Below are 72,089 nucleotides of genomic sequence, written 5' to 3'. Positions count from 1 at the left end.
CATGCAGAAAAGCACAATCGACCACAGTTTTCTGTACGTCTGAAAAGAAGGACACTGCCGAAGGGAGGCCAGACTCTGCTGCCTCATTATAGTGAATAGACCCATCGGGGGTTTCATCTGAATCATGTCATTTGAAGATTTAGATGCAAACCCTGATGTAAGTGCTCAGCGTAGAGTGCCACATAAATGTGATTCCAAACGTTATGTAAAATGTTCCATATAAAAGCTTCAACTCAAACCACAAAAAAAACAAGTCCCTAGCATGTTTCCAGAAGCACAAATTGGGTATAATATACTGACCACTACCGTTGTAAGGGGGAGAAACTAACCAGGTTTGCCTCATCCGTAACGGGTCCAGAACCATCGGGTCTGTCACCTAAGATACAGGGGGAGAGCTTGGGGTGTCCTTGTGCTTGAGAGAAGGGGGTGTAGCTAAGCAGACAGTTAATGCGCATGCAGAAATTCAAACAGTTCAGGCGGGAACGGCGCACATGACAGTCCTGTCAGAGAAGATTAGCTGTGAGGCGACGGGCGGCTCTGACTGGAGCCGGGGATAAGAGGACGCGCTGACAGGAACCGACTGACGGGGTCCTGCTGAAACACCACAGATAATGCTGTCCTCACTAACACCGCTGTCCCCGCTTACATTGTGGACTATTAAGAGACTGCTGACTCATCCGACGAAGCTGACAAGACCGCCCTGGCCGAGAGTACTGACCATGAGAGGCAAGGTCTGTGCACGGGATACAGGCGCTGATCAGTACGGCATAGCGGACCAAGCTGGCCATTATAGAATGTGTCAGGACAGTGTCACAGGGTCCGGCAGTGTAGGGACTCTCACCTCTGAGGGAAGAGACTATTCCTCCTTCCTCCCTTCATCCGTTGGGGCCATGGCCCGTGAAAACAACACAGACTATCACTGCCATCGCCAGGTTCACCAGAGGACATCACCACCGCCAGGACCACCAGAGGACACCACCATCACCAGGACCACAGGAGGACACCATTAACGCCAGGAAAGTTTCCCCATTTTTCACAGAACTGTGACAGTTTCCTTTTGGTCTTGTAATCTAAACGTCCTCAGTCACGGGTAGGAGCACACCCATGGCTGATGCCCAAAGTGTTAAGAGTATTATTTGTATTATTCTCCCCTGTTCGTTAAAAAACCTTCCCCCCTATTAGTTCTCTCTGTATCAGGTATAACCTTGCTCCTTGTGTACATATCTCCCTGAGAGGAGTAACTACTGTTTATTAAACCCCTTGTTAACCCTTGGTCTGCCTCCTGTCCGTCACTGCATCCCCCAATCTGCTTATATACTGGGCACTATAACGTACGGGCACTACAATGGCAGATTTTCAATTTTCACTCAGCAACATCCATTGCTGCTAGTTTCTGGAAAACACCCATGGAGTCAAAATTGTCATTACACCTACAGATAAATTCCCAGAAGGATGTAATTTCCAAAATGTGATTACCTGAATGATGGATTCTTTGGGGACTTAGGTGCTCAGTACTTGGAATCCGCAAACTATTCTACGATCATTTGTTCTCCAAAGTCAAATAGCGCTCCTTCCCTGCCAATTCTTGCTGTGTAGCTAAGCAGTCCTGTACAGCCACATATGGGGTATTGCCACGTTCAGCAGCAATTGTTTGACAAACGTTGGTGCTATGTTTACCCATTTCTCAAGGTGAAAATGTAAAATGTGGGGCTAAAACAGAACTTTTTTGGTAAAAATGTATTATTTTTTTCTTCCAATGGTATAACATTTGGTGACACTAACGTGGTTTCAATATGATCACTGCACCTGTGTATGATTTAATTGAAAGGTTTCGTTTTTAAAATGAGGTCACTTATGTGGGGTTCTGCTATTTCAGCACCTCAGGGGTTCTGCCAATGTGACATGGCACTCACAAACCATAACAACAAAATCTGCACTGTAACATGGTGATCCTTCCCTTAGAAATAAGTGTTTCCATATTACATGTAAGGGTGGAGCACTCAGGAAAAAAAATGCACAAGAAACTGAGATCCATTTTTTCCTATTAGCCCTTATTAAAATTAAAAACTTGGGGCTAAAGCAACATTATAGTGGTAAAAATGTAATTATTCTTTCTTCATCACCCAATGGTATAAAATTTGGTGAGGGACATGTGGTGTCAAAATGCTCACTGCACCCCTAGGTGAATTCATTGAGAGATGTAGTTTGAAAAACAGCATTTTTAGGGGAAAATTTAATTTTTTCTCAACGTTATAAAATTCTTCAAAGCACCTGCGAGTTCAAGGTGCTTACTACGCATCTAAATAAATTCAAAATTTCCAAAATGAGGTCACTTGCTTGAGATTTCTACTGTTTAAGCACATCAGGGGCTCTACAAACGCAACATGGCGTCTGCTATCTATTCCTGCCAATTTTGCACACCAAAAGTCAGATGGTGCTCCTTCCCTTCCAAACATTGCCGTGCATCCAATCAGCAGTTTTCCACTACATATGGGGTATCAGTGTACTCAAGAGAAATTAAATTACATAACAAACTGTACAGTCCATTTTCTCCTATTACACTTGTGAAAAGGAAAAAATTTGGGCTGAAGCAATATTTTTACGGGGGAAAAATGTATTTTTTTCATCTTCACGGCTGAACATTATAAAATTCTGTGAAGCACCTGCAGGGTCAAGGTGCTTATCGCACCTCTAAATACATTTCTTGAGGGGTGTAGTTTCTAAAATGGGGTGACTTGTGGGGGATTTCCAGTGTTTGGGCACATCAGGGGCTCTGCAAATGCGACATGGCATCCATTATCTATTCAAGCCAAATTTGCGCTCTGAAAGTCGAAGTCATTCCTTTCTAAGTCCTGCCATGCACCGAAACAGTAGTTTTCCACTACATATAGGGTATCAGTCTACTCAGGAGAAACTGCACAACAAATTGTATGGCCCATTTTCTCCAGGTACCCTTTTGAAAATGCAAAATATGGGGCTAAAACAACATTTGTGAGGGGAAAAAAGTTACATTTTCATTTTTTCCTTACACGTTACTTTAGTTTCTGTGAAGCCCTTAAAGGGTTAATAAACTTCTTAAATGTAGCTTTGAGCACTTTGAGGAGTGTAGTTTTTAAAATGGTGTAACTTTTGAGTATTTTCTGTCACATAGGCCCCTCAAAGTCATTTCAAATGGGATGTGGGCCTTTATAAAATTGGTTTTGCAAATTTTGTTGGAAAAATGAGAAGCTGATAAAACTTTTAACCCTTCTGAAATTATGTTTAAAAAATGATGCAATTGTAAAGTAGAAATGTAGTAAATGTTATTTATTAATAGTGATGAGCGAATATACTCGTTACTCGAGATTTCTCGAGCATGCTCGGGGGTCCTCCGAGTATTTTTTAGTGCTCGGAGATTTGGTTTTTCTTGCCACAGCTGAATGATTTACATCTGTTAGCCAGCATAAGTACATGTGGGGGTTGCCTGGTTGCTAGGGAATCCCCACATGTACTTATGCTGGCTACTCGGAGGACCCCCGAACATGCTCGAGAAATCTCGAGTAACGAGTATATTCACTCATCACTATTTATTAACTATTTTGTGTGGTATAACTGTCTGGTTTAAAAAAATAAAAATTCTAAGATTGAAAATTGCTAAATTTTCAATTTTTTTTATCCAATTTTCGATATTTTCATGAATAAATGCAAATTGTATCAACCAAAATTTAGCACTATCATGACATACAACATATCATGAGAAAACAGTCTCAGAATCACTGGGATGTGTTTAAGTGTTCCAGAGTTATCACCTGGTCACGAAGATGAACACAGGCTGGGAGTTGAAGTCCCCTTGTTAGCTGGTCCTAAGAATATGCCACAGTTCTTTAAAGTGTTCAGCTTATCACCCCCTGGAGATACTTTTTTTTCTAAGGTTGTTAGTTGTATGGTTCATAAAGAACATTTACATCTTTCTGGATTCAGAAAGATTCCTGCTGATTGTGGAAGCCGAGGACCTCTATGAGGCCCAACATTTAAGCCCTGAATGGAGTTGTACATAGCACTTGAATGTTATATTGATACAAACAGTTACTTAGGATTATTCTCTTTGAATGGAGTCAATTAGTGTCAATGAATCTCACAAGGATGTCATTTATCTGTATACACACTAGAAGGAAAAATAGTCCTTTTCAGGAAGTCATAAAGGCAGCCATGTTGAACAAATTCCAAGGACCTTTCCTTTTTTCTTCCTTTTCCACCAAAGACCCCTTAGACAATAGTACAAAATAGAGACTGAGTTAAAGATACATAGTAGCTGCAAAAATAAACACTCTGGAGAGCTTCATATGGTTTCAATTCAAGTCGCCGTTGACAGCTATATATATCAAGAAACATTCTCATTTTAATGTCCATATTACAGCCGCCCTAACCGGACCCCCACAGCTCTAATGTATTGCACTAGATCCTCATACATTCACTATAGACATCCAAATTTGTTTTAGTTGGGTCCAAGTCTTGTTGCTCAAGTATGGGTATTAAAATGTGGCTGTAATATGGCTGTCTGAATATAGCCTTAGGCTACCTATGCTAATGATCCATATAGGATCTTTAAATATTTTTTTCTTAAGATAAATTGAAACAGATCCATAGAAATCACAAGTTGGAGCAAATACTTTTCAAGCTTGAATCCATTCATTGCTATCTACTCCTTACTAAGTCTGTTTTACAGACTCTGAAGGGCAAAGACTTCAGGAAGCAAAGGGAACAGCTTAAAGAGGTTGTCCACTACTTTAACATTGATGACCTATCCTTAGGATAGGTCAACAATGTCTGATTGGTGGGGGTGCGACACCCGTAACCCCTGCCGATCTACAGCTGCCGAAAACAGGAACAGCTGAAACTACTCAGTTATGGAGCTGCACAGAGCATCTAAGTCAACTCTATAGTGGCCTATAGTGGCAACTCTATAGTTGCTTCAAATCAATAGGGGGTAGATGTGCAGTACCTGACTGTGGCCACTATAGAGTTGACAGAGCTGTGCTGTACAGCTCCATAACTGAGCAGTTCTGGAAGCCGATGTCACCAAGAACAGCTGATCGTCGGGGGTGTCGGGTGTCGATGACCTATCGTAAATAGAGACCATCAATGTTAAAGTAGTACACAACCTGTTTAAAGGTCTGCCACAGTTTGGGTGCTAGAATTTTCTCAAGTTTAGACTGCTGATAAAGTCTCACTGTTCTGAACTCTAGGGGTTGGGCAAAATTTCTGGGTACTGAACTCTGGAGGTGTGGTAGAGTGTATAGATGATGACGTCTTGTTGTCTGGTAAAGTCCAAGGGTGCCAAATTCTGGGGTTTTTGATAACGTCTCTGAATGTTGGACTTCGTAAAGTCTATTGGCGCTAAGCTTTAGGGATTTGATAAATTTGTTGCTAAAATCTGGTAAAATCTCCAGGTGCTGAACTCTGGGGGTCTGGTAAAGTGTGATGCCTTAGGGTCTTGTGTTTAAGGATTTGCAGCATGTATAAAGACAATATTGTCCAGATCTGTCAGATCTGTGTTATTTTCCCCATTATGTCTCCTTAAAGAAAAACAACTCAAATTTAGTTGACTATGAGTATACTAGAAGTTATCAATGTCACTTGAGAAATTCACAGCTATGCAGTGTCCTTACAGTTTCCATTCTTTGTGGTTTCTAGGAGGGCGGACTCTTCCTCTTTGAGAGACAGCTCTGGTGAATAGCAGAACTGAAGTAGAACTGAACTGAAGTGTAGAGCTATGAAGCTCAGCAATAGTTCTGCTGTGACACTTTCAGCTAACAATGGTTTGTTCTGGAATAACACTTTTATCAATGTATTTAGACAAGGAGATAATGGAGCATTTGAGCAAGCACACAGCTCAGGGCAGTAGGAGCAAAGATGAGCAGACCTTCTGTGAAAGCAGCCGATCTGGGGATTTATAATGGTATATCTTCAAAAGATGACAAGGAGAGGACAGAGGTGAGCAGCTAACGTCTGTATAAAAATCAGTGGGTTGGAGAGGTGGTTGGTATATTAGGAGTTAACCCCTCTCCTGAAATGTAACTACTGCCCACTCTCAGCCAGGGTCTGGGCAGGTACTAGAGGTTGGTTTCCATGGAAAAAAAGCTCTACACTATAAAAGATAAAATCTCTCATTGCAAAAGAATGAGCGCAGATAGAAAAAGTAAGTCAGTTGAAAATTTGCTTATTTTCATGCTGTCTAACAAATGAAACCAATTTAAGAACTTGAGAACACCCCTTTAATGTATTCTTCACATATTTATTTTCAAAGTCAGGTTTTTTCTAAAATCAAGATAAAAAAAGCAAATGGTCCACTCGATGCTGTAAAACAGTAGTAGATTTATTAGTATTTAGTGCACCATTTCAGCATTTTTTTCATCACTGGAGTAATTATTCTAATCTAAGGTTATTGGCGATAGTCTTATACTTACCCACAAGTGTTTATACCTTTTACAGGCACCACTCAGGTCCCACGGTGCCATCTTGTGACTGCAACTTCTGACTGGCCAGAAGTGAGAGGTAACAGTCGCCAGCGCTCAATACAAGTCTAGGAGAACCAGAACATGGCTGTCATAGACTTGTATTGAAAAGTCACCTTCAACTCATCCAGCAAATACTGGAGCCATAAGTCAGGACACAAACTGTTGAAGACCAACTGGATACAAGATGAAGAATATGACCGTTAAGTATAAGACTATGGGTAGGGAATTTAGATTAGAGGCAGAACTCAGGGGTAGAATTAAGAAAAGAAAAACTGCTGGAATGGTGCTTTAAGACTGCTCAATTATTACATGAATCTTAAGGCCCCCTTACGCATTAATGTTAGCTGACCATTAGTGTGCATAGGGGACCTCTCTACACTCTCTTGACATGTGATGATTTTCATCACCCTATCCTTTTGTTCCCATGGGAGACAAACAACCACCAGAGGGGTTTGACAGTGACATACTATCCATGATAGAATTTTGATTCCAGCTCACCCAGTTGCTCTATGCTCATCCACCTGGGGCTCAAACACCGGCCTCGCCCTGCCCTTACATCAAGGATAATAGAAAAAATTGGGAATCCAACTCAACAGGACTGGATTTTCCTTTCCTTTTTCAAAAGAAAATATGGTGCATACAAAAGAAAAATTTACATGGTCGACATGACCCAGTCGACACGTTTCAACTGCACTAGGCAGTCTTACTCAAGAAGATCATTACTGCTCTTAACTTCGGGAGCTTTGGCTTACCACATACAGTAGACCATCCTTCCAGACCAGGACAGATCTAGAAATCTCTTCCATCTGCTCCAACTTTATAGTAACTTACATTTAATATGTGAGCATGAGGTAGGAAACAAAAGGAAGGTGGTATAACAGAAGGATCGGACTACACTTGGCTTGTTTGTAGTCTGTTATCAATGGAGACACATAGGTCTGCACAAGAGATGTAGACTATTTGCAAAGCTGCTTCATTTTTTATTGTATAATTTTATATGCGTTGGAACATGTAAAATAAAAAAAATAGAAGTTTACATTTAGTCATTTAACCACTCAAGAAAAAAGCATTCCTTGGGTTTGATACGCCTTCTTCATTATAGGAAACACATGAGGTGATCACATCTGATGGCTATGTAAAGCATAAAAGACTCCAGAGGACAAAGATTGAGTCAAATAATAGAAAAACTCTTTTACATAAAAAAAAGACTTTAATAATATGGTAATATTTTTGAGTAAATCCAGTAAAATGTATCGTAAAAATGGTTTTGAATATGACATCACCTTGGAAAACCTTTGATCTTGAAGTTATACTTGACATACAGAATATTGAGGTAGACAGTTACACTTGGATCCCAAAGTGGTGCAGGAAACATAAAAGTTATATTATTTACTGAAAACGTAACGCTAAGAAATAATGCTTAACCCTGTACAATTCAAATATAATTTTGCAAAAAAAAAAAAAAAAACAATATTACACATTTTTTAACAGTTTGAGTGCATATTAATAATATCATTTAATCATTTTATAACTATTATACATTTACAATAGCCCGTCAGCAGACATGGACCCTGTCGGATTAAACAGAGGCCGTCACTAAGGTATATCTTAGAATGGAACATCGTTGTTCATTTCCACTTCGCCTAAAGGTTTTTAATTAATTAAATAAAAAAATATGTACAGCTTTGTAAAGAACAACAGTGCATTAATAGAAAATATGTGCATTTACATTATTGCCTTTACCATTCTATTTTATAGCATATTTACGAACGTTTACAACCAGGTTTGAATTGGCCGACGGACATGACAGACATGGTAGTTGGGGTTACGGGACAGTAGACCCTTCACTTGAACAACAATCCTATTAATATTTTATATAAAGACATGTGACCTGGAAAAACCTGGAAGAGAGCAGGATGGAACTTAGTAAATAGGTGAATCCATTACCACTACCACCATCAATAATGAAGACATATATTTGTGGATAACAATGGTCAACAAATGGCCTCACAAATCCATTCTGCTAAATTCTTTTTTATTTTCCATCTATATTTTAGCTTTTTTTCACTTAGAATTAGTAATTTTTTTTTAAATATATATAACCTTAATTTTTTACCTTCATTTGGCTGAACCTAACTAAATTGTTTTCGGAGGTCAACTAAACCATAATGTCTATAATCAGCTTTTTCTTTATACGAGTGCACATCATGAGTAGTGTTGAGCATTCCGATATCGCAAGTATCGGGTATCGGCCAATATTTGCGGTATCGGAATTCCGATACCGAGTTCCGATATTTTTGTGATATCGGGAATCGGTATCGGGATTAAGATTGATGTGTAAAATAAAGAATAAAAATAAAAAATATTGATATACTTACCCTCGGACACGCCCTGGTTGTCACCGCTGCAACCGCCATGCTTCCGTTCCTAAGAATGAGTGCGTTAAGGACTTTCGATGACGTCGCGGCAGCGGTGACAACCAGGGCGCGTCCGAGGGTAAGTATATCAATATTTTTTATTTTTATTCTTTATTTTACACATGAATATGGATCCCAGGGCCTGAAGGAGAGTTTCTTCTCCTTCAGACCCTGGGAACCATAGAGGATACCTTCTGATATTTGTGTCCCATTGACTTGTATTGGTATCGGATATCGGTATCGGCGATATCCGATATTTTTTGGATATCGGCAGATACCATCTGATACCGATACTTTCAAATATCGGACGGTATCGCTCAACACTAATCATGAGGCATCAGGGAGGGTTACAGCTCGGGGTGACAATATTTTCTGGGTTTGTTAATTTAATTTTAATGTAAATTTAAGGGGAAAATGTTAACAATTATATCGTTCCTAAACTGCCCTAGAGCATAAAAGTAAAAATTCATCATAAATAAGGAAGTAGTAATTTTAAAGAGTTAGGGCTCCTGTAGACGACAGTATGACTCAGACAAGTGTTATCCACCGTTTCTTTATCTAATGTTTCGTTCCGGTGTATAAATTCATAAAGTGATCCTAATCCCAAGTAAAGTTACTAACAGTAGAAGCAACAATATCAAATAAATATATTATAGATGAAGGAGGTCCTACTACTATGGAGAAAGGCAAGAATGAAAGGTTAGCAGTATAAATATAAAGTTTTTGACCTCCGAAGTCTCCAGACTTGGCAGATCTGTTCATAGCCCCTGTCCTAAATTATTAAAAAAAAGGAGAAAAAACGTGAAAACTTTCCTCACTTTTGGTATGTGAACATCGATGAACTAAGCCCCAAATGATCAGCTCCAATACTGATTTACATGCCCTGCTATTGATCAAATTCATTTGGATAAATATATACAGGTCAATCATTAACAAATGGGTGAAGAGGTGAAGCAATCCAACCCCACAAGGTTTTCCCGGTTGGCCATAGCAAAGATTCGGTATGGCAGTCATGAAGTGCTGCTGTTTGTTTATAAGAGATAATACCAGCTTAAAGGGGTTAAAAAAAGTCTTTAATATTGATAGCCTATCTTTAGGCTCAGTCATCAATGTCTGATCGGTGGGAATGCGACATCCGGCACCCCCGCCGATCAGCTGTTCCCGGTGGCAGCCAGAACTGCTCAGTTATGGAGTTGCACATTTCTGTCGACTGTACACTGGCCGTGGCTGGGTACTGCACATCCACCCTCTGTTCAAATCAATAGGGCATGGATGTGCAGTACCCGGCTTCTTCCACTAGTCCATCGACAGAGATGTGTTGTACAGCTCCATAACTGAGCAAATCCGGACACTGCTGATACTGGAAGCAGCCGATGGGTGGGGGTGCCAGGAGTCAAACCCCCACTGATTAGACATTGATGAACGATTTTAAAGATAGGCCATCAATGTTAAAGTCATGGACAACCGCTTTAAGAAAGGCTTTAGAAAAACATGCAGACATATTCCATGGTTAGTCATGACAACTGCAATCAACCCGCAAATAATAAAAAAAAGAATCAAGACATGAAGAACTAGACCACTGACATTCCATTCTAAATGAATGTAGTTGAAGTCCTATTGATTGAATATATCAATGGAGTAGTGGCTAGAATCAACAATCAAATCATCATAATGAGCTTCATTGATCTTTTTTTAGGCCTCAATCAGAAGTTTTTCACATATCCATTGTGTTTTTTTCGCAGACCGGAGACAATTCATAGAACAAAATCACCCATACAAGTCTATGGGTCCATGAAAATTATGAACAGTACACGCAGTGTCAGACTGGGTTGGCAAAGGTCCTCCAGTAACATTGATTATTGTGGCCCACTGTGCAGTTACATGCAAAAATAATCTGATCCTAGTACCCAAAATAACTTTTGCTTCTACATAATATTAATTTGGTTAGATTGTTTAATGAATGATCAGATGTTACCCTTTTCTGCAAATTGTGAATCAAGTGTAAAAATAGCACTACTCATTAGCACTCCTTCCCAAGGGCCTACCTGAGGATTCTCCGGTTCCCGTGGGCCAGGCCAAAGCTAAGTACACATGTGCTAGGACATTGTTTTACATTGCAATGGATAGGAGAAGTTTTGAATATTTTGGTTTTTGTATACAAGACAATCACTGATTAAACAATGATGGTAAAAATTGAAAAACTGACCAAACACTGCTGAAAATCGGATCCCAAACACTGATGAAAATCGGTCCATTTTGCACATGCAAAAACAAAATTCACTGATGTCTGATCAAGTCGTAAGCAGCTGCCAGGCCCATATTGTAGACAGACCACATCTCTCTTTGCTTTACATAGATGCTACTCTGAAAAGAAATGTTCTGTGGTATTTACAGCTTAATCTATGTGATACATTGCTTTGTTTGAAGATTTTTTTAGACTAACACTTAGGATCTCGCTAACTGGTAATTACGATCTTCTCGGTGCCCAGGGCTGTTTCAGACTGATAATCTTACAGGAATGTTGGGAAAGCTACAGACCCATTTTATTATCCATAAGAAAACCTATTATGGTTCATCTCCCACCATTTTCTTTCTCACTTTGCTTAGCTTTTGTTTCTTTATTGCATCCTTCCTTCAAGGGTGGTTTAATATTTAAAGGGGATGTCTAGTTTTTTCAATATTGCCTATGAGGAGGTCTTTTCTACTAATCCAGATTCATTATGGAACAGATATTTTAGGTTTTCATGGTATGGAATTATTTTATCCACACATGCATGTTCTCTTGGGGTCAGATGTGGTGGCTTATGGCCAATGACATCTATTTTGGATATAGGACTGTATCAGTAGATGCCACCGAAATCGGTAAGATCTGATGACTAGGATCTGATGTCTATGATTAGCTTAAAAAGTGCTATAAACCTTGCCATTTATCCTGATAAAAAATAACATCAATGGAAGCAACGTGCATATACCCTAATAATAACATGATAAAATGGAGTTCAAAGAATTCTCTAGGGAAAAAAAATAATTCTGGAGTTCTTTTTCATTGCTTTGTTCCCCTGTTATTCCTAGAAACTCATGAATAAACTGACAACTGGGTGTTACTACAACCCCTGGCAAAAATTATGGAATCACCGGCCTTAGAGGATGTTCATTCAGTTGTTTAATTTTGTAGAAAAAAAGCAGATCACAGACATGGCACAAAACTAAAGTAATTTCAAATGGCAACTTTCTGGCCTTAAGAAACACTAAAAGAAATCAAGACAAAAAATGTGGTAGTCAATAATGGTTACTTTTTTTAACCAAGCATAGGGGAAAAATTATGGAGTCACTCAATTCTGAGGAAAAAAAATTATGGAATCACCCTGTAAATTTTAATTCCCAAAATTAACACCTGCTTCAAATTAGATCTGCTCGTTAGTCTGCATCTAAAAAGGAGTGATCACACCTTGGAGAGCTGTTGCACCAAGTGGACTGACATGAATCATGTCTCCAACACGAGAGATGTCAATTGAAACAAAGGAGAGGATTATCAAACTCTTAAAAGAGGGTAAATCATCACGCAATGTTGCAAAAGATGTTGGTTGTTCACAGTCAGCTGTGTCTAAAATCTGGAACAAATACAAACAACATGTGAAGGTTGTTAAAGGCAAACATACTGGTAGACCAAGGAAGACTTCAAAGCGTCAAGACAGGAGACTTAAAGCAATATGTCTGCAAAACAGGAAATGCACAACAGAACAAATGAGGAACGAATGGGTGGAAACTGGAGTCAACGTCTGTGAACGAACTGTAAGAAATTGCCTAAAGGAAATGGGATTTACATACAGAAAAGCTAAATGAAAGCCATCATTAACACCTAAACAGAAAAAACAAGGTTACAATGGGCTAAGGAAAAGCAATTGTGGAATGTGCATGACTGGATGAAAGTCATATTCAGTGATGAATCGCGAATCTGCATTGGGCAAGGTGATGATGCTGGAACTTTTGTTTGGTGCCGTTCCAGTGAGATTTATAAAGATGACTGCCTGAAGAGGACATGCAAATTTCCACAGTCATTGATGATATGGGATTGCATGTCAGGTAAAGGCACTGGGGAGATGGCTGTCTTTACATCTCCAATAAATGCACAAGTTTGTATTGATGTTTTGGACGCTTTTCTTATCCCACTTTATCTTATCAGAGAAAGTTGGAACCAGATTGATGAAGAGTTCTGTTTGACACTCATTAAGTCCATTCCCCAGAGACTGCAAACTGTAATAATAAATAAAAGCCAGAGGTGGTACAACAAAATACTAGTGATGTTTTGGAGTCATTTTTTGTTTGTTTGTTTGTTTTTCATGATTCCATAATTTTTTCCTCAGAATTGAGTGATTTCATAATTTTTTCCCTATGATTGGTTAAAAAAAGTAACCATTACTGACTACCACATTTTTTGTTCTTTATTTCTTTAAGTGTTTCATAAAGCCAGAAAGTTGCCATTAGAAATGACTTTAGTTTTGTGCCATGTCTGTGATCTGCTTTTTTTCTACAAAATTAAACAGCTGAATGAACATCCTCCAAGACCGGTGATTCCATAATTTTTACCAGGGGTTAGTTGGACATGTGTCGTAACACAGCCTGACACTGTCCAATCAATGCTGACAATGCCATATTGGGTTCATATCCAAATTGTGTCTTCTGAGAGGAAGAGGACAAGAACTCTCTACCCCAACACATCAGACTTGCGCCTACCATAGAAACCTTCAAAAAGAACCTGAAGACTCATCTCTTCCGACAAGCCTACAGCCTGCAGTGATCCTCAACCTACTGAACAGCCGCACAGCCAGCTCTTCCCTCTCCTAGTGTATCCTCACCCACCCCCTGCAGACTGTGAGCCCTCGCGGGCAGGGTCCTCCCTCCTTATGTACTCGTGTGCCTTGTTATCTGCTCATGTTTAATGTAATTGTCTATATTTGCCCCGTATTCACATGTAAAGCGCCATGGAATAAATGGCGCTATAAAAATGTATAATAATAATAATAATAACTTTAGTGCCACCTACTGGAAGTAGCAATCCTCAAAGTCAATATCGACCCTTTAGCGAGCCTGGCCATAGGAGTTAGGATAAAAGTCAAACCAGAATCTCAGTTTGCAGACACGTTTCGGGGTTTTTGCCCCTCCCCAGGGCAAAACATGAGATCTAATTTGGCTGTATGATAGGTTCTGAGTGGGGTCTAGGGAGTAACATTTATCCTTGTGGAGAGTGGCATACCTGGCCTAGCAGGCCATTGTGGGGAGGCTTATAAGCCCTTCAATGCTCCTCATGTTACCCATGAGATCCCAGTCAGAGTGGCTCATACAGCCAAATCAGATTTGATATTTTGCACCGAGAAGGGGCAACACCCCGAAACACGTGTCTGCAAACTGAGATTCTTGTTTAGCTTTTATCCTAAGTCCTATAGGTAATACCTATATAAGTTTAGGTTTTCTAGTTCCAATAGGTGGCACTAGAGCTCTAGTCCTCTTCCTCTCTGAAGAGACAATTTGCACATTTACTAAGCCTCCTCACACTGACATGCCAAGCCTGGAGTGTCTCTCTCTAGAAGAAGAAACGTTACCCCTTATACTGTGTACAAAGGCATCACTTCCATAAGGCGAATGGTAACGCCCAGTTGTCAATTTATTGATAAATATTCAGAAGAAATAACAGGAATGCACAATGCAAAATGCTAAGAAAGGATGGACCATAATTTATATTTCATGGGGAATGCAGTCATTTCGTGTCAGGACATGCGTTGAAACATCCTCTTTATAATTGTATACATGATTGAAACATATGAAACGTTTGAAACATACAGTGAAATATTTTTTTAGATAGAATTAGCTGAAATTACAGCAAACTGTGATCTTGTAAAAGATGACGTGACTATCATTATAGGCTAGATGAAGATCTATAACAGATTAGAGGTGGTCTTCTTAAAGAGATGACCTTTTTAGGGGTGATATATGGTAACTAGTGATAAGTGAGTGTTCTCGTTGCTCGGGTGACCTCCGAGTATTTATGACTGCTCGGAGATTTAGTTTTCATTGCGGCAGCTGAATGATTTACAGCTACTAGCCAGGCTGAGTACATGTGGGGGTTGCCTGGTTGCTAGGGAATCCCCACATGTAATCAAGCTGGCTAGTAGCTGTAAATCATTCAGCTGCCTGGATGAAAACTAAATCTCCAAACACTAACAAATACTCGAAGACCACCCGAGCGTGCTCGAGAAAACTCGAGCAACGAGTACCCTCGCTCACCACTAATGATAACCTGCGATTTGGGTATATTTCACTTCACTGGATGTTTTGGGTTGTCATTATGATTTAAAAAGAGAAAACACAGTAGTTTGACCATAAATGGCTTCACCCAACTACTAACCATGAGTGGAGAAAAAAGTATTGGCGTTATCATTCATATTCTCTGAAAAAAGACCAAGAAAGCAAAAATTCTGCCGGGGTATGTAAACTTTTGAGCCCAACTGTAGCAAAACTCTGCTCAGATTCCCAGTAAGCAGCTCATACATTTTGGCATCAGTTGTGATGCAGCAGAGTTGAATCAGGCGGAAAAAAAATGAACCTGATAGAACTAATATATGTGAACCCAATTGCACAGATTTTCCATCAGAGAGCTTTACGTTACGCTTATACGTAGCTATGTGCCACACAATGCTAGTGTGGTGGGCGGGCACATAATGGTGGCCAAACATGGAGCCATGATTAAAAAAATGTAATATTGCGTTGTTTAGCTTTTAGCGACGGATTGTGACGGATGGCCATCCGTTTCATCTGTCGTGCACTGGATCCGTCGGAAAATCTCTGTCCGTCGGGCGGAGACAACGCACAGAGTAACGTTTTTTCTGCACGTCGGAAAATCGCTCAGCAAAAGCAGGAATCCAGTGATGGGTTCTGTCTTTTGAAACTGAGCATGCGTGGAAGAATTTCCAGTCAGGGAAATTCTCTCTCGCTCGCTCTCTCTCTCTTTTTACTATTGATGCTGCCTATGCAGCATCAATAGTAACAAGATGTTACAAAAAAGATGTTAAAAAAAAAAATTGCAATATTCTAACCTTCCGGCGTCCCGCGCAGCGTTACCGATGCTCCCGGCAGCTAGCGTTCCCATGGATGCATTGCGAAATGACCCGATGACGTCGCAGTCTAGCGAGACCACTATGTCATCCGAGGTCATTGCATGCAAGACATTACTGGGAACGCTAGCTGCCGGGAGCATCGGTAACGCTGCGCGGGACGCCGGAAGGTGAGATTTTTAGTTTTTTTAATTATTTTAACCTGGGTTGTGTTGTGTATGCGTTTTTGCAGCAGAAAACCACTGTGAAGACGCATACACAACAGGTGCACATAGCCTCGACGGGTCCGTCAGAAAAACGGGCCCAGTGCACCCGTTTTTTGCAATCTGCACAGGATCCGTCATTTCAACATTTTGACGGATCCTGTGCAGACTGTAAAAACGGGAGTGTGAAAGAGGCCTAAGGCCTTGTGCATACAACTGCATTTTCGGTTCTAGTGCTATCTGCCAAAAATTGGATCACACTTGGATCAATGTGGCAGTGCAAATTAACAATTTTTTCACAGGTCAGATCCGTGTGCGAATGAAATTCAAGTCTATGGGTGTGTCTGAAAAAAAATCTAAAACATACGGAGGGCACAATATAACATGCGATATTTACTGATGCAATGCAATCCTGTAACATAGGACACCGATCAAAATCAACAATGCCTACGGTTCCATGAATAAAATCAGATCACACTCGGTTGGCATCTGAGTGTGGTCCGATTTTCACAGACTGACAGAAAGGACAAGATGGAGAAACTTTTTTTTTTCTCTCCATGAACAAGAAAACATTATGCCACTCTGATCAAACTCTGATCAGATTCATTTTTTCATGTATAGCACGAGCCCATACCATGACTATAGTCAAATAAAACTTCCATTATTTTCAATGTGCCTTCATTACATTTTTTTTTCCCATCAGGAATTTGATAAAATATTCCAGATCATTTTAGTACCATAAGTGTAACTTTTGGGACCCCAAATTATCACCTATAATTTGGAATGGAACCCACTAGTAAATGTTCACTTTCCATTCAATGTGTCGTCGGGGCAAATGAAGAATTGCCTAGGACATTGAAATCAATAGGCTCTCTATGTAATCTATCGGAGGCCAGGTTCTCCGGAATTACAGATGCTAATCTTCACCTTAGTCAATTCATAACTATGCCAAATGGTGGAGTCAAAACTGCCAAATGTTATGTGCACACAATGTATTTTTCAGAAAAAAAGGCTAAATAAACTCTAAAAGGAGTGAACATACAGTATGTATTTCAAAGACACAAAGCTGTTAAAACAACGCGACTTGACCATTTTTCAAATGGCTTCTGTTTGGAGGCCGCTAACTGCACTGCTCAAAAAAATAAAGGGAGCTCTTAAACAGCAGACTATAACTCCAAGTAAATCAAACTTCTGTTAAATCAAACTGTCCCCTTAGGAAGCAACACTCATTGACAATCAATTTCACTTGCTGTTGTGCAAATGGAATAGAGAACAGATGGAAATTATTAGCAATTATCAAGACACCTTCAATAAAGGAGCGGTTCTGCAGGTGGGGTCCACAGACCACATCTCAGTACCAATGCTTTCTGGCTGATGTTTTGGTCACTTTTGAATGTTGGTTGTGCTTTCACACTTGTGGTAGCATGAGACGGACTCTACAACCCACACAAGTGGCTCAGGTAGTGCAGCTCATCCAGGATGGCACATCAATGCGAGCTGTGGCAAGAAGGTTTGCTGTGCCTGTCAGCGTAGTGTCCAGAGGCTGGAGGCGCTACCAGGAGACAGGCCAGTACACCAGAAGATGTGGAGAGGGCCGTAGGAGGGCAACAACCCAGCAGCAGGACTGAGTGTCCAATGTCCACAGATTGAGGTTGTGCTTACAGCCCAACACCGAGCAGGAGACTTGGCATTTGCCACAAAACTCCAGGATTGGCAAACTCAGCACTGGCGCCCTTTGCTCTTCACAGATGAAAGCAGGTTCACACTGAGCACATGTGGCAGACGTGACAGAGTCTAGAGACGCTGTGGAGAGCAATCAGCTGCCTGCAACTTCCTTCAGCATGACTGGTTTGGCAGTGGGTCACTAATGTTGTGGGGTGGCATTTCTTTGGAGGGCAGCACAGCCCTCCATGTGCTCACCAGAGGTAGCCTAACTGCCATTAGGTACCGAGATGAGATCCTCAGATCCCTTGGGAGACCATATGCTGGTGCGGTTGGCCCTGGGTTCCTCCTAATGCAGGTCAATTGCAGACCTCATGTGGCTGGAGTGTGTCAGCAGTTCTTGCAAGATGAAGGCATTGAAGCTATGGACTGGCCTGCCCAATTGTACAGATTTTCCATCAGAGAGCTTTACGTTACGCTTATACGTAGCTATGTGCCACACAATGCATTGAAGCTATGGACTGGCCTGCCCATTTCCTAGACCTGAATCCGATTGTGCACATCTGGGACATCATGTCTCGCACCATCCACCAACGTCACGTTGCACCACAGACTGTCCAGGAGTTGGCGGATGCTTTAGTCCAGGTCTGGGAAGAGATCCCTCAGGAGACCATCCGCTGCCTCATCAGGAGCATGCCAAGGTGTTGTACAGTAGGGAGGTCATACAGGCACGTGGAGGCCACACAGAATACTGAGCATCTTTTCCTTGTCATGAGATGAGGAATTTCTACTGAAGTTGGATCAGCCTGTAATTTGATTTTCCTCTTTGATTTTGAGAATCATTCCAAATCCAGACCTCCATGGGATATTAATTTTGATTTACATTGATAATTGTTATGTTTTATTTTTCTGAACACATTCCACTATGCATTGAACAAAAATTTGCAACTGGAACATTTCATTCAGAGATATCTAGGTTGTGGTATTTTAGTATTCCCTTTATTTTTTTGAGCAGTGTAGCTTCCTCAATACGAGTTTATAAAAAGGGCCAGTGACCAAAGGTGTCACACAAAAAAATTAGCAAAAAAATGCTAAAAATTACTTCAGAGTTCAGACACAAAAGACTGAAAAACTTGCTGGGTTCACATACATCTAAAAAAAATTTGGCCCCAATTCATCAAGACTGGCTTTTTTCACACCAGTCTTCATAAGGGGCATGCTGGAGTCAGACGCTCCTAATGTACTAAGAGGCCCACTTTGTTGGAACTCGGCTAAAATGGCATGAGAAGGCCAAAAGTCTCACGTTGCACCCAAATTTTGTGACTTTTCAAAGCTTTTTATCCTTTTTTAAAAAGCTTTGATCAATCAGGCCCATTGTGTGAGCTTCAGGAGTGTTTTTATGCTGTGTATTGCAGCATCTTAAGAGATCTAGAAAGTGGATGGGATTTATAGAAATCTCCTGCCCGCTGTACTTCTTTCTTACTCAGTGTAACCTGACCTGCAGTACGTGTTTCACATCCGCAACATGTCAATTTCTCTTGCGGGTATGCTGATTTTTCAGTGCAGATTCTCCCCATACACTTTCATTTGATGCAAAAAATCACTGGTAAAAAACACCCATGCGTTTTAGGTGCATTTCTGCAGTGGAAAAACATCAAAAACACACATAATCAACAGCAGAAACACATAAAAAATGCATGTAATATGCAGCGGAAACACATTATAAAGACAAGTAATCTGCAGCTGAAACACATAAAAAATACATGTAATCCACAGCAGAAACACATGAAAAATGTATGTAATCCATAGCAAAAACACATAAAAAAAGCGTGTAATCCACAGCAGAAACACATGAAAAATGCATATAATCCACAGCAAAAACATATGAAAAATGCATATAATCCACAGCAGAAACACATGAAAAATGCATATAATCCACAGCAGAAACACATGAAAAATTCATGTAATCCACAGCAGAAACACATGAAAAATGCATGTAATCCACAGCAGAAACACATAAAAAAATGCATGTAATCCACAGCAGAAACACATAAAAAATGCATGTAATCCACAGCAGAAACAAATAAAAAAAAATGCATGTAATCGGAACCGGAAACGCTTCAAAAATGCATATAATCCACAGCAGAAACACATGAAAAATGCATGTAATCCACAGCAGAAACACATAAAAAAATGCATGTAATCCACAGCAGAAACACATAAAAAATGCATGTAATCCACAGCAGAAACAAATAAAAAAAAATGCATGTAATCGGAACCGGAAACGCTTCAAAAATGCATATAATCCACAGCAGAAACACATGAAAAATGCATGTAATCTGCAGTGGAAACACATAAAAATCCATGTTATCTGCACCTAAGTATGTCAATGAAGTTTTCTCAAAGCCAAATACCAGGAAGAATAAAATAGCATCTTTATTTAGCGCAAGACACACCATCAAGTGACAAAACCCACAGTCAAAAATGTGATAAAAATGCATGTTCTAAAAAAAGGCACATAAAAATGCAGTTAAAAAAATGTAAACCTAATATAAATAATAGGTGCAGAAATTCTGCTGCGTCAAAAACTCACCAAAAGTTTATTGTGGGAACGTAGCCTTATAGGATATATGAAAATAGGTTTTGTAAACCAGAAAGTCCAATAGAATAAGCACAAAAAAAAAAAAAAAGTATTTTTACGATGAACTTATTGTTGTAGTAAAGAACAATATAAGACAGGCTGACCTTTTATTACCATTTAGTATCAGAATGTAGCTAATTATCCCATTCTATGACCAGTGTCCATGCTGCACAGACAATGAGGATCCGCTCTTGTCCAGGCTCATACATTGTGCTTCTCATGGCTCCTATTAGACTACATAGGAAATAAGCTACATATGCCCTATAGATAATATAGGTTACTGATGGCACACAACATGGACACTGCTCAATCCACTGCAATGTATCAGGAATAAAATGGGAAATATTCTAGGTTCAGGTTATCCCTGTAACATATCACTTTTTACTTGTTAGTTGCATCTTAGGACAAAAATCCAGAACTCATGATTCTGACAAGTTTGGTAATTGCAATAATGTAATCAGGTGACCACATGACATCACATGGCAAAATCACAAATAATGTTTTGCATGAAAGCAATATTTATACAGATTTTTTTATCTTTTTTATTTTACTAATGTTGGATATTTTGCAGCTAGGGCAAATAACAGTAATTTTCCCCATAGGGTACTATTGAAGTCAGATGGATTTTATGCAATGTCATAATAATATTGTATTATTTAATTGAGAATGTGAGTTGTGATTGTCTCTAAATCACTAAAGTAATGACTGTGAAGCCTATCATATAAGCAGAGCTGATAAAAATCCTTTAATACTTTGGATGTTTCATTGACCTCCTTCCATCCTCTCTCATCACCTCCACCTTTCTCTTTCTTTGGGGTATTTTTTTCCCTTTCCTTTTCTTTGGGTGTTGTTATTGTGCAATGTTATTGGAGCAATTCAGATAGCTCAAGGTGATAAGACAGGTAGTTAAAATTAAAAGAGAAAAACTTTATGAGCCCCCTACTTCTATTACTCTTCGCATGCCAGCCCATGAAAAGAACAGACTATTGCTTTCCTGTAATCTTAAATGGACTCAGTTTGAACAGGTGCCTGTCACAGCAACTTGTGTACACTCCAAAAATCAACAGCAACATAATCCTCTGCTCTCCAGACATGACTCCCCCTCCATTGGGTCTGGATGGCGCTAGTTCCATCAGATTTGAAGCAAAAAAAAAAAAAAAGGGAGGGGGAAGGGGGTTAACAAAGTGCCACCATAATACACCCTTCCTCCACCACCTACTCCTCCACCACCTCCTCCTCCTCTTGTGCAGTCCTCATCACCAGGTCTGGAACTTTGTACATGAATCTGGATTTGAGCTCTAACCAGACAAATTCTACTGTATGCACTGGCCAAGTTCTCTTCTGTCTGATGTAAAAAAAAAATCCAATCCAACCTGGAGGGTCCACCTACTACCACAATCATTTCAGTGAAGCTCTAAAGATATGACCCACCATAAGATGAATGCAGTTTTTACTTCTAACCCAGGTGACACATTGTTATGGCTTTGCTTCTAATTTGTCCACATAAAGCCATCACTGATCTGCACCTGTTTTGTGTTTTTTTTTTGGGGGGGATGGTGCAAGAATAAAGGGTGGAAACCACAATCCCTGGAAGTAGTATAGAAAGAACTCCGACCTGGGCCAACCCTTGCTTGTCCATGAGTTTTCTTTATCTCCCTTCATATCAGCTTTGATGATACTGAGAACATCCAAAGCAGCTGCTACCTGCAGCCACAAGACTCTACCACCATGTCTTCATACTGTTTGTATACCACGTTATTACCTGCATCAATGTACAAAATGCTGATAGGAGTCAATTTTGTTGGGACACAACAGCTCGGAGGAGTAGACCCTGGATCCATAGAGTTCATCAAGGTCTGGATAATGGCATGATTGGTTGGCTCCAGATGAGACCTCAGAGGGAAGTCACATACTCCTTCACAATGATAGGCTTCATATTCTAAGGGAGCAATTATCCAGTCATCCCAGCCCAACTCCTTAAAGTTCACATGAAGGGGCTTTTTGCTGCACCTTAGACGTGACTTCCTCCCATGCCGTTTCCCATGTCGACTATTAAACGTTGTCCTTCTCTTCCTCTTAGTTTTAAATTGTAACCTGACTTCTTTCTCCAGCCCTTTGGCTGAGTGAACCTGTTCCTTCAACTCATTGTAGAGGTTCTTCTTCTTTGATTTGGTAAAAGCCACTAGGAGAGCCTTCTCCTGTTGAGATTTGGGTTTCCTGGACAAGCCTAGACTTCTTAGACTCACCTCCAAGCCAGATGTGGCCGAGGTGGCTCTTAACTCCAAGCAAACTGGCTTTCTGGGCTTACCCACAGCATTCAGGCTTTTCCATACATCAAAAACTTCCCATCCTGGCACTAGAGTGTCCCTCAGGTCCAGAGTCCTGGAGTCCAGCAGAGTTTGGGACGTGCAGGAAGACACCTGCAGGTGGTACAACCCCGAAGGGGCTTTCGACAACTCCATAGGAGAATTCCTAAAGATCCTTAGCTCAGCTCCCACCAGCTCCTCTTTGTCAGACAGGGTGGACACATCAAACAAATACCTCTGTCTTCTAGAAGGAGCGTGAGCGAGATCGTCTGCAAGATAAAAGAAAAATTGCTGTCAATTTCACTTATACTGTAGCAGACTGGAAAATGTCCTGTCTACCTGATGTGAAGGAGGAGGACTGCAGATCAGACAGCCCTCTAATCCTGTTCCTACAAGCTGATTTAACGATATATATATATATACAAATATATATATATATACATATTCATGTGTAACTATATGTATATATGTGTGTGTATATGTGTGAATACACATATATATGTATGTGTGTGTGTATATATATATATATATATATATATATATATATATATATACATATATGTGTGTGAGTATATATGTGTATGTGTATATGGGTGTATATATATATGTGTGTGTATACACAATATACATACATTTGTGTGTGAACATATATATGTATGTGTGCATATGCATGTGTAAATATATGTATATATGTGTGTATGTATGTATATTTGTATATATATATGTGTGTGTGTGTGTGTGTGTGTGTGTGTGTATATATATATATATGTGTGTATATGTATATGGGTGTATATATATATATATTGTATATATATATGTGTGTGTATACACAATATACATATATTTGTGTGTGAACATATATATGTATGTGTGCATATGCATGTGTAAATATATGTATATATGTGTGTATGTATGTATATTTGTATATATATGTGTGTGTGTGTGTGTGTGTGTGTGTGTATATATATATATGTGTGTATATGTATATGGGTGTATATATATATATATATATTGTATATATATATGTGTGTGTATACACAATATACATACATTTGTGTGTGAACATATATATGTATGTGTGCATATGCATGTGTAAATATATGTATATATGTGTGTATGTATGTATATTTGTATATATATATATATGTGTGTGTGTGTGTGTATATATATGTGTGTGTATATGTATATAGGTGTATATATATATTATATATATATGTGTGTGTATACATAATATATATACATTTGTGTGTGAACATATGTATGTGTGTATGTGTGCATATATATATGTGTGTGCATATGTATATATAATAATAAAATATTTATATGATGTAAATACATATATATATACATATATATGGAACATCCATGCTTATTTTAAATATTTATTTTTATACATTACGTATAACTATATATATATATTCAATGTATAACTTCAGATATTTAACATTTGCAAGAAGAAAGCCAAAATGACAAAAAAAAAAAATCCAGAAAAAGAAATGTTTTCCTATTGACTGACAATAAACATGTCTTCTTTGCCTTCTTTTGTTCTACTTTAACACAAACCAGTTCCTGCTGGGAGTTGTAGTCCGGGAAGAACACTACGAAACCTGACTACTAAAGGCAGACATTTCCATTGCCTATAAGAGCAGGTTATCCACAGGAGGCACCATAAAACCTTCGCTACATTTTCACCTTTAATGACATTGTCAACCTCTTAAGAGAACACATTCCCTTTGTGCCATTAAATATTTAGGGCATATAAAATGGACTGAGAGTGTGGACACACTATTCCCAATGGGGGGAACGGAGGGGCTCTATAGGAGGGGAGGTCCCCCAGTAGTGAGATGTAGAGATCCACACATATACAAATAACAGCAAAGTGAAGCATGCAACCAGCAGCAGGATCCTCACATAGTCCGAGTCTATGGGAAATCAGACAGTAAACACTGAGTGCAGCTCTCCTGCCAAGAATCTGGCAAAGTCCACAGGACGTCAACTAAGATTAATTAATGAATAGAGGAAAACTGAGAGTTAACCAGTCCTGGAGTAATGGTCGCAGCAACAGTGTCCTCTGTAAGGGTTAAGAGAAGCTTTTAGGTAAATGTCACTGTAGAGAGTAATGGATTACAGAAGTGCAATGTTGTGTATGTATATATATATATAGACATATATAGATATATATATACATATTCATATCTAAATATATATACACACACCCTACTAATATATATATATATATATATATATATATATATATATGTATATATATATATATATATATATATATATATGTATATATATATATATATATGTATATATATATATATATATATATATATATATATAAAATCAGTGGTTGTTTTTCTAGGATGCTAGACAACAAATGATTGCTATTTAAAATATTTCTAATACTTAATGATGCATAGTAATATACTGTAATAGTAGTGTTGTGGTAGTATAATTGCTTAATAAATTAATTATAAATAAATTGTTATTATTATTATAAAATAAATATTATTTTTATTAATTATTTTATATATGAATGTGTAATATATTTTTAGATTATGAGTAATATTAATATACAAGTGATACAAATAATTATTACCCCTGGCATAGAAATCAATATTGTAACAATACATTGTACTTTGCATTCATAATTTGATCTGGAAGTATTAATACTGATTGTAATAATGATAACAGGAAATAATGGTAATCATAATGAGAGTGAGAATAATGACAGCAATTATAATGACTAGGTTATTATTATTATTTATAATAAATAGGTTGATTTATGATTATTGTTGTTGTTATTATTATTACTATTGTTAATAATAATTTGTTTTCTATTGTATTATTTTTATTACTTTTAAGAATAATAAAACATTATTATATTATTATAAATGTTATTGCATCTTATTATTTGCATACTTGTTATGTTTATTCTTGTTATTCTCATTTACTTTTTAATATTATTTATTATTATTAATCCTGCCAGCTTTTCAGTTTATTGGGTTGTTTTATACCCCAAAAAGCAATATAGGTTTTCAGATTGTACGTGGATTGTAACAAGTGATTCTAAAACACGTGACAAAAAAAAAAAGCTAAAATTTAAATTAAATCATGAAGAAAAAAAAACTTGGCAAATATTCACCTCTTTTACTTGTGTTCCCCTAGTTCTCGTTAAATTTACATGTATCCAATATAAACTAAGATTTAAAAAAAAAAAACTGTCAAACTTTTTTTCGAGAGGGAAATCATAAAAGAAACGTTACATTTTTTATAGGTTTGACCTATTTTTGCTGCAGGAAACTCTAATAGTCACACTTGAACAATTGTATTTAAAAGGTTTTAATTAGGTACAATAGACAGTCGGGAATCCCAAGGAGAAATCATAAACGAAATACATAAAGATATACAGAGGATTGGGGAAAAAAAGAATAATACCATAAATGAATAGAATAGTAAATACAAATAAAATAAAGAAATACATAAAAATAAGCAAAGAAATCAATAAACAGGCATCTAAATAAAGAGCAAAGTGGTAAAAGACAACAAAATAGCTGCAAAATGATGTAGTAATTTGAAATTAAAAAAAAAAAAACAGAAAAACCACATAGACAAAATGACATCCCTTTCTGCAAAGTCCTCATATAGCTCATTTGATTTAGTGGGGGCTCCTGGAATCCCAGCCATTCGTTTAATAGGGGTCCTGCTGATCCACATTGTGGGGAGGTGGGTGGGAAATCGCTTCATGTTCAGTCATTTTCAGACAAGATCCTGCATAACTACATCCAGATACAAAGTGTTTCACCAGCCTCATCAAAATACTCAATATGTCAATATTTGTAAAAAGAAAAGAGAGAGAATTCTTTATTCTGTTCCTTCATAATCATTTTGCAGAATTGGCTGAATATTTTGTTAGTCGGGGCAGTATGCTGGGCTTTGTAGTTCCATCTGCTATAGTGTCACAAATTAACAGCATATGTTGCCTTTACTCTGGGAAACACATATCTAAAAAATTATAATGATACCGATATTAATAATAATATAATAATAATGTATTAATATTGATTATAAAATGTTTTACTTTTTTTTTTTTTATTATTATTTAATTATTGCCTATATAATTTCATTTGAATTAGTAGTAGTAATAGCATTATATACCGTTATATTCTTTCCATACTATTATCATTATATTTCAATATTATTAGTATTATTATTATATTTAATTTTTTACATATTTTTATTATTGTTTGCTATTAACAATAACATTTTTGTGTTCTATGTTACTACTATAAGTATTATTATTATCGATTATTATTATCATTATAATTAGTAGTAGTTGGAGTAGTAGTAGCAGCAGAAATCCTATCATCACCATTATATTCTTTGTGTATTATTATTTGATTTTTTTTTGTTTATCGATATAATTTTAATGATTGAGTTATTACAATAAAATGTTGTTGTTTTTTGTTTCTCTATCATTACTAAAGTTATTTTTTTTAGTATTATTATTATTATTATTTCCCCCATGTCCCAAAGGCACAGTAAGGACAGCTACATTGCCAGCTACAGGTGCCAAATGGCACCTTCTTTGTGCCCACGAGGGCTGTGCAGCCCTATGCTTCCTGCAGCAGTGGATGAATGGTGGGGAGCAGTCCCTGCCCTGCTGCCTCCCTGGGATCACTGGAGCCTTTCTTGTCCCTACAATGCCAGTAATCATGCATGTGATTCGTGCATCCAGTAATAGGCGACTTCTCTGCATCATATCATGAGAAAAAGGAACAAGTGCAGCTGTAATGTCCCTGTGCCCGGGGCCAGTCCTGGGCACCTGCATGGGCTGCACAGAGGTAATGAGAGGAGACCAGAAATGTTCCCTGATCACCATCGGATGCGATCCCCAGTGAGAGCAGATACTGGAAGGAACCAATGAAGACTCACCAGAAATATTAGTAAAAATAAGGCTGCCCTGATCCAATGAATTCCTACTGGAGAAAATAAACATGCAGTAGTCAGTGACTAGAGGGATTGCTGAGAGTTGTAGTCTCACACCAGATGAAGAGCACAGCGTAAGGCTTCATATCTCCATCATGGCATGTATACTATATAGGTGATTCTTATCATTGCTGCCCATTATACCATTCTACAGCTAATCCTGTGTTATTATCATCCGATTAATATCAGTCCAGCTGCTATCTGTCTAACGTTTTATGTAGTCTATGGAAAGATTATATTTATTTCATTCATCATTATTTGTCTATTTTCTATTTATCCATCCGATCACATATCTATATTCTATTATCTATCTAAATATCTATCTTATCTATCTATCTATATATCTAGTATTTATCTATCTATACATATATATATATATATATATATATATATATATATATATATATATATCATATCTATCTACCTATCTATTATCTATCTAGTTTTATCTATCTATTATCTATTATCTATCTATCTATCTCTATCTATCTATCTATCTATCTATCTATCTATCTATCTATCTATCTATCTATCTATCGGTCTATCTATCTATCTATTATATATCTATCTATTATCTATCTATCTATCTATCTATCTATTATATATTTATTATCTATCTCAGATCTACCTATCTATATATGGTTATATTTACAGTCTATTTAAACATTATATTTACTTATCCTATCTTTATAAATTCATCTCTATAATTCAAATATTTATCCAAGTTTCTACACATATGAAATATTTACGTTCCACCTATGTATCTATATATCTATCATTCTACTCATAGTGTATTTAAACCGTATATTATTTATCCTATATTTATGATACCTTCATCTATCTATCTATCTATCTATCTATCTATCTATCTATCTATCTATCTATCATCTATCTATCTATCTATCTATCTATCTATCTATCTATCTATCTATCTATCTATCTCATATCTACCAATCTAATATATATTTATCTCTCTATCTAATATCTATCTATATAATTCTGTGTATTTATCTGTCTATTCAATATCAATCGATTATTTATCCATTATCGTAATAGTGTCCTGTGACCACTGTGTCCTGTATGGAGGCTGCAGGGATGTGGTGGATGGAGGCTGCAGGGATGTGGTGGTGGATGGAGGCTGCAGGGATGTGGTGGATGGAGGCTGCTGGGATGTGGTGGATGGAGGCTGCAGGGATGTGGTGGATGGAGGCAGCAGGGATATGGTGGATGGAGGCTGCAGGGATGTGGTGGATGGAGGCTGCTGGGATGTGGTGGATGGAGGCTGCTGGGATGTGGTGGATGGAGGCTGCTGGGATGTGGTGGTGGATGGAGGCTGCAGGGATGTGGTGGTGGATGGAGGCTGCAGGGATGTGGTGGATGGAGGCTGCTGGGATGTGGTGGATGGAGGCTGCAGGGATGTGGTGGATGGAGGCTGCAGGGATGTGGTGGTGGATGGAGGCTGCAGGGATGTGGTGGTGGATGGAGGCTGCAGGGATGTGGTGGATGGAGGCTGCTGGGATGTGGTGGATGGAGGCTGCAGGGATGTGGTGGATGGAGGCAGCAGGGATATGGTGGATGGAGGCTGCAGGGATGTGGTGGATGGAGGCTGCTGGGATGTGGTGGATTGAGGTTGATGGGATGTGGTGGTTGGAGGCTGCAGGGATGTGGTGGATGGGGGCTGCTGGGATGTGGTGGTGGATGGAGGCTGCAGGGATGTGGTGGTGGATGGAGGCTGCAGGGATGTGGTGGTGGATGGAGGCTGCAGGGATGTGGTGAATGGAGGCTGCAGGGATGTGGTGGTGGATGGAGGCTGCAGGGATGTGGTGGATGGAGGCTGCAGGGATGTGGTGGTGGATAGAGGCTGCATGGATGTGGTGGATGGAGGCTGCAGGGATGTGGTGGATGGAGGCTGCAGGGATATGGTGAATGGAGGCTGCTGAGATGTGGGGGAATAAGGATGCTGGGATGTGGGGGATGGAGGCTGCAGGGATGTGGTGGATGGAGGCTGCTGGGATGTGGTGGATTGAGGCTGATGAGATGTGGTGGATTGAGGCTGATGAGATGTGGTGGATGGAGGCTGCAGGGATGTGGTGGTGGATGGAGGCTGCAGGGATGTGGTGGATGGAGGCTGCAGGGATGTGGTGGTGGATGGAGGCTGCAGGGATGTGATGGATGGAGGCTGCAGGGATGTGGTTGATGGAGGCTGCTGGGATGTGGTGGTGGATGGAGGCTGCTGGGATGTGGTGGTGGATGGAGGCTGCTGGGATGTGGTGGATGGAGGCTGCTGGGATGTGATGGATGGAGGCTGCAGGGATGTGGTGGATGGAGGCTGCAGGGATGTGGTGGATGGAGGCTGCTGGGATGTGGTGGATTGAGGCTGATGAGATGTGGTGGATTGAGGCTGATGAGATGTGGTGGACGGAGGCTGCAGGGATGTGGTGGAAGGAGGCTGATGGGATGTGGTGGATGGAGGCTGCAGAGATGTGGTGGTGGATGGAGGCTGCAGGGATGTGATGGATGGAGGCTGCAGGGAAGTGGTTGATGGAGGCTGCTGAGATGTGGTGGATTGAGGCTGATGGGATGTGGTGGATGGAGGCTGCAGGGATGTGGTGGATGGAGGCTGCAGGGATGTGGTGGTGGATGGAGGCTGCAGGGATGTGATGGATGGAGGCTGCAGGGATGTGGTGGATGGAGGCTGCTGGGATGTGGTGGATGGAGGCTGCAGGGATGTGGTGGATGGAGGCTGCAGGGATGTGGTGGTGGATGGAGGCTGCAGGGATGTGGTGGATGGAGGCTGCTGGGATGTGGTGGATGGAGGCTGCAGGGATGTGGTGGATGGAGGCAGCAGGGATATGGTGGATGGAGGCTGCAGGGATGTGGTGGATGGAGGCTGCTGGGATGTGGTGGATTGAGGTTGATGGGATGTGGTGGTTGGAGGCTGCAGGGATGTGGTGGTGGATGGAGGATGCAGGGATGTGGTGGTGGATGGAGGCTGCAGGGATGTGGTGGTGGATGGAGGCTGCAGGGATGTGGTGAATGGAGGCTGCAGGTATGTGGTGGATGGAGGCTGCTGGGATGTGGTGGATGGAGACTGCTGGGATGTGGTGGATGGAGTCTGCTGGGATGTGGTGGATGGAGGCTGCAGGGATGTGGTGGTGGATGGAGGCTGCAGGGATGTGGTGGATGGAGGCTGATGGGATGTGGTGGTGGATGGAGGCTGCATGGATGTGGTGGATGGAGGCTGCAGGGATGTGGTGGATGGAGGCTGCAGGGATGTGGTGGTGGATGGAGGCTGCAGGGATGTGGTGGATGGAGGCTGCTGGGATGTGGTGGATGGAGGCTGCTGGGATGTTGTGGTGGTGGATGGAGGCTGCAGGGATGTGGTGGATGGAGGCTGCAGGGATGTGGTGGTGGATGCAGGCTGCAGGGGTCTGGTGGATGGAGGCTGCTGGGATGTGGAGGATGGAGGCTGCTGGGATGTGGTGGATGGAGGCTGCTGGGATGTGGTGGATGGAGGCTGCTGGGATGTGGTGGATGGAGGCTGATGGGATGTGGAGGATGGAGGCTGCTGGGATGTGGAGGATGGAGGCTGCTGGGATGTGGTGGATGGAGGCTGCTGGGATGTGGTGGATGGAGGCTGCTGGGATGTGGTGGATGGAGGCTGCTGGGATGTGGTGGATGGAGGCTGCTGGGATGTGGTGGATGGAGGCTGCTGGCATGTGGTGGATGGAGGCTGATGGGATGTGGTGGATGGAGGCTGCTGGGATGTGGTGGATGGAGGCTGCTGGGATGTGGTGGATGGAGGCTGATGGGATGTGGAGGATGGAGGCTGCTGGGATGTGGAGGATGGAGGCTGCTGGGATGTGGTGGATGGAGGCTGCTGGGATGTGGTGGATGGAGGCTGCTGGGATGTGGTGGATGGAGGCTGCTGGGATGTGGTGGATGGAGGCTGCTGGGATGTGGTGGATGGAGGCTGCTGGCATGTGGTGGATGGAGGCTGATGGGATGTGGTGGATGGAGGCTGCAGGGATGTGGTGGATGGAGGCTGCTGGGATGTGGAAGATGGAGGCTGCTGGGATGTGGTGGATGGAGGCTGCTGGGATGTGGTGGATGGAGGCTGCTGGGATGTAGTGGATGGAGGCTGCTGGGATGTGGAGGATGGAGGCTGCTGGGATGTGGTGGATGGAGGCTGCAGGGATGTGGTGGATGGAGGCTGCAGGGATGTGGTGGATGGAGGCTGCTGGGATGTGGTGGATGGAGGCTGCTGGGATGTGGTGAATGGAGGCTGCAGGGATGTGGTGGATGGAGGCTGCTGGCATGTGGAGGATGGTGGCTGCTGGGATGTGGTGGATGGAGGCTGCTGGGATGTAGTGGATGGAGGCTGCTGGGATGTGGAGGATGGAGGCTGCTGGGATGTGGTGGATGGAGGCTGCTGGGATGTGGTGGATGGAGGCTGCTGGGATGTGGTGGATGGAGGCTGCTGGGATGTGGTGGATGGAGGCTGCTGGGATGTGGAGGATGGAGGCTGCAGGGATGTGGTGGATGGAGGCTGCTGGGATGTGGTGGATTGAGGCTGATGAGATGTGGTGGATGGAGGCTGCAGGGATGTGGTGGATGGAGGCTGCTGGGATGTGGTGGATGGAGGCTGCTGGGATGTAGTGGATGGAGGCTGCTGGGATGTGGAGGATGGAGGCTGCAGGGATGTGGTGGATGGAGGCTGCAGGGATGTGGTGGATGGAGGCTGCAGGGATGTGGTGGATGGAGGCTGCAGGGATGTGGTGGATGGAGGCTGCTGGGATGTGGTGGATGGAGACTGCTGGGATGTGGTGGATGGAGTCTGCTGGGATGTGGTGGATGGAGGCTGCAGGGATGTGGTGGTGGATGGAGGCTGCAGGGATGTGGTGGATGGAGGCTGATGGGATGTGGTGGTGGATGGAGGCTGCATGGATGTGGTGGATGGAGGCTGCAGGGATGTGGTGGATGGAGGCTGCAGGGATGTGGTGGTGGATGGAGGCTGCAGGGATGTGGTGGATGGAGGCTGCTGGGATGTGGTGGATGGAGGCTGCTGGGATGTTGTGGTGGTGGATGGAGGCTGCAGGGATGTGGTGGATGGAGGCTGCAGGGATGTGGTGGTGGATGCAGGCTGCAGGGTTCTGGTGGATGGAGGCTGCTGGGATGTGGTGGATGGAGGCTGCAGGGATGTGGTGAATGGAGGCTGCAGGGATGTGGTGGATGGAGGCTGCTGGGATGTGGAGGATGGTGGCTGCTGGGATGTGGTGGTGGATGGAGGCTGCTGGGATGTGGTGGATGGAGGCTGCTGGGATGTGGTGGATGGAGGCTGCTGGGATGTGGTGGATGGAGGCTGCTGGGATGTGGTGGATGGAGGCTGCTGGGATGTAGTGGATGGAGGCTGCTGGGATGTGGAGGATGGAGGCTGCTGGGATGTGGTGGATGGAGGCTGCAGGGATGTGGTGGATGGAGGCTGCTGGGATGTGGTGGATGGAGGCTGCTGGCATGTGGTGGATGGAGGCTGATGGGATGTGGTGGATGGAGGCTGCAGGGATGTGGTGGATGGAGGCTGCTGGGATGTGGAAGATGGAGGCTGCTGGGATGTGGTGGATGGAGGCTGCTGGGATGTGGTGGATGGAGGCTGCTGGGATGTAGTGGATGGAGGCTGCTGGGATGTGGAGGATGGAGGCTGCTGGGATGTGGTGGATGGAGGCTGCAGGGATGTGGTGGATGGAGGCTGCAGGGATGTGGTGGATGGAGGCTGCTGGGATGTGGTGGATGGAGGCTGCTGGGATGTGGTGAATGGAGGCTGCAGGGATGTGGTGGATGGAGGCTGCTGGCATGTGGAGGATGGTGGCTGCTGGGATGTGGTGGATGGAGGCTGCTGGGATGTAGTGGATGGAGGCTGCTGGGATGTGGAGGATGGAGGCTGCTGGGATGTGGTGGATGGAGGCTGCTGGGATGTGGTGGATGGAGGCTGCTGGGATGTGGTGGATGGAGGCTGCTGGGATGTGGTGGATGGAGGCTGCTGGGATGTGGAGGATGGAGGCTGCAGGGATGTGGTGGATGGAGGCTGCTGGGATGTGGTGGATTGAGGCTGATGAGATGTGGTGGATGGAGGCTGCAGGGATGTGGTGGATGGAGGCTGCTGGGATGTGGTGGATGGAGGCTGCTGGGATGTAGTGGATGGAGGCTGCTGGGATGTGGAGGATGGAGGCTGCAGGGATGTGGTGGATGGAGGCTGCAGGGATGTGGTGGATGGAGGCTGCAGGGATGTGGTGGATGGAGGCTGCAGGGATGTGGTGGATGGAGGCTGCTGGGATGTGGTGGATGGAGACTGCTGGGATGTGGTGGATGGAGTCTGCTGGGATGTGGTGGATGGAGGCTGCAGGGATGTGGTGGTGGATGGAGGCTGCAGGGATGTGGTGGATGGAGGCTGATGGGATGTGGTGGTGGATGGAGGCTGCATGGATGTGGTGGATGGAGGCTGCAGGGATGTGGTGGATGGAGGCTGCAGGGATGTGGTGGTGGATGGAGGCTGCAGGGATGTGGTGGATGGAGGCTGCTGGGATGTGGTGGATGGAGGCTGCTGGGATGTTGTGGTGGTGGATGGAGGCTGCAGGGATGTGGTGGATGGAGGCTGCAGGGATGTGGTGGTGGATGCAGGCTGCAGGGTTCTGGTGGATGGAGGCTGCTGGGATGTGGTGGATGGAGGCTGCAGGGATGTGGTGAATGGAGGCTGCAGGGATGTGGTGGATGGAGGCTGCTGGGATGTGGAGGATGGTGGCTGCTGGGATGTGGTGGTGGATGGAGGCTGCTGGGATGTGGTGGATGGAGGCTGCTGGGATGTGGTGGATGGAGGCTGCTGGGATGTGGTGGATGGAGGCTGCTGGGATGTGGTGGATGGAGGCTGCTGGGATGTAGTGGATGGAGGCTGCTGGGATGTGGAGGATGGAGGCTGCTGGGATGTGGTGGATGGAGGCTGCAGGGATGTGGTGGATGGAGGCTGCTGGGATGTGGTGGATGGAGGCTGCTGGCATGTGGTGGATGGAGGCTGATGGGATGTGGTGGATGGAGGCTGCAGGGATGTGGTGGATGGAGGCTGCTGGGATGTGGAAGATGGAGGCTGCTGGGATGTGGTGGATGGAGGCTGCTGGGATGTGGTGGATGGAGGCTGCTGGGATGTAGTGGATGGAGGCTGCTGGGATGTGGAGGATGGAGGCTGCTGGGATGTGGTGGATGGAGGCTGCAGGGATGTGGTGGATGGAGGCTGCTGGGATGTGGTGGATGGAGGCTGCTGGGATGTGGTGGATGGAGGCTGCTGGGATGTGGTGAATGGAGGCTGCAGGGATGTGGTGGATGGAGGCTGCTGGCATGTGGAGGATGGTGGCTGCTGGGATGTGGTGGATGGAGGCTGCTGGGATGTAGTGGATGGAGGCTGCTGGGATGTGGAGGATGGAGGCTGCTGGGATGTGGTGGATGGAGGCTGCTGGGATGTGGTGGATGGAGGCTGCTGGGATGTGGTGGATGGAGGCTGCTGGGATGTGGTGGATGGAGGCTGCTGGGATGTGGAGGATGGAGGCTGCAGGGATGTGGTGGATGGAGGCTGCTGGGATGTGGTGGATTGAGGCTGATGAGATGTGGTGGATGGAGGCTGCAGGGATGTGGTGGATGGAGGCTGCTGGGATGTGGTGGTTGGAGGCTGCTGGGATGTAGTGGATGGAGGCTGCTGGGATGTGGAGGATGGAGGCTGCAGGGATGTGGTGGATGGAGGCTGCAGGGATGTGGTGGATGGAGGCTGCAGGGATGTGGTGGATGGAGGCTGCAGGGATGTGGTGGATGGAGGCTGCTGGGATGTGGTGGATGGAGACTGCTGGGATGTGGTGGATGGAGTCTGCTGGGATGTGGTGGATGGAGGCTGCAGGGATGTGGTGGTGGATGGAGGCTGCAGGGATGTGGTGGATGGAGGCTGATGGGATGTGGTGGTGGATGGAGGCTGCATGGATGTGGTGGATGGAGGCTGCAGGGATGTGGTGGATGGAGGCTGCAGGGATGTGGTGGTGGATGGAGGCTGCAGGGATGTGGTGGATGGAGGCTGCTGGGATGTGGTGGATGGAGGCTGCTGGGATGTTGTGGTGGTGGATGGAGGCTGCAGGGATGTGGTGGATGGAGGCTGCAGGGATGTGGTGGTGGATGCAGGCTGCAGGGGTCTGGTGGATGGAGGCTGCTGGGATGTGGTGGATGGAGGCTGCAGGGATGTGGTGAATGGAGGCTGCAGGGATGTGGTGGATGGAGGCTGCTGGGATGTGGAGGATGGTGGCTGCTGGGATGTGGTGGTGGATGGAGGCTGCTGGGATGTGGTGGATGGAGGCTGCAGGGATGTGGTGGATGGAGGCTGCTGGGATGTGGTGGATGGGGGCTGCAGGGATGTGGTGGATGGAGGCTGCTGGGATGTGGTGGATGGAGGCTGCAGGGATGTAGTGGATGTAGGCTGCTGGGATGTGGAGGATGGTGGCTGCTGGGATGTGGTGGATGGATGCTGCTGGGATGTAGTGGATGGAGGCTGCTGGGATGTGGAGGATGGTGGCTGCTGGGATGTGGAGGATGGAGGCTGCTGGGATGTAGTGGATGGAGGCTGCTGGGATGTGGAGGATGGAGGCTGCTGGGATGTGGTGGATGGAGGCTGCTGGGATGTGGTGGATGGAGGCTGCTGGGATGTGGTGGATGGAGGCTGCTGGGATGTGGTGGATGGAGGCTGCTGGGATGTGGTGGATGGAGGCTGCTGGGATGTGGAGGATGGAGGCTGCAGGGATGTGGTGGATGGAGGCTGCTGGTATGTGGTGGATTGAGGCTGATGAGATGTGGTGGATTGAGGCTGCTGGGATGTGGTGGATGGAGGCTGCTGGGATGTGGTGGATGGAGGCTGCAGGGATGTGGTGGATGTAGGCTGCTGGGATGTGGTGGATGGAGGCTGCTGGGATGTGGTGGATGGAGGCTGCAGGGATGTGGTGGATGGAGGCTGCTGGGATGTGGAGGATGGAGGCTGCTGGGATGTGGTGGATGGAGGCTGCAGGGATGTGGAGGATGGAGGCTGCTGGGATGTGGTGGATGGAGGCTGCTGGGATGTGGTGGATGGAGGCTGCTGGGATGTGGTGGATGGAGGCTGATGGGATGTGGAGGATGGAGGCTGCTGGGATGTGGAGGATGGAGGCTGCTGGGATGTGGTGGATGGAGGCTGCTGGGATGTGGTGGATGGAGGCTGCTGGGATGTGGTGGATGGAGGCTGCTGGGATGTGGTGGATGGAGGCTGCTGGGATGTGGTGGATGGAGGCTGATGGGATGTGGTGGATGGAGGCTGCAGGGATGTGGTGGATGGAGGCTGCTGGGATGTGGAGGATGGAGGCTGCTGGGATGTGGTGGATGGAGGCTGCTGGGATGTGGTGGATGGAGGCTGCAGGGATGTGGTGGATGGAGGCTGCTGGGATGTGGTGGATGGAGGCTGCAGGGATGTGGTGGATGGAGGCTGCAGGGATGTGGTGGATGGAGGCTGCAGGGATGTGGTGGATGGAGGCTGCTGGGATGTGGTAGATGAAGGCTGCAGGGATGTGGTGGATGGAGGCTGCTGGGATGTGGTGGATGGAGGCTGCTGGGATGTGGAGGATGGAGGCTGCTGGGATGTGGTGGATGGAGGCTGCAGGGATGTGGAGGATGGAGGCTGCTGGGATGTGGTGGATGGAGGCTGCAGGGATGTGGTGGATGGAGGCTGCTGGGATGTGGTGGATGGAGGCTGCAGGGATGTGGTGGATGGAGGCTGCAGGGATGTGGTGGATGGAGGCTGCTGGGATGTGGTGGATGGAGGCTGCTGGGATGTGGAGGATGGAGGCTGCTGGGATGTGGTAGATGGAGGCTGCAGCGATGTGGTGGATGGAGGCTGCTGGGATGTGGTGGATGGAGGCTGCTGGGATGTGGTGGATGGAGGCTGCTGGGATGTGGTAGATGGAGGCTGCTGGGATGTGGTGGATGGAGGCTGCAGGGATGTGGTGGATGGAGGCTGCTGGGATGTGGTGGATGGAGGCTGCAGGGATGTGGAGGATGGAGGCTGCTGGGATGTGGTAGATGGAGGCTGCAGCGATGTGGTGGATGGAGGCTGCAGGGATGTGGTGGATGGAGGCTGCTGGGATGTGGTGGATGGAGGCTGCTGGGATGTGGTAGATGGAGGCTGCAGGGATGTGGTGGATGGAGGCTGCTGGGATGTGGAGGATGGAGGCTGCTGGGATGTGGTAGATGGAGGCTGCAGCGATGTGGTGGATGGAGGCTGCAGGGATGTGGTGGATGGAGGCTGCTGGGATGTGGTGGATGGAGGCTGCTGGGATGTGGAGGATGGAGGCTGCTGGGATGTGGTAGATGGAGGCTGCTGGGATGTGGTGGATGGAGGCTGCAGGGATGTGGTGGATGGAGGCTGCAGGGATGTGGAGGATGGAGGCTGCTGGGATGTGGTGGATGGAGGCTGCAGGGATGTGGTGGATGGAGGCTGCTGGGATGTGGTGGATGGAGGCTGCAGGGATGTGGAGGATGGAGGCTGCTGGGATGTGGTGGATGGAGGCTGCAGGGATGTGGTGGATGGAGGCTGCTGGGATGTGGTGGATGGAGGCTGCAGCGATGTGGTGGATGGAGGCTGCAGGGATGTGGTGGATGGAGGCTGCAGGGATATTGAGGATGGAGGCTGCTGGGATGTGGTGGATGGAGGCTGCAGGGATGTGGTGGATGGAGGCTGCTGGGATGTGGTGGATGGAGGCTGCTGGGATGTGGAGGATGGAGGCTGCTGGGATGTGGTGGATGGAGGCTGCAGGGATGTGGTAGATGGAGGCTGCAGGGATGTGGTGGATGGAGGCTGCAGGGATGTGGTGGATGGAGGCTGCTGGGATGTGGAGGATGGAGGCTGCTGGGATGTGGTGGATGGAGGCTGCAGGGATGTGGAGGATGGAGGCTGCTGGGATGTGGTAGATGGAGGCTGCAGCGATGTGGTGGATGGAGGCTGCTGGGATGTGGTGGATGGAGGCTGCTGGGATGTGGTGGATGGAGGCTGCTGGGATGTGGTAGATGGAGGCTGCTGGGATGTGGTGGATGGAGGCTGCAGGGATGTGGTGGATGGAGGCTGCTGGGATGTGGTGGATGGAGGCTGCAGGGATGTGGAGAATGGAGGCTGCTGGGATGTGGTAGATGGAGGCTGCAGCGATGTGGTGGATGGAGGCTACAGGGATGTGGTGGATGGAGGCTGCTGGGATGTGGTGGATGGAGGCTGCTGGGATGTGGTAGATGGAGGCTGCAGGGATGTGGTGGATGGAGGCTGCTGGGATGTGGTGGATGGAGGCTGCAGGGATGTGGTGGATGGAGGCTGCAGGGATGTGGAGGATGGAGGCTGCTGGGATGTGGTGGATGGAGGCTGCAGGGATGTGGTGGATGGAGGCTGCTGGGATGTGGTGGATGGAGGCTGCAGGGATGTGGAGGATGGAGGCTGCTGGGATGTGGTGGATGGAGGCTGCAGGGATGTGGTGGATGGAGGCTGCTGGGATGTGGTGGATGGAGGCTGCAGCGATGTGGTGGATGGAGGCTGCAGGGATGTGGTGGATGGAGGCTGCAGGGATGTGGAGGATGGAGGCTGCTGGGATGTGGTGGATGGAGGCTGCAGGGATGTGGTGGATGGAGGCTGCTGGGATGTGGTGGATGGAGGCTGCTGGGATGTGGAGGATGGAGGCTGCAGGGATGTGGTGGATGGAGGCTGCTGGGATGTGATAGATGGAGTCTGCAGGGATGTGGTGGATGGAGGCTGCTGGGATGTGGTGGATGGAGGCTGCAGCGATGTGGTGGATGGAGGCTGCAGGGATGTGGAGGATGGAGGCTGCAGGGATGTGGAGGATGGAGGCTGCTGGGATGTGGTGGATGGAGGCTGCAGGGATGTGGTGGATGGAGGCTGCTGGGATGTGGTGGATGGAGGCTGCAGGGATGTGGTGGATGGAGGCTGCAGGGATGTGGTGGATGGAGGCTGCTGGGATGTGGTGGATGGAGGCTGCAGGGATGTGGTGGATGGAGGCTGCTGGGATGTGGTGGATGGAGGCTGCAGGGATGTGGTGGATGGAGGCTGCAGGGATGTGGAGGATGGAGGCTGCTGGGATGTGGTGGATGGAGGCTGCAGGGATGTGGTGGATGGAGGCTGCTGGGATGTGGTGGATGGAAGCTGCAGGGATGTGGTGGATGGAGGCTGCTGGGATGTGGTGGATGGAGGCTGCTGGGATGTGGAGGATGGAGGCTGCAGGGATGTGGTGGATGGAGGCTGCTGGGATGTGATAGATGGAGTCTGCAGGGATGTGGTGGATGGAGGCTGCTGGGATGTGGTGGATGGAGGCTGCAGCGATGTGGTGGATGGAGGCTGCAGGGATGTGGAGGATGGAGGCTGCAGGGATGTGGAGGATGGAGGCTGCTGGGATGTGGTGGATGGAGGCTGCAGGGATGTGGTGGATGGAGGCTGCTGGGATGTGGTGGATGGAGGCTGCAGGGATGTGGAGGATGGAGGCTGCAGGGATGTGGAGGATGGAGGCTGCTGGGATGTAGTGGATGGAGGCTGCAGGGATGTGGAGGATGGAGGCTGCTGGGATGTGGTGGATGGAGGCTGCAGGGATGTGGTGGATGGAGGCTGCTGGGATGTGGTGGATGGAGGCTGCAGGGATGTGGTGGATGGAGGCTGCAGGGATGTGGAGGATGGAGGCTGCTGGGATGTGGTGGATGGAGGCTGCAGGGATGTGGTGGATGGAGGCTGCTGGGATGTGGTGGATGGAGGCTGCTGGGATGTGGTGGATGGAGGCTGCTGGGATGTGGTAGATGGAGGCTGCTGGGATGTGGTAGATGGAGGCTGCAGCGATGTGGTGGATGGAGGCTGCAGGGATGTGGTGGATGGAGGCTGCAGGGATGTGGAGGATGGAGGCTGCAGGGATGTGGTGGATGGAGGCTGCAGGGATGTGGAGGATGGAGGCTGCTGGGATGTGGTGGATGGAGGCTGCTGGGATGTGGTGGATGGAGGCTGCTGGGATGTGGTGGATGGAGGCTGCTGGGATGTGGTGGATGGAGGCTGCAGGGATGTGGTGGATGGAGGCTGCAGGGATGTGGTGGATGGAGGCTGCTGGGATGTGGTGGATGGAGGCTGCTGGGATGTGGTGGATGGAGGCTGCTGGGATGTGGTAGATGGAGGCTGCAGCGATGTGGTGGATGGAGGCTGCAGGGATGTGGTGGATGGAGGCTGCTGGGATGTGGTGGATGGAGGCTGCAGGGATGTGGTGGATGGAGGCTGCAGGGATGTGGAGGATGGAGGCTGCTGGGATGTGGTGGATGGAGGCTGCAGGGATGTGGTGGATGGAGGCTGCTGGGATGTGGTGGATGGAGGCTGCAGGGATGTGGTGGATGGAGGCTGCAGGGATGTGGAGGATGGAGGCTGCTGGGATGTGGTGGATGGAGGCTGCAGGGATGTGGTGGATGGAGGCTGCTGGGATGTGGTGGATGGAAGCTGCAGGGATGTGGTGGATGGAGGCTGCTGGGATGTGGTGGATGGAGGCTGCTGGGATGTGGAGGATGGAGGCTGCAGGGATGTGGTGGATGGAGGCTGCTGGGATGTGATAGATGGAGTCTGCAGGGATGTGGTGGATGGAGGCTGCTGGGATGTGGTGGATGGAGGCTGCAGCGATGTGGTGGATGGAGGCTGCAGGGATGTGGAGGATGGAGGCTGCAGGGATGTGGAGGATGGAGGCTGCTGGGATGTGGTGGATGGAGGCTGCAGGGATGTGGTGGATGGAGGCTGCTGGGATGTGGTGGATGGAGGCTGCAGGGATGTGGAGGATGGAGGCTGCAGGGATGTGGAGGATGGAGGCTGCTGGGATGTAGTGGATGGAGGCTGCAGGGATGTGGAGGATGGAGGCTGCTGGGATGTGGTGGATGGAGGCTGCAGGGATGTGGTGGATGGAGGCTGCTGGGATGTGGTGGATGGAGGCTGCAGGGATGTGGTGGATGGAGGCTGCAGGGATGTGGAGGATGGAGGCTGCTGGGATGTGGTGGATGGAGGCTGCAGGGATGTGGTGGATGGAGGCTGCTGGGATGTGGTGGATGGAGGCTGCTGGGATGTGGTGGATGGAGGCTGCTGGGATGTGGTAGATGGAGGCTGCTGGGATGTGGTAGATGGAGGCTGCAGCGATGTGGTGGATGGAGGCTGCAGGGATGTGGTGGATGGAGGCTGCAGGGATGTGGAGGATGGAGGCTGCAGGGATGTGGTGGATGGAGGCTGCAGGGATGTGGAGGATGGAGGCTGCTGGGATGTGGTGGATGGAGGCTGCTGGGATGTGGTGGATGGAGGCTGCTGGGATGTGGAGGATGGAGGCTGCTGGGATGTGGTGGATGGAGGCTGCAGGGATGTGGTGGATGGAGGCTGCAGGGATGTGGTGGATGGAGGCTGCTGGGATGTGGTGGATGGAGGCTGCTGGGATGTGGTGGATGGAGGCTGCTGGGATGTGGTAGATGGAGGCTGCAGCGATGTGGTGGATGGAGGCTGCAGGGATGTGGTGGATGGAGGCTGCTGGGATGTGGTGGATGGAGGCTGCAGGGATGTGGAGGATGGAGGCTGCAGGGATGTGGAGGATGGAGGCTGCTGGGATGTGGAGGATGGAGGCTGCAGTCACACCAGGTCCTGGGCTTTCTGCCAACTCATCAGTGTTCAAATCTTAGACTCCCATTATTCCATAACCGCAGTGTGAGGATGTGGCAGGAGAGGAAGCTGTTCCCGACCACATGAAGGACCTGAGCTCTGGAGCTCACAGACCTGAGAACCTTCCTCTCCTGCTGGGAGACCAGGACGAGACTCATAAATCCGTGCGACCATCGCAGGTCTATCAGGAGAACATCTCGCCTTCTCCTACTTCAGAGCATGTGAGGACACTGGAGAGAACCGTGACTATCCGTGAGCTGCTCGGGTACCACAAGTCCCAGGACAGCTAGTCACTCAGGGCATGCTGAGGGTTGTAGTGGAATGGCTGCAGGTTGAGATCACTCCAATCTGGGGTGGGCTGGAAATTGTAGTGCCCCCTAAGCTTCCTGGGCACATAAATATCCCGGCAATGACCGGCTAATGAAGCACAAGGCTTTTACTCTGCGGGGGGGGGACAGATTCTGGCAACAAGGTTGGAAGAAATTGGATTTATAGCTGCATAAACCTAAACTACAGGCTTCGGCTGAGCTGGCACTGGGCAGCTCCAAGAAATATGGATGCAAGGTTCAAGAGAAAACCCTTCACTCCAAGTGTCCATCAGTCCTCACTCACTACAGGGCTGCAGAAGAAAGTAACCACCCGAGGGGATCTGCTGGACTGCTGTCAGTCACAGCTGTCAGTCACTGGCACTCAGGGAGTTAATCAATCCGTGGATATACAGTGCCACCATAATGTATTTTTTTCCCTTATTATTTTTTTATTATTATTAATTTCGTTATTTGACTTTTTTTTATTTCGAATTTTAGAACTAAATTGAAACAGTAAAGTAACAATTTCTATTCTTTCACTCTTTATCTCCAATCTAAGCATTAATAAAATTAACTATTTAATCTATGATGCAATAATATCTGTGTATCCAGCGCATTGCAAAAAATGTCTAAAAATAATAATAATAATAATTACTTGTATATATAGACATAAAAACTGGCATATTTGTTCTCAAGCTGCAGCTCCATAGGAAGGAAACCTCCTGTGTATTCCTCTCCTCCATTCGGTCTGTTCTGCATTAGCCTTTCCATAAAGTCTCAAACAAACCGAATACGAGGTCACCGAATAATTAACAGTAGACTATTCCCCTCTTGCCCATTAAAATAGTTTCCTCGCATATTTCATTTTCTCTCTGCCAACCACAACACTTCTGGGGGCACAACTACTGTAACGTGCCTCGTGCATTGCTGCCCCTCCTCTGCACCAAATCCACACATTGCGACTATTTCTAGGACAAAGGCATCGCAATAATAATATCTTAGAAAAATATAAAACCTCCAATCTAAAATAATTCCTGGAAAAGCAGGAAGAATAAAAAGTAAGTAAAAGAATGTTAATTTCTGGCAAAACAAAATAGAACGTTGCAGCTACTATGGTGCTAATATTATGACTATCATCATCATCATCATCAAGACATTGGCTTCAAGAATATCAGAAAAATGCAATGTTTTATCCATGTTTATTCCATAGATTTAGACGAATGAATGATAAGAACCCCTTTTTTTCTTTCCCCTCGCAGTCCCTAATTGTCCATTTCTTGCAGAGCAGTCCCATTGCTGGGGGTCCTGGGGCCAGCAGGCACCATCTGCGTTTTAATGAGTTACTTCATGTGCCAACAGTAATTTTCCTACAATAAGCGAAGTCCTGTCTGATCTTGCGACTAGAAACACAAACTAATGTACAAACATCACTGACCCTTCCCTTCTTTTGTTCTATCAGGATTCCTAAAATCGCCAAAAAAAAACATGAACAGGACATTTTTGTTTGCTTTTTTCCCCCCTCAAAAATGTGCACAAGAACATCTACACAAAGTCACTTAAACAAAAGTCCAAAACTTGACTTTTTTTTAAGAAGTGGAAAAATGATGAATCAATTTGCTTTCCCATGTTCTCTCATTTATGGACGCACCTTAGGTCTGAAGAGGTCCAAGCTAGAAAAAAAATGTGTGGTCAAGGTTGGAGAAAAAGCTTTTCAAAGCTCAGGAGAACCTTATGAGATACATTGGGGTTGTTTTTTTTTGTCAATTAGATAACTTTCACATTCAACTGACCCATTTCCATCCATACAGAAAAGAATGTTCTTTCAGGCAGTCAAGTCTTTTATCTCCTCCTGAAAAAACGAAACATATCTAATTGAGTCGGGTTTTTTTTTTGGGAAGCTAATCTGTCTACAAACGGATTGACAGCAACCTTTCTGTGTGAAGCTCACATCTAGAGAGGAGGCACCAATTAGCTGGGAGGTAGGAGGACATCACAGGAGCGGAAGTCCTCTTGAAGTTCTTGGGGATGTGCCATAGGCTGGTCCCCCTTCATTATGGAAGACTAGACAATATTTGATATGTTATGACATGTACACTCAATTAGATCATGAGTTCAAATAGTCCAATCAGTGGCTTGATGCTAAGCAAAACTCAGAAGGTCCAGGACAAGGTCACAGCCTGTGACACATCAAATCAAAATCAAGTTGGAAACTGAGGCTTTGGCTTAAGGGACCAGTAAGTCCAAGGGGGGACTCCTTAAAAGCTAAAGCTGCCATGCAGTGCATGGAATGTCTATCAATGTAGCTCCTAGGCAACACCACAGTTCTAGAACATTAAGTCTTGAAGGTTCTCTATCCCATTCCTCCATGAATATTGGCCAAGAGGCTGCAGAAAGGGCCAAGTAAAGTTGTGGAGCCCACATTCCCTTTGATTCCATCCTCATTACTGTAGACCCTTAGCAAGATAATGGCTGTCTTGTAGCAAGATTAGAAAACAAGCCCTATGGGCAAATAGGTCTTAAGTGAGTTTTTTTTTATGGAAACTGAGACTAAATAACCAGCTCATATAACTACAAAGAGACCATGGGGCTTTTCAAAGGAGAGTTTGGTCCTAAAATCAACATAAAATATAGTAAGCTAATTTGCTCTCCTGAGCTTTCAACAGCTAATGAACCCCACTGGCACAGCTCAGCTTGCTGCACCTTCCACAGGCAGGCTGACCAGGGGCAGCTCCCATGGTGGTGGTGGTGGTGAAGGAAGGGGGGGGGGGGGAGTGTAGGGGGGTGAAAGAATTTACAACAGCTATTAATTAATCAGTCTATAACGAGGTACAAGAAAAAGGAAAACACACATAAATCAGCCTACAGTATCACATTTTATGGCTGGGATTAGGTTATAATAAAATGGAATCACTGGCAGAATTAATTTCTGATACTCTATAAGCCCCCAGACTGTAATACTCAACCACTTTGGGAAGTTAGATCTCACAGGGGGATGAAAAAAAAAAAAAAAGGTCTGGATCTGGTATAAAGCAACAGCCTGGGGGTGAAGGAGAAAAGTGGGATGGGGAAGTAAGTAATCGTGCCCATCCTTTATGTTCTATGTACCGCAAAGGGTTAATAATTCATCTGCAGCAGCGTGAGCCTGTCCCCACACAAGGCTCGGTGCACACAATGCAGGTGGACACGGTTCTTTATCAGACCCCCCGGTTATTTGGGAGTGATACAGGGATGTAGTCCTGGAGGAGCTGCACTGATAAGAGACAGTGAGTTGGGTAAATGTTTGTCCATATTCTGTGAACTGTCTGTTGACTTTAGAGCTGGAGAAGATAAAGAGAAACCTAAAATGGGATAAGATAGAAAAACTGAACAAAGACCCCTCTGCCCCCTCCAAAAAAAAAAAAGAAAACCCATTGTACTGTTATCTGTACCCGAACGTAAAGGCATCAGAGGGTTAATGTGACACTGAATGTAGGGGCTCAGATAGGGACTGCACTGCAGAATGGCTGGATGGCTGGATGGACGGATGAATGGACGGATGGATGGACGGATGAATGGACGGATGGATGGATGAATGGACGGATGGATGGACGGATGAATGGACGGATGGATGGATGGATGGATGAATGGACGGATGGATAGATGGTGGGAGATATAGTATGTACGGATTTTTCTTACCGAGCAGTTAAAGAGCAATCGGTCTATGGTGTATACATACATACTTTGAGATAAAGAGAGACAAGCCGGGCTGGGAGTTGTTGTTCCTCTAGGTTCAGATGTGTAGATGGATATTTCAGATAGGTAGGCAGATAGATATTGGAGGAGAATACTATATAGATGGAGATGGAAGATAGATGATAGGAGGATAGAGAGATAGTAGAAAAGTATTATGTATACAGAAATCATTGATCGATTTGACATATAAAAAGGTAGAAATAGATCAATAGATATGATATATATATATATATATATATACACAGATAAATGTGAGATAGTAATTTCAAATGAAGGCGGTAGTCATGAGATAGACAGACACATAGATAAAGAGATAGGTATATATATATATATATATATATATATATATATATACATATATATATATATATACAGTATATATATATATATGCGATTAATAGATGATAAATAGATAATAGATATACAGATAGATATGGATAGATATAGATGATATATATGATTGATAGATAGATAATAAATAAACAATAGATAGATGACTGAAAGATAGATAATAGATAAATATGTAACAGGAGATAGGTAAATAAATAATAAATAGATAATAGGTGGATATATCACCGATAGATAAACGATAGATAATAGATAGAAAATAGATAGATGATAGATAATAGACAGATAGATATAAGATAGATAGATAGATAACAGGTAGATAATAGATAGATAGATAATAAATAGATAATAGCTAGATAATAGATGATAGATAATAGATGGATAGATAGATAATAGACAGATAATAGATAGATAGATAATAGATAGATAGATAATAAATAGATAATAGATAGATAATACTGTAGATAAATAGATAATAGATAGATAATAGATTATAGATGATAGATAATAGATGATAGATAATAGATAATAGATAGATAGATAATAGATCATAGATAATATATAGAAGATAGATAGATAGATAGATAATAGATAGATAATACTGTAGATAGATAGATAATAGATAGATGATAGATTATAGATGATAGATAATAGATAGATAGATAAGAGATAGATAGATAATAGATAGATAATAAATAGATAATAGATAGATAATAGATAGATAGATGATAGATAGATAGATAATAGATAGATAATAGATAGATAATAGATAGATAGATGATAGATTATAGATAGATAGATAATAGATAGATAGATGATAGATTATAGATAGATAATAGATAGATAATAAATAGATAATAGATAGATAATAGATATGGGCACTGATCCCTCCTATGACCCCTCAGTGATGGTGGCAGCCGCACTCCGGGCACCTGATGGCACAGCTTAGGTGGTCGCTTACCCCAGTATCTGTCCACAAAGCTGGTGATGGTGTTGGCAGACTTGGAAGACTGGAAGAAGCTGGCATTGATCCCAAGTTTCTCAGCTGTAGAGAAAGTTTTGTAAATGGACAGCATGTATTCGTGGGGCACGACCGGCGCTGGCCGGGGCTGCTCCCGGGCGCCCTCTCTGTGCTGTCTCCTCTGCGCCCGGTCTTGCTGGTTGGCAGGGATGGATGCCTGCTGGGCACAAGGTATATCCCAGAGAAAGCAGACGAGCAGGAGGGCGGCAGACAGGGAGCCTCCGTGCGGATCCATGGCAGGAGCGGTGAGCGGCTGCAGCGGCGGTGTGTGACCGAGCACGGAGCTTCTCCAGTGAGCCTCACTCGGGCTGTGGTGCGGGGAGGGCGAGGAGCCGGGCTCAGGCACGCCCCCTAGTGCACGCCCTGTGCTGTGGGGTGAGCGGGCACTGCCCGGGGCAAGGTGGGCCTGATCTCTGCCCCTCCATCATGACACCCAATTCTTTATAATGACGCTTCATCATTGTAGAATAAAATCCTCACAGCCCTAATCGTTTGGGAGCAGGGCTCCAGTCTCATATTGTAGCCATCTAGTAGGTCGCCTTCACACAATGCGTTTTTTTTAAAATTTGCAGCAATTTCCCATAAACGTAGTAAAATCGCTGCATTTTTTGCCACTTTTTTGAAAAATCACTGAAAAAAAAGTTCACATGAGGAATGTCTGGCGTGAACATGGCTGCAGCACACGGCTCGGGGGGCTGCTGTTCACACATTGGGGTCTTAGGGATTTTATATGATGTGAAAGTTTGATCATCTTGGCCAAACGATGTGTTCGCCATGACTTCTTGTATCCAGTGGCAGCTTCTTCCTCTGGACGCAAGAATTGTCCCAACCATTAACTAAAAGCAGAGATCTTAAAAAAAAAGAATCCTAATAAAGTTTTGTATTGAATTTATCTTATTTATTTTAGGTTTGGAAATGTCCTCTCGGAATACCCCCTTCCCTCTCTATGGGACTGCAGGAGATCACATGGCCCATCAGATGGGGCAGTTCAGAGCTGCATCCTCAGGGTGATGGGGGTCCCGGCGGGCAGACCATATAATGATGAGAATAACCCCTTCATCACACTTTCTGCCCTTCCAATATTACAAATCTGAGCAAAAACTCAGATTTGACCGAACCTTGGCGTAAAGAGGACCGTTCTCTAAATTTGACATGTTACACTGAACACACTGTGTAATGGTGGCGTCTACAGGGCAAAATAAAACCTTTTACTTTGTTTTTATTTTGTCTCTCTGTAGCACTCAATGAGTTAACCCTGCTGTACTGTTCGGGTCAATATGACCCGAAATGATTTTTGAGACCCTGTAGATTTTTTTATATGAGGATTTGAAATTAGTGGTATCTTGACTTCTCCTCACTTGTGGAGCTCTATATATTTCTTTTGTTTTTGCTTTTTTTTGTTTACTTTTTGCTACACGCTGATTGTTACGGTACCGTTACACTAAACGACTTACCAACGATCACGACCAGCGATACGACCTGGCCGTGATCGTTGGTAAGTCGTTGTGTGGTCGCTGGGGAGCTGTCACACAGACAGCTCTCCAGCGACCAACGATCAAGGGAAAGACTTCGGCATTGTTGAAACTGTCTTCAACGATGCCGAAGTCCCCGGGTAACCAGGGTAAAGATCGGGTTACTAAGTGCAGGGCCGCTCTTAGTAACCCGATATTTACCCTGGTTACCATTGTAAAAGTAAAAAAAAAAAACACTACATACTCACATTCCGATGTCTGTCACGTCCCCCGGCGTCAGCTTCCCGCACTGACTGTGTCAGCACCGGCCGTAAAGCAAAGCACAGCGGTGACGTCACCGCTGTGCTCTGCTTTACAGCCAATGCTGACAGTGCAGGGAAGCTGACGGCGGGGGACGTGACAGACATCGGAATGTGAGTATGTAGTGTTTTTTTTTTACTTTTACAATGGTAACCAGGGTAAATATCGGGTTACTAAGCGCGGCCCTGCGCTTAGTAACCCGATGTTTACCCTGGTTACCAGTGAAGACATCGCTGGATCGGCGTCACACACACCGATCCAGAGATGACAGCGGGTGATCAGCGACCAAAAAAAGGTCCTGATCATTCCCCAGCGACCAACTATCTCCCAGCAGGGGCCTGATCGTTGGTCGCTGTCACGCATAACGATTTCGTTAACGATCGTTGCTACGCCACAAAAAGCGTGACGTTGCAACGATATCGTTAACGAAATCGTTATGTGTGAAGGTACCTTTACACTTGTATTGTTCGGGTCAATATGACCCGATAGCATTTTATACTGTTCTACAGGTCTCTGATTATTTCTGACTGCAAAAGTTATGTTTTTTTTTATGTGTACTTCATCTCAAAATGGTGGTGGTTTTACTGTTCCTATCAGTAGACAAGTAATTATCTAGTATTATCCATTTGCTGTTTGTGAGAGAGGAGACTGGTTGTCTTTCATTCAAGACAATATATACCAAGTAAGGGTGGTTTCACATTTGCGGTTTTTTTGCGTTTTTGCGGTAAAAAACGCAAAAAAAAGCATGCGTTTTTTCCCCCTATATTTAACATTAAAAACGCATGCGTTTTTTTGTATGCATTTTGACGCGTTTTTGCAACGCATGCATTTTTTTCTGCATGCGTTGTGTTGCAGAAATGCAATATGTAGTATTTTTAGCGGTGTTTTTTTGCCGCAAAAAAATGCATTGCTGTCTATGTAAACGCATGCGTTTTTAACCACATGCGTTTGCATGCGTTAAAAACGCATGCGTTTTTTTAAAAAACAACAACAAAAAAACACACTGATAAACCACCCCACACCATAAAATTGATAAAGGGATCCTACCCCTAACCCTAACCATACCGCTAACCCTAACCCTAATCCCTTTAAGGGTAGGGTTAGGGTTAGGGGTAGAGGTAGGGGTAGGGGTAGGGTTAGGGGTAGGGTTAGGGTTAGGGGTAGGGTTAGGATCCCTTTAGGGTTAGGGTTAGGGTTAGGGTTAGGGGTAGGGTTAGGGTTAGGGGTAGGGTTAGGATCCCTACCCCTAACCCTACCCCTAACCCTAACCCTAGCTCTTTCTGTTTATAGTGGGTTTTTTACTTTATTTTGATGATTAGCAGCTGTCACACATTTATCTGCATGCGTTTAAAAAACGCAAACACATGAAAAAACGCATGTAAACGCGTCAAAACGCCGCGTTTTTTTCACCACATGCAAAAACGCATGCGTCAAAAAAACGCAGCGTTTGCACACGTTTACATGCGTTTTTTCACCATGCGTTTTTTTTAAAGACGCATGCGTTTTGAAACGCAAATGTGAAACCAGCCTTAGCCAGCAAAATACGGTATCAAGATCTTAACACTTTGCGACAGCAAAAGTTCATATGCTCTAAATGTTCACGTGTATACAGGAAAAACCCCTGGTGTAAGAACTGAAAAAAATCAGGGTATGCGTGATGTTCTCGATTTGACTCATGGACTAAAAGGACAAAATGTCACATGTCACAACTTTTTTACATCCTATCAACTAGGCCAGACGTTGAAGAAAAAACAACTTACCATGCTGGGTACTATAAGAAAAAACAAACCTGAACTACGGCAAGGTATCCTTAGCAAGAGAGAGGTGAACAGTTCTACTTTTTTTTTCTGGAAATACAACTGTTGTTTCTTATGTTCCAAAAAAACCAAGCAGGTAATTTTAATGAGCACAATGCACCATGACAATGCCGTAAGTGATAGAGAAGACAGAAAGCCTGACATTATTTTGGATTTTAATGCCACAAAGGGAGCAGTTGATACTTTAGACCAAGCATTATCAACATATACATGCAAACGCAAAACCAATCGGTGGCCAATGATTTTATTTTATAACATACTGGACGTTTCTGCATACAATGCATTTGTCTTATGGAGAGAAATCGACCCCAATTGGAACCGGAATAAGCTGCATAGCAGAAGATTATTTCTTGAGGAATTGGGCAAATCCCTGGTTAGGTCATATATTGAGAGCAGAAAAGTGACCCCCAGAAGTGAAGGAGCAACAGCCATTGTAAAAAGTGTCCAGCATGCTCAAGAAAGAGACTCCACATCCACGGCCTCCACCAGAACAGCTACCAGCAGCACAGCTACCAGCTGACAATAAAGGTACCGTTACACTAAACGATTTACCAATGATCACGACCAGCGATACGACCTGGCCGTGATCGTTGGTAAGTCGTTGTGTGGTCGCTGGAGAGCTGTCACACAGACAGCTCTCCAGCGACCAACGATGCCGAAGTCCCCGGGTAACATCAGGTTACTAAGCGCGGGGCCATGCTTAGTAACCCGATGTTTACCCTGGTTACCATTGTAAATGTAAAAAAAAAAACACTACATACTCACATTCCGGTGTCTGTCACGTCCCTCGCCGTCAGCTTCCCTGCACTGTGTCAGCGCCGGCCGTAAAGCAGAGCGGTGACGTCATCGTTGTGCTCTGCTTTACGGCCGGCGCTCACAGTCAGTGCGGGAAGCTGACGGCGAGGGACGTGACAGACACCGGAATGTAAGTATGTAGTGTTTTTTTTTTTTTACATTTACAATGGTAACGCTTAGTAACCCGATATTTACCCTGGTTACCAGTGAACACATCACTGGATCGGCGTCACACACGCTGATTCAGCGATGACAGCGGGTGATCAGCGACCAAAAAAAAGGTCCTGATCATTCCCAGAGACCAACGATCTCCCAGCAGGGGCCTGATCGTTGGTCGCTGTCACACATAACGATTTTGTTAACGATATCGTTGCTACATCACAAAAAGCAACGATATCGTTAAAGAAATCGTTATGTGTGACGGTACCTTAAGATAAATCTGACATGTGCTGGATGTTCAAAATATCTGTGTAAAGGACATGTGTCTTATTATTGTGTTCAGTGTAAAAACGCATGAAGATGTTCAGTTTTTCGTTTTTCGTTCTAAAAAGGTTGAAGTTTTTATGATTTTTCATTTGTTGATTTATAAATATTGTTTTCAAAAAGTTAAATTTCATGTTTTAGTAATAGTAATGTAAAGCTTCTTTGTTATTTGTGTGCAGAATGCCAACAATCAAACATAATTGTAAAAAGCCTGTGTAACCTTTATATGAAAAAAAAAAATGATTAAGTTTAAATTTAAATTTTTCATTTGTTTATGATCAACCATGTTCACATACAGTATAATAATAAAAAAAGTATTCAAATAAAACACTTAGAGTAGCTAAAAATGAAGAATTAATAGGTCGGGTCATATTGACCCGGGAACAGTACAAGTGTATAGCAAATGCGAACAGAACAGCAGAGTTAAAGAAGCCCTCCTCCTCCTTCCCATCAAAGTTTTCATCCTCTCAATATAGTGCGGTCATTATACTAGATAACACTGTGTACTTACAATTGCTCATTTTGCCTTTCTACAAAGATAATTCTTCTCTTTTTCATTAGGTCTATGACATCGCGTGATTAAAAACTGACGATCTGTACGTAGAAACAGGAACATTTATATCCCCTACATGAGTCATCATTAGAACTACAATTCTACATCACTGCAAAGTCCATATAATTGATACCTTTGCTTTTTTTCATACACCTGTTTCCATTATACTCATTCATTTAGTATTCCCTCAACCTTTCTTGTCTACCAACGAGCATCTTTTGATTTACTATATATACAGTCACTCTATATTAGTTTAGTGTTTGAGCCATTTAGGAGGATAGAGCCAGGGGATGTTTGCATCTCATTATAGGGACTTCTGATCTATTTTGGACTTATTTGCCTCTAGTTCCTTTAGTTTTACCTTTCCTGATAACTTATTTTGGAGTTTTGCATTTATTAAATACTACACTTGATATATTGATGATTTTTGAGTTCACCCTCTCTCTTTATTTTCCTATTGGGTACATTTTTAGTTTATACTATCTGCACTTTTGGACTATTTAGTTTTGATGTTCGTCATGAATCCAGCTTCTATTACATGGGAAGCTACATATATGGGCGACTATGTAATAAATGGTTTATCCTGTCTGGCAGTCAATAATCCTATTTCAGTGATTGTCTAGTTGACTTATAGAGCGGAGTCCTGAGTGTCGTCTATATATCTTAGTACAAATCTGCGTAGTTTGACACAAGGTAAGATTTTAATACTAGACTGGTTAGGACTAGTGATGAGCGAATATACTGGTCACTCGAGATTTCTCGAGCATGCTCGGGGGTCCTCCGAGTATTTTTTAGTGCTCGGAGATTTAGTTTTCTTCACCGCAGCTAAATGATTTACATCTGATAGCCAACATAAGTACATGTGGGGGCTGCCTGGTTGCTAGGGAATCCCCACATGTACTGGCTAACAGATGTAAATCATTCAGCTGCGGTGAAGAAAACTAAATCTCCGAGCACTAAAAAATACTCGGAGAACCCCCGAGCGTGCTTGAGAAATCTCGAGTATATTCACTCATCATTAGTTAGTACCATTCCGATGGGAGCACCTTGTCGAGGTGGGATGGCTTTTATGCTGCTTTGATCAAAATTGCATCAGTTAGGTACCTTATGTTATTTACATGTACTATTACTATTTGCTTATTAACTTGCTTTAGGGTATTTGCTCATTTTTAAAAATTTTTTGCTTTGTACAAATTGTCAGGGTTAGCCATGAAAGGACATTCACTGTCAAGAGTGCTTTTTAGCAGCATAAAGAGTTATGGCTAGTGTTGAGTATTCCGATACTGCAAATATCGGGTATCGGCCGATATTTGCTGTATCGGAATTCCGATACCGAGTTCCGATATTTTTGCGATATCGGAAATCAGAATCGGAAGTGTTCCCAGTCATCTTCGGCGTGTGCAGTGCATATGGTTCCCAGGGCCTGGAGGAGAGGAAACTTTCCTTCAGGCCCTGGGATCCATATTCATGCAAAAAATAAAGAATAAAAATAAAAAATATGGATATACTCACCCCTCCGACGAACCCTGGCTGTCACCGCTGCAAGCGTCTGCCTCCGTTCCTAAGAATGCGGAGAGTGAAGGACCTTCGATGACGTTGCGATCAGGTGACCGCTCACCTGACCGCTCACGTGACCGCGATGTCATCGAAGGTCCTGCACCATGGGCATTGAGGAAACTGGCAGGATGGCACATGGGGAGTGAACATGTGGCACACTCAAGAATCTTGGAAGCCCTGGCATTTGAAATAACATAGACCCATGCTGTCCCTGTCCCCAAGTACCAGATGGGAATATATTACCCTGGATGGAGGAAATCAAGATTTACTACAAGACCAATATTTCTAATGATACCCATGGCCTGCTGGGGTAAGTGACTGAGTGAGCGACTTTGTGCTCCATCACAACTCTTAATAGTATGGGAATCTTGAGAACAGAGATTCTGCTAACAACCTAGTAGACAAGGCAGCCCACAACCAGACAGGCCCTTCTGGCATTTGCCAGAATTGCCAGATGGCCAGTCCGGCCCTGGATAGAAGCAAATTAAGTACAGTGTGCAGAGTAGGTGGAGTACACCAAGCGAAAACACCCCCCCAAATTTTTTTTTTTTAAATTTCACATAAACATATGAAAAAACGCACAAAAATGCATAGAAATCTATACCAAGCTAGCTGCACTTTAATTTCTATTATGTTTCTTTTCTATTATATTAGTCTTCCAAACAATTTTAACAAGTTATTTTTTCGGAAGAATGTTCTTTGCAGACATTTTCCTTACAAATTAAACAAAATCTCTCAATTTTCCTTTCTATGTTTCTTGGATACAAGAAACAACGCTTTCCTTTTCTTTCCCCTGGCCCTGGAATCATCTGAAACTGTATGCCACACTGTTTCATTGCTTCTTTAGTTTGCTTTAGCAAGCCTTTCATGTCGCTTCGCTGTATCATGTGAGGCATTACAAGTTCATGACAGAGGTCCTTCAAAAATAGGCGTCTCCTGTCCTTCCTCCATACAAGGAATACTGGATGAGTTTCTGTATAAATGATGAATGAATTTAGGGCTGCTACATCAAGCATATTTGAAAAAAGTACTACAGGCCATCGTTTTGTTTGCCTCTTGCATGAATATTCTCCCACCATCTCATCCATTTTGTCTACACCTCCTTTTGTTTTATTGTAATGCAGGATGATTTCTGGTTTTGATTTTCTGTCATTGCTGTCGATACTGCAATTGTGATGCATGGTACTGAGTAAAATCACTGATTTCTCCTTCTTCGCTTTGTAAGATACCAAAGTTGCTTTGTTGTTGAATCCAAAGACACTCTCATAAAGTGCTCGCTGACGATTATGTTTCAGTGCTTCTGGAATTTCTCGTCGGTTTGGCTTGATAGTACCAACAAGTGTAATAGCTTTTTGAAGCAGGAATTTGCCTAGTTCAACATTGGTGAAATAATTGTCCATGGTAATGTTTCTACCTGAATTGAATATTGGAACAGCAAGAGTTTTGACAATTTCAGACCCCAGATCCTTCTGTACTGGTGCACCAACCTCTTTGCCACAGTAGATTGCGCAATTTATGCCATAATAATTTGCAGAGTCACACATCCAGAAGATTTGATTCCATATTTGGCTGGCTTGCTGGGCATGTATTGTATGAACTTGCAGCATCCTCTGAACGGTACAAGTTGCTCATCTACTGCAACATTAGTACTAGGATTGTAAAGTTTGGTGCAATTTTTGATAAATATGTTCCAGATATAACTGATAGGGGCCAATTTGTCTGTTTCAAACCTCAATGCACGTGTTCGCTTATCATCAAATCGAATGTGTCTTCTAATTTCCTCATATCTGTCCACTGACATTGTCGCCTTATAGTGTGGATCAGAAAGTGGGTCCAGAAATAATTCTTGTATTGGAACATCATATAATTTTTGACTCCCTGCCAGCAGTAAAAGTCCAATATATGCATAAAGTTCCTCTTTTGAGATATTTTTCCAGGACTTTTTTTTTGCCAAAGCGATACGTCTTCCTTCTAGGATTGAACATAAAAGGACCTCTTTTGCAATATTGTCAGAAAAAAAAGTACAGAATACATCTTTAGGGGTAAAGTAACTGGGACTTCCCACAGCTCCTTGAGCCTGTCTCACAATATTATGGATTGCAGTACGTCCGACTAATGTAGGATTACTGTCGCAAAAAACATTCGTTTTTGATGTTCTACTTATCACTACTTGAGGATCCACTGTATTCACTTCTTAATCATCAGAAGAAGAATCACTTGAGGATGTTTGATTCTCTGGTGGCAGGTACTCGTCATCGGACAAAGATAATTCACTTTCATCAGCACTTTGAAACACAATTGCTTCAATCTCTTGGTAACTCAGATGCTTGGAGGAAGACTGTGCCATTGCTGACTAGATGTTAGCAAACTAAAAGTAAAAACAATGAACACAATCAGGGTTGTCCACTCTTTGCTTGTGTGTGACAAACTGTAAGTGTAAAGTGCCCCCTTCTTCCTCTCACCCTCAGCAGCTCTTACCTTTTAGGCTATGTGCACACGTAAGAAAAGAGGTGCAGAATTTTCTGCACAAAATCCGCATCTCCTGGCAGAATCCGCAGCTGCGGATTTGCCGCGGTTTTTATGCAGATTTTGTGCGTTTTTTATGCGGAATTGATGCGGATTTTGCCTCTGTGGAATTTTAACGTGGAGGGGTGCAGAAACGCTGTAGATCCGCACAAAAGAAGTGACATGCACTTCTTTGAAATTCGCAGCAATTCCGCACTGATTTTTCCGCCCCACCTGCACAGCTATTTTTTTCCCCATTTAATAACATTGTACTGTGCTTCACAGTGCGGATCTGCAGCGTTTCTGCGTGGAAAAATCCGCTGCGGATCCGCAGCAAATCCGCATCGTGTGCACATACCCTTATACTTTCTTTTAGGTGTTGAACAATTCTCTGGATGTCTGTAGCTCAATAGCTTTACCCTTTGCAGGCTTCTTAGGGTACCATCACACTATACGATTTACCTACGATCACGACCAGCGATATGACCTGGCCGTGATCGTAGGTAAATCGTAGTGTGGTCGCTGGGGAGCTGTCACACAGACAGCTCTCCAGCGACCAACGATGCCGAGGTCCCCGGGTAACCAGGGTAAACATCGGGTTACTAAGCGCAGGACCGCGCTTAGTAACCCGATGTTTACCCTGGTTACCAGCGTAAAAAAAAAAACAAACAGCACATACTTACATTCTGGTGTCCGTCAGGTCCCTTGCCGTCTGCTTCCCGCACTCTGACTGCCGGCCGTAAAGTGAAAGTGAAAGCACAGCACAGCGGTGACGTCACCGCTGTGCTCTGCTTTCACTTTACGGCCGGCAGTCACTGAGTGCGGGAAGCAGACGGCAAGGGACCTGACGGACACCAGAATGTAAGTATGTGCTGTTTGTTTTTTTTTAGTTTTACGCTTGTAACCAGGGTAAACATCGGGTTAAAAGCGCGGCCCTGCGCTTAGTAACCCGATGTTTACCCTGGTTACAAGCGAACGCATCGCTAGATCGCATCGCTAGATCGCTAGATCGGTGTCACACACACCGATCTAGCGATGCCAGCGGGAGATCCAGCGACGAAAGAAAGTTCTAAACGATCTGCTACGACGTACGATTCTCAGCAGGATCCCTGATCGCTGCTGCGTGTCAGACACAGCGATATCGTAACGATATCGCTGGAACGTCACGAATCGTACCGTCGTAGCGATCGAAATGGCAGTGTGTGACGGTACCCTTAGAATCAGAGAAACTGAATCTGAATCAGACTTCCTCTCAACATCTTATCTTATCTCAGGTCCTTCACAATTAGCTCACAGTGTATACTGTCCTCATTACTCTCTACACAGCCCATTACTGTGTTCAGAAGGACCTGAGATGATGTCATGGCCTTAGCTCTCCCTCCAAAAATCACATGACATCCTCATATGGCATTATCCACACCCTGGTCCCTGCACCAGCATTACTGAGTACAAATAAAGTAACTTGAGACACAAACACTACTGAGAACATGATAAAAAATACATGGGGGACTAAAAAGGCCCACAATCCATACAGATGTGGTTTTCACCAAAAAAGCATTGTTACACCAAAATGCCCATGAAAAAAATTATAAGAACAACTGGATATCACCAACATCGACATACTTGAGGATTACCTGGAGTTTCAAAATTCTAAGTAATTTTGCAGATAATAGCAAAAAAGTAAGCATGGCCCCCAATACGCATGCTAGGGTTAAAAGGCCTAGGGATATGATATCACAGAGCCATGTCTCTACTATTTCCTTTATAGATTATAGCTTGTGAGCAGGGCCCTCACTCATTTAATTATTTAATTACTCTGTAATGTCTGATATTGTTTGTAATTGTACCCTCTGATTTTTAAAGAGTGGCGGAAAACGTTTATGCTATATAAATAAAAATGATTATTAATATTAATACTAGATGGTGGCCCAATTTTAACGCATCGGGTATTCTAGAATATGTATGTAGTATATAGTACAGCCCATGTAGTATATAACACAGCCCACGTAGTATATAACACCGCCCACGTAGTATACAGCACAGTCCATACAGTATATAACACAGCCCACATAGTATATTGCACAGCCATGTAGTATATAGCACAGCCCACGTAGTATATTGCACAGCCACGTAGTATATTGCATAGCCACGTAGTATATAGCACAGCCCATGTAGTATATTGCACAGCCACGTAGTATATAACACACCCCACATAGTATATAGCACAGTGACGTAGTATATAACACAGGCCATGCAGTATATAACACAGCCCATGCAGTATATAATAGCCCACGTAGTGTATAGCACAGCGACGAAGTATATAACACAGGCCATGCAGTATATAACACAGCCCATGCAGTATATAACACAGCCCATATAGTACATAGCAATGTGGGCACCATATCCCTGTTAAAAAACAATTAAAATAAAAAATAGTTATATACTCACGTTCCAGCGGCCCCCGGATCCAGCACAGGCCTTTAGCGATGGTCCTCGTGACGCTCCGTTCCCAGTAAAGCCTTTCGGCAATAACTCGTGATCATGTAGCGGTCTTGCGAGACCGCTACATCATCATCTCGCGAGACCGCTACGTGATCTCGAGTCATTGCCGCAATGCATTCTTGGGACCGGAGCATCGCGAGGAGCGGGAAAGGATGCCGCGGACACCGGAAGGTGAGAAAAAAATGTTTCTTTTTTTTATTATTACTTTTAACATTACCTGTTTTTACTATTGATGCTGCATAGGCCGGCCGCGACCAATCAGTGACCCGGGATTTCCGTTACGGAAGTTACAGACGAACAGACCCCTTAGACAATTATATATATAGATTAAATCACATTTTAGGAATTAATTTTCCAGGTGTTTTTCAAGTTTGATAGAAAAGTTTAGAGGAAAACACCTACAAAAATAAACAAAAACCCCACCATGAACAAAAAAAAACCATACATAAAATAAACACAAATCCCACAAAAAAGCATTGTTTTACAGTGTGTTTAATATTTCTAAATTAACTTATTGCTAATAGCACAATTAAAAATATCGGAAATATTAAATAGTTAGTTACATATTTACATATTGACATAGATTGAAAAAGAAAAAAGACAGGTTTGCCATAAGACGAAGGAATAAGCTGTTGTCAAACACCTCAAACTGAACATGCTCGATCATTCTTTCCCAGACATCTGACATCGGAGAATAGGGAGGACTCATTAAATATTAGATGGTCAGCCACTCTCTCTGATACCCGTTTGTTTTACTAATATTAGTTAGAATTTTTCCATAATTGGGTGTAAGATTGCTCTGAATATGCATTGATTTTCTATGCCTTAGTTTATGTATAATATTATACTGCATTGTGCTTGTTCTTTTCTGTAGCATCCATTGTGATTTCATGTTTTCAATAGGTCTATTGGCTTAATAAAATCTCGTTTATAGGTGAATTTCTCCCATGAATGCTCATGCAGACAACCGTATGTGGTCTGACAAAATATTGTATCTCACTCGGGCCAATGTTATTCCATGGGGCCGTGCACACGTCCAATTTTTTTCCTCGGACCCAGTCCGTTCAGGGAAAGAAAATCACAACATGCACAAGTGGCATCCAATTATCAGATCACACTCGGCCATGCAAGTCAAGGGCTCCATCAAATAAATTGGACCGCACTTGAATGACATCCCACAGCAGTCCGATTTCCATGGACTGACACAATGGAGAAGGTGAGTAAAGCAAACAGATGACCGACAGCACTCACTTATACGGGCGCTCGTTCCATATCCAGGGAACCCTCCTGGGTAGAACTCCAATATCCACACAAAGGAACAGCGCTCCACCGGGTGTAATAATCCAAAAGAAATCTTTATTCAGCCATATATCATCAGCAGCTGATTATTACACCCGGTGGAGCCCTGTTCCTTTGTGTGGATATTACAATGGAGAAGGTGGAGACATTTTTTTCCCCATCTTCTGACCTGAGAAAATCGGATCTCACTATTTTCACATTCTGATCAGAGTGTGATTGGCTAATTGACCTGATTCTCTTCGATGAGAGAAAATACTGTCGTGTCGCCCTTGCCTAATCCTAGGTATTGAACACTAGGAAAGTGCCAGCTAATTTAGACATGTGCACGGGTGCACCTGAATCTGTACAGTCAGACATATACAGTTATATGAAAAAGTTTGGGCACCCCTATTAATCTTAAGCTTAATGTTTTATAAAAATTGTTTTTTTTGCAACAGCTATTTCAGTTTCACATATCTAATACCTGTTGGACACAGTAATGTTTCTGCCTTGAAATGAGGTTTATTGTACTAACAGAAAATGTGCAATCTGCATTCAAACAAAATTTGACAGGTGCATAAGTATGGGCACCCTTATCATTTTCTTGTTTTAAATACTCCTACCTACTTTTTACTGACTTACTAAAGCACTTTTTTTGGTTTTCTAACCTCATTGAGCTTTGAACTTCATAGCCAAGTGTATGCAATCATGAGAAAAGCTACTTAAAGTGGCCACTTGCAAGTTGTTCCCCTGTTTGAATCTCCTCTGAAGAGTGGCATCATGGGCTCCTCAAAACAACTGTCTAATGATCTGAAAACAAAGATTATTCAACATAGTTCCTCAGAGGAAGGATACAAAAAGCTGTCTCAGAGATTTAACCTGTCAATTTCCACTGTGAGGAACATAGTAAGGAAATGGAAGAACACAGGTACAGTTCTTGTTAAGGCCAGAAGTGGCAGGCCAAGAAAAACATCAGAAAGGCAGAGAAGAAGAATGGTGAGATCAGTCAAGGACAATCCTCAGACCACCTCCAGAGAGCTGCAGCATCACCTTGCTGCATATGGTGTCACTGTGCATCGGTCAACTATACAACGCACTTTGCACAAGGAGAAGCTGTATGGGAGAGTGATGCGAAAGAAGCCGTTTCTGCAAGCACGCCACAAGCAGAGTCGGCTGAGGTATGCAAAAGCACATTTGGAAAAGCCAATTTCTTTTTGGAAGAAGGTCCTGTGGACTGATGAAACCAAGATTGAGTTGCTTGGTCATACAAAAGGCATTATGCATGGCGGGCAAAAAACACAGCATTCCAAGAAAAACACTTGCTGCCCACAGTAAAATTTGGTGGAGGTTCCATCATGCTTTGGGGCTGTGTGGCCAATGCCGGCACCGGAAATCTTGTTAAAGTTGAGGGACGCATGGATTCCTCTCAGTATCAGCAGATTCTTGACAATAATGTTCATGAATCAGTGACAAAGTTGAAGTTATGCAGGGGATGGATCTTTCAGCAAGACAATGATCCAAAACACCGCAACTCTACGCAGGCATTCATGCAGAGGAACAATTACACTGTTCTGGAATGGCCATCCCAGTCCCCAGACCTGAATATCATTGAACATCTGTGGGATCATTTGAAGAGGGCTGTCCGTGCTCGGCGACCATCAAACTTAACAGAACTGGAATTGTTTTGTAAAGAGGAATGGTAAAAAATACCTTCATCCAGGATCCAGGAACTCATTCAAAGCTACAGGAAGCGACTAGAGGCTGTTATTTTTGCAAAAGGAGGATCTACTAAATATTAATGTCACTTTTCTGGTGGGGTGCCCATACTTATGCACCTGTCAAATTTTGTTTGAATGTAGATTGCACATTTTCTGTTAGTACAATAAACGTCATTTCAAGGCAGAAACATTACTGTGTCCAACAGTTATTAGATATATGAAACTGAAATAGCTGTTGCCAAAAAAACAATTTTTATAAAACATTAAGCTTAAGATTAATAGGGGTGCCCAAACTTTTTCATATAACTGTAATTAGCTTTGACTAGAAAAATTATTTTCCATTCTGATCAAACCTGTTCGTGCCAGAATCCGCCATTTTTTACATATCTGAAAATTCTGAGTTTTATCTTCTACAGGCAGAAAGGGGAGAACGGGATTTTGCTTTGGTATTTTCATTCGTTTGAGCAGTACAAGGTCTATAGTCTGAACCTTAATAGAAATGTCACAGATTTTTTTGCAGTAAACCATAATGCCAGCTGTGTACTGAGAAATGAGCTAATGACTATCTACGCTATATCCATGGGTGGCATGTGAGAGCTCATGGACCATGATGGAAAAACAGGTTGGTAGACTTGACTGCAGCACGTACCCAAGTTCACAAGTGGCTTTTGTGTTGACGTATGCCGGGGCAAACCTTTCAGATGCTAATGAATTTCTTCGCCTGTGATCCTGCCCTGCCAAGGATAGATTACAATGTCTCCCATCACCGTGAGATGCCGTTTTTGGCTTCTTTCTAACGACCATTAGTAGATCTGTCACAGAAGACCATGCTCTGGTTTTCTTTAAGATCTGCCACTATTGTTTTCTTTATACACAGCCACCGGTAGGTTAAAATGAGCACTAGATGGATTCTAAGTGAAGGAACCTTTCAAAACAAATTCTTTGGAGTTAAACCACTGTCCACAGGGGAAATAAGACATTTAAAGTATCAGAATGGAGCATAATTGAGTCTTGTGAGGTCCTCAGATGTCTGTTATACAGATGTCTGCTCCATATAACATATTTACTACTTACACCATACTTCTAGTGCTTAACCCGGGAACAGAACTTTATCTCAAGGGCAAATAATGATCAAAATAACAACAACAGTCATAGAAGACGATTTTCTACTGTTATGTACTCAAGTGTATTAGTGAAAAGTATTTCTATTTGTTAAGCGGTGCTAAAATTTAGTAGCTAAAAATATCTTATTTCACAGTATTATTATTATGATTTGCACAAAACACGTACAAATATTAATATAATCTAATACTTTATTAGCGCTAATAATAAACATAATTGTTAGAACAGCAATTTCTACAAATTCTTGCAAAATATTACTGGTGGTTATGCAATCGATCAGTGGCCGCTAATTGCCTGCAGCGGTCACGTGACACAACAATATTATATCAATCCCTGGGAATAGCAGAAAAATATTTAGAATTGAGAGTCCTCAGTGGTTGATACATTTTAATGGCTAACTGAATAGATGGTAATAGATGGCTTTCTAGACTACTCAGGTCCCTTCATCAGGCATAGACTTAAGGTACCTTCACACATAACGATATCGTTAACGATATCGTTGCTTTTTGTGACGTAGCAACGATATCGTTAAGGAAATCGTTCTGTGTGACAGCGACCAACGATCAGGCCCCTGCTGGGAGATCGTTGGTCGCTGAACAAAGTCCAGAACTTTATTTCGTCGCTGGATCTCCCGTGGACATCGCTGGATCGGCGTGTGTGACACCGATCCAGCGATGTCTTCACTGGTAACGAGGGTAAACATCGGGTAACTAAGCGCAGGGCCGCGCTTAGTAACCCGATGTTTACCCTGGTTACCAGCGTAAAAGTAAAAAAAAACAAACACTACATACTTACCTACCACTGTCTGTCCTCGGCGCTGTGCTCTGCACTCCTCCTGCACTGGCTGTGAGTGTCGGTCAGCCGGAAAGCACAGCGGTGACGTCACCGCTCTGCTTTCCGGCCGCTGTGCTCACAGCCAGTGCAGGAGGAGTGCAGAGCACAGCGCCGGGGACAGACAGCGGTAGGTAAGTATGTGCTGTTTTTTTTTTTTACTTTTACGCTGGTAACCAGGGTAAACATCGGGGTACTAAGCGCGGCCCTGCGCTTAGTAACCCGATGTTTACCCTGGTTACCGGCATCGTTGGTCGCTGGAGAGCGGTCTGTGTGACAGCTCTCCAGCGACCAAACAGCGACGCTGCAGCGATCCGGATCATTGTCGGTATCGCTGCAGCGTCGCTTAATGTGAAGGGGCCTTAATAGAAATTCTGAAGAATCACATATTTATGCACAATACAGCCCAGAAAAATGCAATAGATAAGACAGGTGAAGTGAAGCAGAACTACCATTATATGAGAGTGATAAACAGTTGTGTCCATAAATATTGGAACAGTTCATAGATAAGGAGAGTACACAATGGAGGATACCAGAATGTATGTTTCCTGGGAACAGCAGGGCTGACAACATTGGAGTGGTGTAGCAAGAGGAGGTGATTGGACACTGTTTTTAATTTCTGTGGGGCCCTGAATTGATTAAGTAAGGGAATGATCTTCGGGATCCTTTTCATAATTACCCTATGAGTTTGCCCAATAAAGACAATAAAAAATAGCATTAAATAAAAAGACCTACAGTGGTTTGTGAAAGTATTCACCCCCTTGGCTTTTTACCTATTTTGTTACATTGCAACTTGTGTTTAAATATTTTTGTAACCCTATTTGTGTGTGATACGCCAGCATTTAATAGTCTTAGGCTATGTGCACACGTTCAGGATTTCTTGCAGAAAATTCCTGAGAATTCCGGACATTTTCTGCAAGAAATCCGCAAGAAAACTGCATGCGTTTTTGCCGCGATTTTGCCGCGGTTTTGACGCGTTTTTGCCGCGGTTTTGACACGTTTTTGCCGCGTTTTTTTTCCGGACACTTTCCAATGCATTTTGGAGTGGGAAATCCGCAAAAAAAATGGAAAATTAATGAACATGCTGCGTTTTTTGCCGCAATGCGTTTTTTTCGCGGAAAAAAACGCATCATGTGCACAAAGCATGCGGAATTCATTCTAAATGATGGGATGCTTATTGTATGCGGTTTTTTTGCGGTTTTATAGCGTTTTTATTGGGAAAAACCGCGAAAAAACCGCAACGTGTTAACACAGCCTAAAAATGCAGGATAGTCGAAGTCCACCAGAGACAGAGGCACACTTTGTAACTGTTCTCTACTCTGGCCGAGAGTTAAAGGAGAGTTTACATTTTAGCAGTTAAAAAAAAGTTTGTAATGAAAAAAATTCATTTGTGTCATCATTTTCTGTAACTTTTGTTTTTCCATCAGTGAATCAGTGTAAGGGCTTGTTTTTTGTGTACTAAGGTTTTTATTGATGTCATATGCATTTTTCTGAGGAGGTGCCATGACTGAAAAACAACAATACTGCTGTTTTTGAGCTTTCCTTTCTTTTTTCTTTACACTGTTTACCTTATGGGTTTATTAGTTTAATATTTCATAGACTGGGATTATACATAGGTAGCAATAATAATAATAATAATCTTTATTTATATAGCGCCAACATATTCCGCAGCGCTTTACAGTTTAACAGTTTCAAATACAACAGTCATAAGTAACAATGTTAACAGTACAATAATTAACCCCTTCCCGACCCATGACGCCACGTAGGCGTCATGAAAGTCGGTGCCATTCCGACCCATGACGCCTATGCGGCGTCATGGAAAGATCGCGTCCCTGCAGATCGGGTGAAAGGGTTAACTCCCATTTCACCCGATCTGCAGGGACAGGGGGAGTGGTAGTTTAGCCCAGGGGGGGTGGCTTCACCCCCTCGTGGCTACGATCGCTCTGATTGGCTGTTGAAAGTGAAACTGCCAATCAGAGCGATTTGTAATATTTCACCCATTATAACGGGTGAAATATTACAATCCAGCCATGGCCGATGCTGAAATATCATCGGCCATGGCTGGAAATACTAGTGTGCCCCCACCCCACCTCACCGATCGCCCCCCCAGCCCTCCGATCTGGCCGGTACACTGCTCCGGCTCCCCTCCGTCCAGTGCTCCGCTCCCCCCCGTGCTCTTGTCCGCTCCCCCCGTGCTCCAATCACCCCCCCGTGCTCCAATCACCCCCCCTGCACTCCGATCCACCCCCCCCCCGGTGCTCCGTTCCACCCCCCGTGCTCCATTCCAGCCCCCCCGTGCTCCGTTCCACGCCCCCCGTGCTCCGTTCCACCCCTCCCGCACTCCGATTCCCCCCCCGTGCTCCGATCCCCCCCCCGTGGTCCCCCCCCACCCCATCATACTTACCGATCCAGCCGGGGTCCCGTCCGTCTTCTCCCTGGGCGCCGCCATCTTCCAAAATGGCGGGCGCATGCGCAGTGCGCCCGCCGAATCTGCCGGCCGGCAGATTCGTTCCAAAGTGCATTTTGATCACTGAGATATAATCTATCTCAGTGATCAAAATAAAAAAAATAATAAATGACCCCCCCCCCTTTGTCACCCCCATAGGTAGGGACAATAAAAAAATAAAGAAATTTTTTTTTTTCCACTAATGTTAGAATAGGGTTAGGGTTAGGGGTAGGGTTAGGGGTAGGGTTAGGGTTAGGGTTAGGGGTAGGGTTAGGGCTAGGGTTAGGGTTAGGGCTAGGGGTAGGGTTAGGGCTAGGGGTAGGGGTAGGGGTAGGGGTAGGGTTAGGGTTAGGGCTAGGGGTAGGGGTAGGGTTAGGGCTAGGGTTAGGGTTTCGGTATGTGCACACGTATTCTGGTCCTCTGCGGATTTTTCCGCTGCGGATTTGATAAATCCGCAGTGCTAAACCGCTGCGGATTTATGGCGGATTTACCGCGGTTTTTCTGCGCATTTCACTGCGGTTTTACAACTGCGATTTTCTATTTGAGCAGTTGTAAAACCGCTGCGGAATCCGCACAAAGAAGTGACATGCTGCGGAATGTAAACCGCTGCGTTTCCGTGCAGTTTTTCCGCAGCATGGGCACAGCGATTTTTGTTTCCCGTAGGTTTACATTGAACTGTAAACTCATGGGAAACTGCTGCGGATCCGCAGCGTTTTCCGCAGCGTGTGCACATACCTTTAGAATTAGGCTATGTGCACACGGTGCGGATTTGCAGCAGTGTTCCATCAGGTTTACAGTACCATGTAAACATATGGAAACCAAATCCGCTGTGCCCATGGTGCAGAAAATACCACGCGGAAACGCTGCGTTGTATTTTCCGCAGCATGTCAATTCTTTGTGCGGATTCCGCAGCGTTTTACACCTGTTCCTCAATAGGAATCCGCAGGTGAAATCCGCACAAAAAACACTGGAAATCCGCGGAAAATCCGCAGGTAAAACGCAGTGCCTTTTACCCGCGGATTTTTCAAAAATGGTGCGAAAATATCTCACACGAATCCGCAACGTGGGCACATAGCCTTAGGGTTAGGGTTGGAATTAGGGTTGTGGTTAGGGTTAGGGGTGTGTTGGGGTTAGGGTTGTGATTAGGGGTGTGTTGCGGTTAGGGTTGTGTTTAGGGTTATGGCTACAGTTGGGATTAGGGTTAGGGGTGTGTTGGGGTTAGTGTTGGAGGTAGAATTGAGGGGTTACCACTGTTTAGGCACATCAGGGGTCTCCAAACGCAACATGGCGCCACCATTGATTCCAGCCAATCTCGTATTCAAAAAGTCAAATGGTGCTCCCTCACTTCCGAGCCCTGAAGTGTGCCCAAACAGTGGTTTACCCCCACATATGGGGTACCAGCATACTCAGGACAAACTGCGCAACAATTACTGGGGTCCAATTTCTCCTGTTACCCTTGTGAATCAAAAAAAATGCTTGCTAAAACATAATTTTTGAGGAAAGAAAAATGATTTTTTATTTTCACGGCTCTGCGTTGTAAACGTCTGTGAAGCACTTGGGGGTTCAAAGTGCTCACCACATATCTAGATAAGTTCCTTGGGGGGTTTAATTTCTAAAATGGGGTCACTTGTGGGGGTTTCTACTGTTTAGGCACACCAGGGGCTCTGCAAACGCAACGTGACACCCGCAGACCATTCCATCAAAGTCTGCATTTCAAAAGTCACTACTTCCCTTCTGAGCCCCGACGTGTGCCCAAACAGTGGTTTACCCCCACTCAAGGGGTATCAGCGTACTCAGGAGAAACTGGACAACAACTTTTGGGGTCCAATTTCTCCTGTAACCCTTGGGAAAATAAAAAATTCTGGGCTAAATAATTATTTTTGAGGAAAGAAAACGTATTTATTATTTTCACGGCTCTGCATTATAAACTTCTATGAAGCACTTGGGGGTTCAAAGTGCTCACCACACATCTAGATAAGTTCCTTTCGGGGTCTAGTTTCCAAAATGGGGTCACTTGTGGGGGGTTTCTACTGTTTAGGCACATCAGGGGCTCTGCAAACGCAACGTGACGCCCGCAGAGCATTCCATCAAAGTCTGCATTTCAAAACGTCACTACTTCAATTCCAAGCCCCGGCATGTGCCCAAACAGTAGTTTACCCCCACATATGGGGTATCACCATACTCAGGAGAAACTGGACAACAAATATTGGGGTCAAATTTCTCCTGTTACCCTTGGGAAAATTAAAAAATTCTGGGCTAAATAATTATTTTTGAGGAAAGAAAACGTATTTATTATTTTCACGGCTCTGCATTATAAACTTCTATGAAGCGCTTGGGGGTTCAAAGTGCTCACCACACATCTAGATAAGTTCCTTTCGGGGTCTAGTTTCCAAAATGCGGTCACTTGTGGGGGGTTTCTACTGGTAAGCCACATCAGGGGCTCTGCAAACGCAACGTGACGCCCACAGAGCATTCCATCAAAGTCTGCATTTCAAAACGTCACTACTTCACTTCCGAGCCCCGGCATGTGCCCAAACAGTGATTTACCCCCACATATGGGGTATCAGCGTACTCAGGAGAAACTGGACAACAACTTTTGGGGTCAAATTTCTCCTGTTACCCTTGGGAAAATAAAAAATTGCAGGCTAAAAGATCATTTTTGAGAAAATAATTTTTTTTTTTTTTCATGGCTCTGCGTTATAAACTTCTGTGAAGCACTTGGGGGTTCAAAGTCCTCACCACACATCTAGATTAGTTCCTTTGGGGGTCTAGTTTCCAAAATGGTGTCATTTCTGGGGGATCTCCAATGTTTAGGCACACAGGGGCTCTCCAAACGTGACATGGTGTCCGCTAATGATTGGAGCTAATTTTCCATTTAAAAAGCCAAATGGCGTGCCATCCCTTCCGAGCCCTGCCGTGCGCCCAAACAGTGGTTTACCCCCACATATTGGGTATCTGCGTACTCAGGACAAACAGGACAACAATATTTGGGGTCCAATTTCTCCTATTATTCTTGGCAAAATAGGAAATTCCAGGCTAAAAAATAATTTTTGAGGAAAGAAAAATTATTTTTTATTTTCATGGCTCTGCGTTATAAACTTCTGTGAAGCACCTGGGGGTTTAAAGTGCTCAATATGCATCTAGATAAGTTCCTTGGGGGGTCTAGTTTCTAAAATGAGGTCACTTGTGGGGGAGCTCCAATGTTTAGGCACACAGGGGCTCTCCAAACGCGACATGGTGTCCGCTAACAATTGGAGCTAATTTTCCATTCAAAAAGTCAAATGGCGCGCCTTCCCTTCCGAGCCCTGCCGAGTGCCCAAACAGTGGTTTACACCCACATATGAGGTATCGACGTACTCGGGAGAAATTGCCCAACAAATTTTATGATCCATTTTACCCTACTGCCCATGTGAAAATGAAAAAATTGAGGCGAAAAGAATTTTTTTGTGAAAAAAAAGTACTTTTTCATTTTTACAGATCAATTTGTGAAGCACCTGAGGGTTTAAAGTGCTCACTAGGCATCTAAATAAGTTCCTTGGGGGGTCTAGTTTCCAAAATGGGGTCACTTGTGGGGGAGCGCCAATGTTTAGGCACACAGGAGCTCTCCAAACGCGACATGGTGTCCGCTAACGGTGGAAATAATTTTTCATTCAAAAAGTCAAATGGCGCTCCTTCCCTTCCGAGCCTTACCATGTGCCCAAACAGTGGTTTACCCCCACATGTGAGGTATTGGTGTACTCAGGAGAAATTGCCCAACACATTTTAGGATCCATTTTATCCTGTTGCCCATGTGAAAATGAAAAAATTGAGGCTAAAAGAATTTTTTTGTGAAAAAAAAGTACTTTTTCATTTTTACGGATTAATTTGTGAAGCACCTGGGGGTTCAAAGTGCTCACTATGCATCTAGATAAGTTCCTTGGGGCGTCTAGTTTCCAAAATGGGGTCACTTATGGGGGAGCTCCAATTTTTAGGCACACGGGGGCTCTCCAAACGTGACATGGTGTCCGCTAAAGAGTGGAGCCAATTTTTGATTCAAAAAGTCAAGTGGCGCTCCTTCCCTTCCAAGCCCTGCCGTGTGCCCAAACAGTGGTTTACCCCCACATATGAGGTATCAGCGTACTCAGGACAAATTGGACAACAACTTTCGTGGTTCAGTTTCTCCTTTTACCATTGGGAAAATAAAAAAATTGTTGCTAAAAGATAATTTTTTTGACTAAAAAGTTAAATGTTCATTTTTTCCTTCCATGTTGCTTCTGCTGCTGTGAAGCACCTGAAGGGTTAATAAACTTCTTGAATGTGGTTTTGAGTACCTTGAGGGGTGCAGTTTTTAGAATGGTGTCACTTTTGGGTATTTTCAGCCATATAGACCCCTCAAACTGACTTCAAATGTGAGGTGGTCCCTAAAAAAAATGGTTTTGTAAATTTCGTTGTAAAAATGACAAATCGCTGGTCAAATTTTAACCCTTATAACTTCCTAACAAAAAAAAATTTTGTTTCCAAAATTGTGCTGATGTAAAGTAAACATGTGGGAAATGTTATTTATTAACTATTTTGTGTCACATATCTCTCTGGTTTAACAGAATAAAAATTCAAAATGTGAAAATTGCGAAATTTTCAAAATTTTCGCCAAATTTCCGTTTTTATCACAAATAAACGCAGAATTTATTGACCTAAATTTACCACTAACATGAAGCCCAATATGTCACGAAAAAACAATCT

At 44.1% G+C, this 72,089-nt stretch overlaps 1 protein-coding gene across 1 annotated transcript; it reads right to left on the bottom strand.

The window, feature by feature from the left end:
• Positions 1–21,371: 21,371 nt before the first annotated feature.
• On the bottom strand, positions 21,372–48,269 carry GDF6 (growth differentiation factor 6). The gene is made up of 2 exons (XM_069728985.1): positions 47,932–48,269; positions 21,372–23,104 (listed from the first exon to the last, which is right to left on the bottom strand). The coding sequence occupies exons 1-2, from the start codon at positions 48,224–48,226 to the stop codon at positions 22,230–22,232; spliced, it is 1,170 nt and encodes a 389-aa protein (XP_069585086.1). The 5' UTR covers positions 48,227–48,269; the 3' UTR covers positions 21,372–22,229.
• Between the last annotated feature and the right edge of the window lie 23,820 nt (positions 48,270–72,089).

This window comes from Ranitomeya imitator, chromosome 6 (assembly GCF_032444005.1).
Source record: "Ranitomeya imitator isolate aRanImi1 chromosome 6, aRanImi1.pri, whole genome shotgun sequence".
Lineage (NCBI taxonomy): Eukaryota > Metazoa > Chordata > Amphibia > Anura > Dendrobatidae > Ranitomeya > Ranitomeya imitator.
This window is presented reverse-complemented; position numbering and strand designations above follow the sequence as displayed.

Excerpts from the sequence above, each read along its gene's own strand:
- GDF6 (XM_069728985.1), bottom strand. The coding sequence starts at position 48,226 with ATGGATCCGCACGGAGGCTCCCTGTCTGCCGCCCTCCTGCTCGTCTGC. Across the intron at positions 23,105-47,931 it reads CTTTGTGGACAGATACTGGG|ACGATCTCGCTCACGCTCCT; the intron begins GTAAGCGACCAC and ends TTTATCTTGCAG.